This window comes from Actinia tenebrosa, unplaced genomic scaffold (assembly GCF_029948245.1).
Source record: "Actinia tenebrosa isolate PJP-AT-01 unplaced genomic scaffold, QUT_ActTen_1.0 PGA_scaffold2__45_contigs__length_23673736, whole genome shotgun sequence".
Taxonomy (NCBI): domain Eukaryota; kingdom Metazoa; phylum Cnidaria; class Anthozoa; order Actiniaria; family Actiniidae; genus Actinia; species Actinia tenebrosa.
The window spans coordinates 13,187,056-13,258,076 of NW_028292579.1; the positions used below are offsets into that span (position 1 = coordinate 13,187,056).

General features: G+C 36.8%; 7 protein-coding genes across 11 annotated transcripts in view; 4 read left to right on the top strand and 3 right to left on the bottom strand.

Annotated features, from left to right (window-relative positions):
• The first annotated feature begins 13,899 nt into the window (after positions 1–13,899).
• LOC116304271 (follistatin-related protein 1) lies at positions 13,900–25,057 on the top strand. 3 transcript variants are annotated; one of them, XM_031713981.2, is made up of 11 exons: positions 13,900–14,040; positions 14,247–14,406; positions 15,038–15,074; positions 17,541–17,750; positions 17,843–17,893; positions 21,139–21,341; positions 21,945–22,074; positions 22,244–22,264; positions 22,509–22,572; positions 23,061–23,107; positions 23,347–25,057. In XM_031713981.2, exons 2-11 carry the CDS (start codon positions 14,350–14,352, stop codon positions 23,505–23,507), a joined length of 981 nt encoding a protein of 326 aa, XP_031569841.2. In that variant the 5' UTR covers positions 13,900–14,040; positions 14,247–14,349; the 3' UTR covers positions 23,508–25,057. The 3 variants fall into 3 exon arrangements, with proteins under 3 accessions (XP_031569841.2, XP_031569840.2, XP_031569839.2); XM_031713980.2 differs by lacking the exon at positions 13,900–14,040 and adding an exon at positions 14,047–14,155; XM_031713979.2 differs by lacking the exon at positions 13,900–14,040 and having other exon boundaries at positions 14,049–14,406.
• On the bottom strand, positions 23,548–39,079 carry LOC116304270 (double-strand break repair protein MRE11). Its single transcript, XM_089033484.1, has 18 exons — positions 38,688–39,079; positions 38,581–38,612; positions 37,295–37,395; positions 36,342–36,502; positions 34,973–35,060; positions 33,532–33,788; positions 32,875–33,066; positions 32,170–32,329; positions 31,691–31,771; positions 30,920–31,043; positions 30,128–30,243; positions 29,551–29,796; positions 29,088–29,202; positions 27,992–28,135; positions 27,730–27,767; positions 27,501–27,568; positions 26,575–26,635; positions 23,548–25,252 (listed from the first exon to the last, which is right to left on the bottom strand). The coding sequence occupies exons 1-18, from the start codon at positions 38,702–38,704 to the stop codon at positions 25,190–25,192; spliced, it is 2,064 nt and encodes a 687-aa protein (XP_088889610.1). The 5' UTR covers positions 38,705–39,079; the 3' UTR covers positions 23,548–25,189.
• Positions 39,080–39,105: 26 nt separating this feature from the next.
• Positions 39,106–52,080, top strand: LOC116304269 (glycogen synthase kinase-3 beta). Its single transcript, XM_031713977.2, has 9 exons — positions 39,106–39,512; positions 39,649–39,842; positions 39,939–40,022; positions 45,515–45,625; positions 47,267–47,397; positions 47,743–47,849; positions 48,116–48,309; positions 49,303–49,489; positions 50,293–52,080. The coding sequence occupies exons 1-9, from the start codon at positions 39,428–39,430 to the stop codon at positions 50,448–50,450; spliced, it is 1,251 nt and encodes a 416-aa protein (XP_031569837.1). The 5' UTR covers positions 39,106–39,427; the 3' UTR covers positions 50,451–52,080.
• Positions 52,081–53,557: 1,477 nt separating this feature from the next.
• LOC116304266 (palmitoyltransferase ZDHHC23) lies at positions 53,558–58,439 on the top strand. Its single transcript, XM_031713971.2, has 4 exons — positions 53,558–54,430; positions 54,982–55,026; positions 55,487–55,654; positions 57,930–58,439. Exons 1-4 carry the CDS (start codon positions 53,742–53,744, stop codon positions 58,174–58,176), a joined length of 1,149 nt encoding a protein of 382 aa, XP_031569831.2. The 5' UTR covers positions 53,558–53,741; the 3' UTR covers positions 58,177–58,439.
• An 841-nt stretch (positions 58,440–59,280) lies between these two features.
• LOC116304268 (uncharacterized) lies at positions 59,281–62,119 on the bottom strand. Of its 3 annotated transcripts, none has more exons than XM_031713974.2 (3): positions 61,935–62,119; positions 60,918–61,203; positions 59,281–59,843 (listed from the first exon to the last, which is right to left on the bottom strand). In XM_031713974.2, the coding sequence occupies exons 2-3, from the start codon at positions 61,161–61,163 to the stop codon at positions 59,544–59,546; spliced, it is 546 nt and encodes a 181-aa protein (XP_031569834.1). In that variant the 5' UTR covers positions 61,164–61,203; positions 61,935–62,119; the 3' UTR covers positions 59,281–59,543. The 3 variants fall into 3 exon arrangements, with proteins under 3 accessions (XP_031569834.1, XP_031569836.1, XP_031569835.1); XM_031713976.2 differs by having other exon boundaries at positions 60,918–61,221; positions 61,935–62,116; XM_031713975.2 differs by having other exon boundaries at positions 61,914–62,116.
• Positions 62,120–63,135: 1,016 nt separating this feature from the next.
• LOC116304267 (uncharacterized) lies at positions 63,136–67,783 on the top strand. The gene is made up of 3 exons (XM_031713972.2): positions 63,136–63,376; positions 63,955–64,190; positions 66,696–67,783. Exons 1-3 carry the CDS (start codon positions 63,307–63,309, stop codon positions 67,008–67,010), a joined length of 621 nt encoding a protein of 206 aa, XP_031569832.2. The 5' UTR covers positions 63,136–63,306; the 3' UTR covers positions 67,011–67,783.
• An 866-nt stretch (positions 67,784–68,649) lies between these two features.
• LOC116304277 (neural cell adhesion molecule 2) overlaps positions 68,650–71,021 on the bottom strand; it is a 4,120-nt gene continuing 1,748 nt past the window's right edge. Inside the window, exons 3-5 of the mRNA XM_089034711.1 lie at positions 69,921–70,202; positions 69,340–69,624; positions 68,650–69,146 (exon numbers count right to left, since the gene is read on the bottom strand). Coding sequence (XP_088890837.1) covers positions 69,058–69,146; positions 69,340–69,624; positions 69,921–70,202 — 656 coding nt within the window. The 3' untranslated portion in view covers positions 68,650–69,057. The remainder of the gene's footprint in view (positions 69,147–69,339; positions 69,625–69,920; positions 70,203–71,021) is intronic.

Sequence of the window (71,021 nt, forward strand, 5' to 3'; positions counted from 1 at the left end):
ACGAAGATATCAACAACATCATCTTTACTTACCTGCCCTTGAATCGCTCCCTCCCCATTTCCATCTTCAATGACGACACGTCTGTCTACTTCTACGTGACCCCTTACTTGCACGCAGAAGATCCTAGCTTATATATCATGGGTGTCAGTAGGAAACAATCATTACGTTCTACCAAAGCATTATTCCTAAAAGCATTTCCACATTGTCCTTTCCCATCATCAGAAGGACACCACCAACGACGACGACAGCAAAGACAGCCACTTCCTTCCAGCATGTACCTGTCAAGAGGCACAAGATCCTGATTGTCTCCAATGCACCGAATTGGCCAAAACGTCTGAAGTCCCCATGGTCCAAAAGCCTAAAGCAAAGTTTACACAACGCCCTTATGCCGGTCTGCACGTACTGCCTCCTGACGAACGCACCCTCTTACACATTGCAGCCAATGCCTTGGAACAATGCCACACTACCTCCAAAGTGTACCTAACCCTAAAGGAACGACGCAAACAACTACACGAATCTGACCTTCGAGATCTCCCTGTACATCATCAACTGTATGATTGACCCTGTACATCATCAACTGTATGATTGATACTCACTTTCCTTTACAGACCTACGTTCCTTTTTGTGGCCAAGTTACTACCATGACACGCAAACATCACAAATGACGACGTCGCGTTTGGGAACTGCCACCTTACTGTCCACGCTGCTTTTCTTCCTATAACTGTGGCGCCTGCGGTCAACACGTTGCTCCCGACGAAGACATTTGCCAATACTGCTCCCTCTTGCTGATGTTTGAAACTACTCTTACTCATTAACAGCTCTGCTGCGTTTGTTACGTTCCACTTCCCAATCATCCGCTACGATTACACGCTCAAACCGAGACACTTTACTCCGACGCCAACATGACCTCCTGCTGCATCCAACCCATACATACCGAGTGCCTCATGCAGTGGATCCTCAGCACTGGCTTCAATTACCCTTGTCCCTACTGTCGCGCCCCCCACTCACTGCCTCATTGGCCTGGTTCCTTGTTCGTCAACTACCTCGAAGGTCACTTCACACAAGATTACAACGGCGACCCTGTTTGGGAAATGGCTCAACCTACCATGGTCCGCATCATGCTCCTCTTCTTGCGCCACGTTCACGACGTGATCCACATCCGTCCCATTGCTCACGTCAACCACCACAACAAACCTCCTCCGTGCTTGCTTTGTCACAAATCCATCCCTTATTCAGGACAAGAAGGTACCATTGATTATACTGGTCAATACCACTTCTTCAACTGTAGCCAATTTGCTCTTCACGGTTGTCACCCGCCTCCTGCCAATGCTCCTACCCATGCCTGCCATTCCCTCTGTCTCGTTCGCTACATGGACCAACACCGCCATCACTATCCCATGCCGTGTCCTTGTTCCTGTCCTCCTGGTCCTCCACACCAAATCTGCGTAACCCGCTTAGATACCTTATTCAAAACGTTCATTCGTCATACCAAAGACATGGCCGCCGTTAACTGGGCCAGCCGCTTGTGCATTCAAGAATTCCAAACCAATACCTTCAACGTTATCCTCCTTCACAAACAACGACTGCAACACGTCCAAATCAACCAACGACTTCATCCCCTAAACACTCCTCTTGGCCTTGCAAAGTACAACCTTGGTTACCAGTCCCGCATGCGTCGTTACCTTACGTCGCTCGACACCAGTCCCCTTCCAGGCATAGCCCGTTACATCCTTCGCTACAAACGTTGCAATGCTTGTGTTGCTTACCTTCCCGAATGGTTCCTCCAATGCAGAAATTGTTCCACTCCTTTCCAGACTCTTCGTAATGGCAAACGTGTTCGAAGACACGACTTATCAACTTAAAAAACATTTTTTTCATTAATTACTTATTCATTTATGTAACGTTTTATTTAAATGAATACTCTGCGTGGCTTAATCAGTCGATCGCGATTAGAGTTATTGCGGCAGGTAAGCGCACTAAGAAAGCACAAGACACAACATGACTGCGGTTCAAGCCCTGGTTCAGAGTACCATAAAGTTTTTCTTTTTTCTTTTCTCAAAAAATAGAAAAAATAAAATAAAATAAGTCACTTCCAGTCCCCAACCCTAGACTACCTTAATTTTAACTCTTCATTTCATAACTGCCCAGGTGGTCTAATGGTAGGATACCGGTCTAGCTGGTTGGAGGTCGAGGTTCGAATCCTCGCAGGGGAGCTTTTCTTTTTTTCTTTTTTTTGACTTTGAAAAATCCAATGTATTTCCTTGCATTCCCTGGCGACGCGTCCCCACTTCCGCTTGCTTCTCATTGGGCAATCCATCCCCACTTACGTCACCACTTCTCGCTTCTCATTGGGCGATTCATCACCCCATTCACTTCCGTTTCCGGTGATTTGTCATGGCAACGTGAATATATGAATATATAATTTGTGCATAAATTAACCTGACCCTATACATAGACATTACTCACTACTACATCAGTTGGATTTATAGGTGGTGAATGCATTCAGTACTGTTTGCAAAGATGTTTTGATAAAGATAGGGGTTTTTCAAATGATATACTGTTAAATTTCTATGTTTTATAACAAAATAATAAATTTACAAAGTGTGGGCTTCATGTGGTATTTACATTTGCACATATTGAAAAAAACTGTCCAGTTATTATCTTTTTTGTTTGAATATTGACAAGATTATACTTAATTTTGATATACGTGCCTCAGCACAATGTAAAATTAGAGAAAGAAACAAGTTTACATATATTTGTTTGGGAAACTGATATTTTCCCATTATTGGGCTTCCTGTGTAATTCTTGATAATATGAAAAGCCGTTTTTAGGGATGTTCCACCGAAGGGATTTTTTGGGACTTTTAGTATGTTGATTAACTTACCCTAACGGGTCAAATAGCATTGAGAGAAATTCTGTTGCAATTTGTTTCAACCTAAACCACAGGATGACTGGACTAATAGGAAGATGTTCAAGATGTTTGATTAATAATAAATAGATGAGAATATGTGGACCTCGTTCCCAAGCACTATAACTTATCTATATTTCTATATCTTAATAATGAATAGCTTAAGTTTATATGTTCAAATTGGAACTTTCATGAATATCTATCTAATAAACAGAATATTAATATGGGCGCTTGGAGACACAAATTTTATCTAGTCTCGTGTTGAATATCTCTCACTTGAAGATGAAATTCGTATCTTTGCGCGCCCATATAATATCCTCTATATAAGTTTGTGCCCATGTCAATCTTAATTTCAAGCTCCAACCCTAAAAAACTGACCTGGTACGCCACAGGGAGCCCAATTTAGATTAAAGTGAATGGTGAAAATAAAATCGGAAGATATTAAATAATTAATTACTGTAAGAGTATATTATACATAAGAGCGACATTAGATACCATAGGTGAATTATATAGAAAAATAAAGGCGCGCGATTTTTTACTCTTTTGTATTTTAAAAAAATAATTAATTATTTAAGCTTGGGCTACCTGTGGGTTGAGAAACTAAAAACTGCTATTCTAGTGCATTGTGGGATTGATTTAGGGACGTATTTCCAAAATGGCGTCTATTTCATTTCCTAAAACAATCGCAAAATGCATGAGATGGGGTTAGCACGTGCCACCTACATCTGGTGGTCCGCATCTCCTGGCCCCAGACGCATCTGGTGGCCCTTTGACCATAACTTGGGAATGAAGCATACTATATGGTAACGACACTTGGTAGTATTGGTGAGACTTGTGTTGTCAATCATCTGATGACGTGATATGGCGTGTCGTCATATATCACGTGACTTACGAACCCAACATTTTCGCCGATTTTTGCGAACACTCATTAAAATGGTAACGAAACTTGGTACGAAACTTGGTACGATGGGTGAGACTTGTGTTATCTGTCATCTGATCACGTGATATGACGTGACGTCACATATCACGTAGGTTAACTGATTTTGAAGAAGAAACAAAAAGCAAATTTGTTGTGGTAAAGAAAGACAATCTATTTGAAAGCGACAGTGAAAGTAAGCTCAAGTCGATCGGTCAATACAGGTCACATCAGTTTGTGTCGATTAGCATAAAACGACAAGCTGTCATTAAACATGTGCTGTATTATCATACTTAATTATACAGTTTCTCATCAATCCCAAATAGGTAACTGTCCAATTATTTTCTTAATTGGACAGGTCTTGTTGATATGGTATTAATTAGGCAGCTATATAATTAATAGGTAATGGGATTTCATGCTCCCCAATCAAGAAATAATTAGACTCGAAAAATTCCTCTAACTGCCAAATTGGATTCGGCCGCTACGTGCCTCAACCAATTTTGTCAGTCCTCGGAATTTTCCTTGTCCACGATTATTTCTTAATTGGACAGCATGGAGTCCTATTACATATACTAATTGTAGACACAAGGAACTTGAAAGCTGGTCGAATTTACTTTGAAAATACGAAGAAAGACGGCACACAACACAACACAAACATGCAACTGACAAGGAAAAAGATCCTGCACAAAAGGAACAGGTCTATTATTTTTTATAAAATAACTGTTATGAATGTCGCATTCTGATTGGTTTGGAACGCGTGCTTTATGAGAGCACATTGCACGCGCGCGCACTTTCCGTTGCGTCATTCCTATCTATTATTGTAATTTGTATTTCATAAAAGAAATAAAAAACTTCTTGCTGTGCTGTGTGCAGTCATAAAGCACTTGAGGGTTGGCAGAACACTCGAGAAGTGTCGAGAAGCACTCCGCTACGCATCGTGCTTCTCCTAACACTTCTCTCGTGTTCTGCTAACCCCCGCGTGCTTTATGACAGCACACAACACGCGCACGCGTTTTCTATTTCTTCAATTCAGTTGCAGATTAATCATGAAAATCAATATATTTATATATGTATACAATGTTATGTAATGTGGTCTTTCTATTCATCGATCCATTCATTCAGTTAATCAGTCACTCAATGATTCATTCATTCATGAGCAAAGAATGCATGAATGAAACAAACCAAACAAACAAGCAAACAAAAAAAAAAAAAACAACAAAAAACAAATAACTAATAGACAGGCAAATAAATATAAAAATATATTAGTATTAGTGTGGTATACTTGCAGTCCAGGTGTATAATATGACATAGTATTAGTGTCGTATACTTGCAGTCCAGGTGTATAATATGACATATAGTATTAGTGTGGTATACTTGTAGTCCAGGTGTATAATGTGACATATAGTATTAGAGTAGTATACTTGCAGTCCAGGTGTATAATATCACATAGTATTAGTGTGGTATACTTGTAGTCCAGGTGTATAATATGACATATAGTATTAGTGTAGTATACTTGCAGTCCAGGTGTATAATATGACATAGTATTAGAATGGTATACTTGTAGTCCAGGTGTATAATCTGACAGTATTAGTGTGGTATACTTGTAGTCCAGGTGTATAATATGACATATAGTATTAGAGTAGTATACTTGCAGTCCAGGTGTATAATATGACATAGTATTAGTGTGGTATACTTGCAGTCCAGGTGTATAATAAGACAGTATTAGTGTGGTATACTTGTAGTCCAGGTGTACAATATGACATAGTATTAGTGTGGTATACTTGCAGTCCAGGTGTATAATATGACATAGTATTAGAGTGGTATACTTGCATTCCAGGTGTATATTATGACAGGATTAGTGTGGTATACTTGTAGTCCAGGTGTATAATATGACATATAGTATTAGTGTGGTATACTTGCAGTCCAGGTGTATAATATGGCATATAGTATTAGTGTGGTATACTTGTAGTCCAGGTGTATAATATGACATAGTATTAATGTGGTATACTTGTAGTCCAGGTGTATAATGTGACATATAGTATTAGAGTAGTATACTTGCAGTCCAGGTGTATAATATGACATAGTATTAGTGTGGTATACTTGCAGTCCAGGTGTATAATAAGACAGTATTAGTGTGGTATACTTGTAGTCCAGGTGTATAATATGACATATAGTATTAGAGTAGTTTACTTGCAGTCCAGGTGTATAATATGACATAGTATTAGTGTGGTATACTTGCAGTCCAGGTGTATAATATGACATAGTATTAGTGTGGTATACTTGCAGTCCAGGTGTATAATAAGACAGTATTAGTGTGGTATACTTGTAGTCCAGGTGTATAATATGACATAGTATTAGTGTGGTATACTTGTAGTCCAGGTGTATACTATGACATAGTATTAGTGTGGTATACTTGTAGTCCAGGTGTATAATATGACATACTATTAGTGTGGTATACTTGCAGTCCAGGTCTAATCGCAATTATTGGTATAGTTGATTGCCGGACACGGAGTATTAGCAAGAGATTATGAACTAAGAGAAGGAATCACCTTGGCCCCTCATGTGCACACTTTGATGCTAATTTTAGAATCTATTCTAAAAATATCATCAAATGATATCATTAATTTTAATAGTACGCGCGCGCTCTATGCTGTTTGGTAACGTTTTCTTATGTTTAAATGTTTGTATCTGCACTGAAGATGACGATATAGGTCGAAAGCTTTGGAAAAGAAATGTAAAAATACTCCAGAATGTTAAACAAATTACAACTTCAATTTCCTGTCGTATTTGCCAAGCTTTCGACGTGCACATTCATATTCAGGGCAGAGTCGAAATAACGGATAAACCGCAAAAACCTAAGCAAACCGCGTAAAGCGTGCACGGTAAATGCGCGTGCAGAAAAACAAATGGTTCAAAATTGCATCAAACTGTGCACATGATGGTTACAATGCTATATAGGGGGAATTCCTTCTCTTAGTTCATTTTCTCTTGGTATTAGTACTTGCGTGTAAGGCAGTCCAATAGACTCGTTGATAATTCATAAAATTATCTACATTCTAATCGCAATTGTTAGTATAGTTGACTGCCGGACACAGAGTATTAGTAATTGCGTGTTTTTTTTCCTTCTTCTTCTTCTTTTTTTCCTTTTTAATAGACTCATTTATAATTCGTGAAGTTACCTACATTCTAGTCGCAATCGTTTGTATTCACTCTGACTGCCGGACACGAAGTACTTCGAAATTCGTATCCGGTAGTCGTGGAAAAAGAGTTATGTAAGCATGTATATAAAACATTTTTGATTTATTTATTAAATTTTTGTTTGACAAGGGAATGTTTGAATTGTGAATTAATCATTATCTTCCGCGAGCGAAATGTTTTATGAATCCACTTTTATCAACCTTCGATCAGTACATTGAAGTAAAAGACTTAAGTAATACGTTCTGGACTTGGGAGATAAAAGCTCTTTAGTGAGGGGGGATGGTTTGTCTTGATTTCGAAAAACAGTCAAATGGGTATGAATACTTATTTTTCTCCTTTTTTCCCTTTTGTTTAACATTCAGAATTTTGCTTATTTTTGACGCTAGAATGAATGTAAAAGTCAGGAAAAATAATAGTTTGTTCCAGCGTTTTATATTTTGCGAGCGGTAACGACTTTAATATGGGCAATTTTCAATTGATAATAAATGCAAATTTAGTGATAACGGTGGTCCAGGATTTATGCGCTGTAAAAAAATCATTTTGATGAATTTCGAGAAAATAAAGTCATTATCATTACTTACTAGTAGTTACCTTTCTATGGTAAAGTAAAAGTTTGAGGGAAAACTATTTTCTGACCCTTAATGCAGTGGGCCGCTTTTACAGAGACTGCCTCTCAGTTATAACAAGCCTAATTAGGAGTGGTTATGACTGAGCTTCAAAGGTCTTCGCTGACCACCATGACTAATTCACATCCATTGAAAGGACCTTTTTATTAATCAAAAAGTTACATATATGTTTGGATCAACGCAAAACAAAACAAAAATAATTAAATATAGAAAATTATAGAAAATTAAATGCCCTGCAGATTTTCAAAGTTTTGTTAGATTTTCTGAGAAAATTGTAGTCCATATAAAGAATTATTTTGTAGAGAAACCATTTTCATTGGATTGATAGGTTAGTTTACTTCATAAAAAAGAAAATTTACGATCAAAAGCTTGATTGGGTAGGTATCATGTTTAGGTCACCCATCTAAATACTAACCCCCCTCTGCCGGGTTTGACTCGGTATCAGTGAGGCGATGCTCATGTTTTTCCCACTGAGCCAAGAATCTAAGGAATCAGCATAACAACAGGCCGTGAAAACAATGCACCAGATAGACTAGACTTTTTGACATTATTATTTTAACCAATTCCGTGCGTGGCAGAGATGAAAAGGATTAGCTGATATGGTCTGGGGGCCGGCTGGTCTCTCCCCTGATGCTTCGGCTAGAACATTTTCTTGCGTAATTCGTACACCCAAGGACAGAAGGATTTAATTGCCGTCAGGTCCGAAGTCCATACGACGCCTCAGCTCTGCGGATGTCTCGGGGGTATGGCACCTTGGAGTCGTTTTTTTTTTTTTTTTTCCCCTAAATTTCTTTTGTGGACTCAAGTCCAATTACCACCTTTTGAAAGATTTTTTTTCTTTTTTCACCCGCATTAAATTTCACAAAACATTTTTATTTCTAGCAGTTTATACTACGGAAGCCCCTGGAGGGACATTTCAGACTTCAGACTTTAGGACATTTCAGACTTCGGACTTAGGATATTTCAGACTTCGGACTTCGGGTGGACTTCGCCATAGTACAAACTCATTAACAAAATGGAGGAAAAGTTAATTTCTTTCTAGACTCAGTCTTTTTGCTAAGTAAAAAAAATCTATGAAGCTTTGGCTGCTACATAACAGCGTGGGACAATCACAACAACCGGAGAACGCGGGGAAAAACCCTCGAAGCACGAGAGAGAACCAAAAAACAACTCCACTCACATGCAATACCGTAGCCTGCGTAGCTCGGCTCTAGGGGAGGGGGGGGGGGCGGGGGGAGGGGAAGAGGAGAAGAAGGGAGAGCCCTCCCTTCTTTACCCTCGGCCCTTTCCCCCCATTTCCCCTCCCCCTCCCCTATAACCAAGCTACGCAGGCTAGCGATACCGAATCTGGGTCGCCTTGGTTACACGCGAGCGCTCTCGCCGCTACGCCACCCATGCTTCCTTTTAGAGTGTTTGATAAAATTTGTATCCTAATCTATTGCTAGCAATTTAAACTGGTACTGAACTGGTACAGATCTTAGCTTTCTAGTCGAGTGCATGGCCTGGACAACGCGCTTTTCACAGGAATCCCAAGCAAAGCAATTTCAATTTTGAAATTTACTTATCATATATCTGAAATCTGAAGTTTCAACTCTGAAGTCTGAAATTATAAATCAGTGAATGACAGTGAAGTCATTGGAACCTGGATGTAACTATAAAGTCGGATGATTCATATTCGACCAGAATTTGAAACTCGAAAAGAAAAAAGCTTGAGTTTTGCTAAATGTAAAGATAAGGCTGGGAAGCGCTGGCTGAAGTCCGAAGTCCAGGGCTTCCGTAATACGTTTATCCAATCTTCGCATGACTTTTCTTTTTCTTTTTGCAACCCATCCGATTTAGTTATTAAAAACACAGGAAGCCCATGACCAATTCTCATTTCCACGGCCAAGACCATTTGAAATACCAAAATTAATAACTGATTTTATAATAATCTTATATTTGCTTATTTTTTCTATGATTGAGGGTCGCTGAGAGGTCAATGAGAGGTTGATGAGAGGTCGATGTAAGATTACCTCCTCTCCTCCTGCTATCAGGCTATCAATAGCTTAGCTATCAGCAGGCTATCGATAGCATGGCTATCAATAGCTTAGCTATCAGGCTATCAATAGCTTAGCTTCTTGGCTATCATGCTATCAATAGCCTGGCTATCAATAGCTTAGCTATCAGCAGGCTATCGATAGCCTGGCTATCGATAGCTTAGCTATCAGGCTATCAATAGCTTAGCTTCTTGGCTATCAATAGCTATTACCTCAAGGTATTTCAAATGGTCTTGGCCGTGGAAATGAGAATTGGTCATGGGCTTCCTGTGTTTTTCAATAACTAAATCGGATATGGGCTTCCTGTAGATTTGTGCATTCATCAAATTGTTTTGATGCCGTGTCTTATTTATCACGTGACAAAAATGATTGAAGAAAAAGAGATATGACAGCATTAATAAGCTTGAATGCTAGGGAATTTTAAAGTCATTGCACTACGGTCCAGTATGAAATAGAATGAACGCTATTTATATGATATAGAACAAGATAACAGAACTAATCATTTTCAGCTGATTTTTGCATAATTAGGAAGAACTAAGTAGGTCTTATTGTTTATCGTTTATGAGTCATTAATTGCATTGTGTTGGATACAATAGTCATCAAATTTTCATTAGTCCTTTGAATTCGTTTACGGTAGCGTGATATCCTCGACAGCCTCAACTGGAATAACGTAGCCATTGCGTTTCTCGAAAGTAAATTTTTTTAGGTCTTGCTTGCTTGCTTGGTTGGTTGAGTTTTGGAGTTAAAAATTCAAAATCCACACGTTCTATAAACTGGATCGGTAAACAAAAGACTTGTCCAAACTTGTCAAACAATAAACTCATGGCGTCAATTGGTCGTCATGGCAACTTCACAATACCTACCCGTAATTTTATGGTAATGATTTAATAAACAATAGTCTGCTCGTCATTTTATGGTAATGATTTAATAAACAATAGTCTGCTCGTCATTTTATGGTAATGATTTAATAAACAATAGTCTGCTCGTCATTTTATGGTAATGATTTAATAAACAATAGTCTGCTCGTCATTTTATGGTAACGATTTAATAAACAATAGTCTGCTCGTCATTTTATGGTAACGATTTAATAAACAATAGTCTGCTCGTCATTTCATGGTAACGATTTAATAAACAATGGATGTGCCCATCACTGGCCCACCATTCCCGAAACAAAGACTTGTTCATTCCGGTCAACAATAGTCAACAATGTGATGAATAATTAATGTCCCCGTCCTTCCCCGTCCCCTTCCCCGTCCAAAAAAGGGGTCGTGCCATCCCTACACTACTACTTTTATTGTATCTTGTTTTTCATATTTTTTCTTAAAATTTTTGTTATCATTATTATTTATCAATTACAGTATTTATATTTTTCCTTATATATCATGATTTGTAAGCATATATCGACCCTACTACTACTACTACTACTACTACTACTACTACTACTACTACTACTACTACTACTACTACTACTACTACTACTACTACTACTACTACTACTACTACTACTACTACTACTACTACTACTACTACTACTATTATTATTATTATTATGGCAAGTTTTATTTGTCTGTATATATCATGTTTACAATGACCAGCGGACTAAGTCTAGGCTGGTTAAGTCCATCATTTTTTTTCAATCCTTTCTTCAGCTTATGCATATTCATAGAACTTCTTGACTATATTAACGTTCTGGCTTAAAATCCATTTCTGACATCGTTCTATAAGAAAGTTCACTTCCCTGTCTGTATTTGTAATTGTTCTTAGGTCTTTTCTTAGCTGTTCGTGATGTCCTGCGAGAAAGTCAAACACTATGTTAATTATTATTATTATTATTATTATTATTATTATTATTATTATTATTATTATACAACTTCTCATTAATCCCATATAGGTAACTGTCCAATTATTTTCTTAATTTGACAGGTCTTGTTTATATGGGATTAATTGGGCCGCTATATAATTAAAAGGTAATGGGATTTCATGCTACCCAATCAAGAAATAATTAGACTCGAAAAATTCCTCTGACTCCCAAATTGATCTCGGCCTACGGCCTCATCCAATTTTGTCAGTCCTCGAAATTTTTCTTGTCCAATTATTTCTTAATTGGACAGCATGGAGTCTAACTCGATTAGCGTCTGCTATATATTTTTAGATGACATGTACAAATAGGTTTTTTAATTATAATTTTGTTCTATATATGCTATCACTGCTCTTGTTAATGTAATTGTACAAATAAAGATGTTGATGTTGTTGCATGTTGTATTAATTCAAGTTTATGTTTTACTATAGGTTCTATTACCTATTTAAGAAATTTTACATTTGGTTTGAGCTTAATTAACTCAGCACATTGTTAATTTGTCATTTACTATAATTTCTATTTTAATAATTATTTTTTTCATTTGCTATAGATTTCACTTTAACTTTTAATGACAATTTCATATTTTATATTGTAAAAAGCATTCAGACCTAGTAATCATGCGTTTTTGAGACTTAAATTATTATTATTATAGCATTCATTGTAATAAGAAATCGCAAAAATCGGCGAAAATGTTTGATTCGTAAGTCACGTGATATGTGACGTCATGTCATATCACGTGATCAGATGACAGATAACACAAGTCCCACCCATCGTACCAAGTTTCGTTACCGTAGCATTCATTGTAATGAGTATTCGCAAATATGTTTGGTTCGTAAGTCACGTGATATGTGACGTCACGTCATATCACGTGATCAGATGACAGATAACACAAGTCCCACCCATCGTACCAAGTTTCGTTACCGTAGCATTCATTGTAATGAGTATTCGCAAATATGTTTGGTTCGTAAGTCACGTGATATGTGACTTTACGCCATGTCACGTGGTCAGATGATTGACAACACAAGTCTCACCAATACTACCAAGTTTCGTTATCATAGCTTGCTTCGTTCCCGAGTTATGGTCAAGGGGCCACTAGATGCGTGTGGGGCCAGGAGATGCGGGTCACCAGGTGTAGGTGGCACGTGCTAACCTTACTTGAAATGCATTTGCAAGGTCAGCTGACTCGTCCCAATTTTACAGCACGCGCAGATAAAAACAAATTTCTAAAAATCGTGGAAAGAAGCCATAGTAATTTCTTTTCTTTTTAGTATGCAATTCAATATTAATGGAAATATAAAAGGTTCTGTGATATCATAAAAAACCCGCTTGAACTTCTAATGAATATATGAGCCTTGTCAAAGGACATAAGCCAACTGGTTCCGGTCGTACGAAGGGTGGATTGCGTTATCCAACCGATATATATGTTATATACCGGCCAGGAGGTCCGGATAGGAAAAAAATTGTGACCGAGGTCTTGAATATACGGATCGAGGCCGGTAGGCCAAGGTCCGTTTTCAAGACCGAGGGCACAGTTTTTCCCTATCCGGACCGACTATAGGACGGTAAATAACTTATTAATTTTTTCCCGTATTCTTTTTACTTGTTTTTGTAGTCGTCTTGTTTTGTTGTTTATTAGCGGCAAAGGATACCGGACCGCGAGCGCGGGAAGATACCAGGCAGATTAAGATTCCCGTTTTTCCTTCCCGCAAACGGCAAACGTGACCACGTTTTCATCGTTTCCCTACACCTTTTGCAAACTTTCTCGACAAAGACAAGTGTTCTTTTGTTTATCTGCTACTTGGAGATTTTTCCGATTCCTTTTCACTAATTTTAAAGAATTTTTTGATGGTCAACTGACGTTTCACGTTTGCCGTAAAATACCCCCTCCCTCAAACAGCCAACCAAAACGCACGATTTTTTATATACCGGAACGGATAAAAAAAAATCCTTATAATTATTCAGTTAATGCTGTTGTTATCCATGCAATAAATTTATCCACCGGATAAGATTTATCCGTTGGATAACGCTATCCAGCTTTCGTACAAACCGGGCCCTGAACAGCTTACTTAAGGTAGACTGGAAGTAAGAGGGAAGGAAAATACTTTTAAAAAAGTGTCCCTAACATTACTGAAGACTAATATCAAAACTAGAGGTTTGTAGATTTGTGAATGGGGAAAAAGGAAAAACCTATATGTTTAACATGACCTTTCCATTGAAGTGGAGCTAGACGAAGACCTCATTTGACAATACAAAAAAAAAAAAAAAGTTACATTAATTTGTGGGTCTATACTTAGAATACCTCGGCGAAAAGAACTCTCTATTAGAATGAGTCGAATGTGACCGCAGGATCCAGAAGGAATGTGACCCTAATTGTCAAGAGGTGATCAACACACGAAAACCTAGCGGATAGGAGTATGACATTTAAGTAGGCCTGCCAAAAATCTGACACAAATTGCTTCACGAGAGCTATCAAGTTACTACTCTCTGCTTCGAATTAGGTAGGTATGGGAATCAAAAGGTTAGATTGACTTGGAGATTCACTTCGAGCTTTGTTTTCTTCTTAGAGACAAGGCTTTCAGATCTCGGCTTCTTTGCGAGTGTCAAGGGCCTTTGGTACTAAAACTGTTCGGCATTTGCTTGTTTTGAAATTTGGCCGAAGGTCTTTCTCGCTGATTGAGTAAAACAAAGTTTTCTGTCCATTCAGTCATCAGTCCAACACCACTAAGGTAACAGAAGAACAAGGAGAAGAGGAAGAAGACTCTTAATTGGTTCTGAATACCTTGTCCAGTAATCTCACAAGGTCTGAAATGCTTAGAATTATCATCTTGCTGTGTGCTGTTCTTCTTCCAGCGACTCTCTACGCGGTAAGAGCCCAACGAATACCACAACAATTCAATACAGATTCTTTTGTGTTAAAACATCAAAGAGAAGGTCTATCGACAGTTGTTAGAAGAGAATTCAATTTTTATGCTTTTGCTTTTAACTCCATCTAGGATTATTGAAAAAATAGACACTTTGCGGAATTATATGTACATGTCAGTCGCCGGAATACGTTTGTATATCGTTGCAAGGAAACTGAACTTGCTTGGACTCTGAGATCCCCTCATCTGAGTTCTCAGATAGACAACCTCTAGTGGTTTCGTATGTAAAACATCGAAGACAAAACAAACCATCGATAATAATGATACACAAGAAACATTGTCGAGGTTGTAAATCCTGTTTATCGAGAAGATTAAAGAAGCCAACTGAGTCGTCTTTAGACTAGAAAGCACATTCGCACATATACTTGTCAGGTGATGGACTATATGATTTGATAAATTAATTAAAAGCCAAAGTACTAAAGTATTAGAATGATTCAATCATGTCAACAGCTAGGTTAACAAATCCATCTCTGAATTTAAAAGATTCCATTCAAGTACTGTATTAATACCGAGATAAAGTTAATTAGATTGAAACTTCAGAACAAATGTACAATATTTTTGCATTCTTTTACAGAGAACTGTGAAGCCGAGCGAAGAAAAAGAAGATAATGGTAAGAGGCAACAGTTATCTATAAAAAGGGTTTATCCTTACAATTTTGAAGTTTTTCGAGACGGCGGTGGTCATGCGTAGCGTGTTTATTGAGACCCTAAAACTACATATATATACCATAATTGCCCCACTGCATGCATGCAAATGGATTGACTTGAACAAAATATTACAACAGGCACGCGAAAACCTCAGGCAAAGGTTTTCCTGAACTTTTCTTTCGTAGCGCCTTCAAACACTACTCAAATAATGAAGCTTTCACAGCAAAAGAACTACAAACTTAATTATTGATATATGTCAAGAGTGGCTGACATCCACCGGAAAACCTTCAACCATTTTCAGCCTGCGTGTAGACGAATAGCCCCACGAATGTTGGGATTACGCCTGGGTTGTCTAAATCCTTCTTGTGAACAATTGAGTTGATTTTATTAATTTTTTTTGATATGGAAACGACAGACAAGTTTTGATTATTTATATCTTTATTAGCTTTTCATTCCTGTTATTATTTGATGTCGACCGTGTATCTAGACGCAACGTAATAAGATATTCCATCACTCATCTGTTAAATTACCCTGGTCCCAGAGGCTCGACGATTTTTCTCCCAGCCACGTATATTTTGAGCAGGGAAGCGGTGAGCTAGTTGCGAAGCAGCGGCCGGGAGAAAAATCGTCGAGCCTCTGGGACTAGGGTATTATTAAATAAACGGCCAATGCAATGATTTTCATAATAATAGCAATCATTATTCAAATGCCTGCAGCCAGAAACGTCTTACCGTCTTTTTCCGTAAGTTCCACACATTTGTTCCCCAACTGGAAAATATCTTTTATTTCGTTTTATTAATTAATTTCTTATTTCGCTTCTATTGCGATCCACCTGATTTCACTCAGACAGGGAAGATAATGAGTAACACTGGCATCTGTTGTTGGTTTTCTGCCGTAGCTGAGTACTTGACTGATCTCTTGGGTCATTATTGAATTAGGTCTAGGAATTCTAGGCGCGCAAGCGGCATGGCCAATGCGAGCCTACGCTGCCATTTGGCATCAAATCAAGGATTTATTTCGAATATCACAAGGGGAGGTATGGCGTGTTCGCAGTCATTAATTCTTGCATCTGCGGACTATGGTTGTTAACTTTTATGCTCATTCAAGTTTAATATGTTTTTTCCTCAAATTTATCAATACATTAAATTTTCTGGTCGTGCTACTTTGCTGATTCTCTACTTTTGCGGTTCAAACACGCTCAGTCTGGTAACCAATTGGGGCATCGAAACGAGGTCGGATTTGCAAAATGACGAATGTATTGACATTGGTTTTCATCTTTTTCATTGATTGATTAGTGATGCTGCAAACGTTGATTCCAAGAAGCTAGAAGCCCTACATTTCAGATCAGATTGGATACATGGCCTGATAGTTTGTTATCGAAGTCAATAGATTTGCGAACGAATTATCCAGTTCATTTGATGACGACGGCGTCAAATTTTTATATTTATTTGTATTATTAATTTTATATTATGTATTTGGAGATCAAGATCGCCCCAAATACGTCATAATACAGCGAGAGCAACTGGAATTACAATCCAAGCCTGCTTTAATAGGAGTGATATTGCAGCCCAGTTGATATCAGTGTTAGGAACGTAGAGCGACAAATGCCTGAATTTAAATGACCTGTCCAGTCGACACATTCTCAGTTTGATGACGAACAGCCAAAAGGGTCGGTTTCGAAACGGTTCGTATGAAACTTAAATGAATTCAAATGAAACTCAAATGATCTCAAATCAACTGAAAAGTAACACAAATGGGACTCAAACGTATTCGAACAAACAATTACTAACTCTTCTAACTTAATTGACAACTACTCTGAAGATGAGAGACACGGAAAATCTTTCAAGACACCATTTAACGTATTTTTCATAGTCGAGGAGCCTCGGACTTGTATCTATAACAACAAGGATAAGTTTTTTATGCATAAAGGTTAAATACTGCATACTGAATCCCTCAAATATCCAATGGTCTGTCCCTTAGGATATTTGACTCTCATGCTCGAGATTCACATGGCTTCCCCCATCCTCAAGGTACTTGTGTACACCTAAATACTGATGACTTTTAATGCTTTGTTAAATCATTTTCATAGTTTGTATGACAACTCAACTCGATCATCGGAGATATTCCATATGCCACTCATTGCGCGATGCTGTTTTCATACTCGTACTAAATCTACTATCTATTATCAGTTGGACATCTTGATGGTAGCCCGAGTAAACGCACCAAAGTGCGTCTAGTTTTTAGATTCGTTCATCAACAAATACCCCTCCTTTTTTTCTTTTGCCTTAATAATGATAATAATTTTGTCTTCTTTCCCTTTTGATTGTCATCGAGCGCTCTCAGCCTTCTTTGAACAAGCAGAATTTACAACATGCACAGAATAAGAGGCCATTTATTCTAATCCTTAGTAAATATGTTTGTCACAACAGACCATTGCGCAAACGTCTTTTGTCACGCTGGTCAGGAGTGTATCATAGAGGAAGGTAACGCAACTTGTCAGTGTATCATCCGCTGTCCAGATCATAAGAAGACTGTGTGTGGTTCAGATGGCATAACATACCCCAGTCACTGTGAGCTGCACAGGACAGCATGTGTTCAAGGCAAGAAAATTGCTATCGAGAACAATGGACCATGTGCAGGTAACGACTCTAATGCTAACGTCTTAGATAATCAAATTCATTTTAAGAGTATGTTAGACAACTGGACTCAAATACAATACTCTGCGTTACAGATATCTACCCAACACAACCCCCGACCGGAAAGGTCCACAAGTCAAAACCAGGTACGTTAACCAGATTTCATTGCAAAAACGTACGCTGTAAAATTTATTTAAAAGCGCTTTTGATTGGCCTAAGTTACTTTATCCATTATGTATGCCGGGGGTGGAGGGCGGAGGGGGGAGCTCTTTTTAAACACTCTAAAATTTCATACTTCCCTGGAAAAAATATTAAATATTAATTTTAGCCGTTGAATCGACACTTAATTTTCAGACCCCCCCCCATTCCTAAATTTTCTCTGCCCCCACCCACACTCTGGCGTACATAATGAGTGCCTTGTTGATCACTTTTATCAAAGTCACAGGATATCTGCTGCTGCATTCTTATGAGGCGCGCCTTTCCTTGTCATCTCCTTGACCCGGCTTCAAAGTGTTTCCTGGCTTAGCCAGACTCATTAGAAATTTTGCCCAAGTTTTAATCGAAAGAGTGTCAAAAGGAGGTTATCTTGATAATACCATGAACGACAAATTACTCCCATATTTTAAGGTGAAATTCCACGTGTCATTTGTAATTTCACTGTTGCCATTGTGATGTAGTTTCTCCTCTTCCGAAACAAAATGGCTTTTAGCTGGTCGAGACGGGGAAGGCCAAAAAAAATAGCATCGATAGTTGTTGCTTATCTGGTGTGACAAGCAAAATGTTTAAGCGAGAAAATCCTGAAAAACTACGAGTCAGACTAGCTAGAGGAGGCTTTACGGCAGAAGCTAGATAGAGTGCAAACCGGCCATATATCCGTGACATACCACCAACTAGTTTTTTGATTGCACGTTACGTCATCGCGGCCATGTTGGTACCATTTAACAAAAGATTTCTCATCAGCCTCCATTGTTAACGCCACCACAATGGCCGCCATGTTTTTGTCTTTTGACTTTCTTGGAAATGCTTGCAACCATGAATTGATACAAAATGGCTCCAATGAAACAATTGTAAACAAAACAAATATATGTGTTTAGTGCTACTTAGTTTCTGTGCTATTTCACGGATATATGCTTTGCACTCTAATAACTTTATTTCATAAAAAGGTCAATGCTCTTTACAAGGACAAAAACGAGATACAGATAAGAAACGATATGAAATTCAATATAAAATTTGAAGTCACTAGAAAATAAATGTCTTCAAGACATTCACTTTCACCCTTTTATGATGAAAGTGAGAGCATTAGTCCATTGTTTTGGTGCGTAAATGGAAATGCCACCGTAATGCTTAGTTCTTGAACTCGTTCCTTGAAGTAATAATGGGATTAACAATATGTAGATGATGGCTAGTAAACACTAGCGTGGACTGCGTCGGTGTTTCTAATGAAACAGTTATCGTAGATTGATAAGTTTTACACCGTAGTGAAAATAGGAACTGACGTTTCGGACAGTGGATTCCACAGAATGCGTGGCTCTTCTTCAATGAATTCATGAGAAAGAAGTCACATTTTTAGTGAGGGAGAAAAACCGGAGAATCCGAAATAAACAACTCTTCAAGCACAGAAGAGAACCAACAAGAAACTCTACTTACATACGACACCGAGTGCAATGTTCGTTGATGTTCGATTGGCACTATGTTGTTGTGAAAGCGACTGGAATCGATGTACGATTTTGTTCGGGTTGTTTGTATGGTGCAAACTCATTTACATTGCTAAATTGCCTACGTGGCTGCCAAAAAAGGATACCTTTTCCCTTTCAACACATTACACCTCCCCCCCCCCCCCCCCCAAACCCCATAAGCCTTGCGAGTGAGCGTTGTGCAGTTAAGTACGTGTCAGACCACTCTTCCCAAGGGCTGACACAATGTTTACCAAGGGAGGTGGTGGGAAGATATTAAATTAATGAGCAAAGTAAAGAGGGGAAGAGTCTAGACTGCGATAGACTTGCTTCTTATCTTCGCTCGGCCAAATCAACTACAGTGGTCCGCCTTACGGCCATCCCGTTATTGCGGTCAGCTCTTTTGGTACCCGACGAAATGCCCATAAATTTACTGTAAAATGTACCCGCTAATATGGCCACCCGTTAATACGGCCAACGTCCACTTTTTTGTGGCCCGATTGACAAACTTCCATACTTTTTAACCGCGTATTGGGGCCAGGACAAATAGGTTACAGTTTAGATCTTAATGTAAATACTGTAAATAAGTTATTGCTGCAAAATCTGTGATTGTTTTAATCATTTGGTTAACATTCTACAGTAATGCTTTTTGTAGAATCAGAATCAACACAACAACTTCAAACAGAGAAACACGTACAGCGCGATGCGCTAAAGTATGTCCGCATTTATTTTATAGCGGTACAGTATTAAAACAAGCCATGCCGATAGCCTGTCTGGGGTGATATCCAGCCTCGAGTCAGTATGGCTTCAAAGGAAGCTTCATTCGTCTGTACAGAGCAAAGTCACTGCCTATTTTAAAAGTAGTTGTTACTGTACTCAGTTTTCTCTGTTCTACTGTTATATCTATAGTCCTGTACTACTGTATAATTTAAAGTTTTAAGTAACGATGCAGATAAGAACGATAGCACTCAACGGCATGGAATATAGAAAGGTGATAATTGTAGTATTGTTTAAACCAATCTAGCTATTGGTCGAAACACGAAAAATGGAGAAGAATATTTTTTGTGATATTTAACTACTGACAAACTCCCTTTTAGTGATAAATCTTCTGTGCTTCAATACGACAGAAATTCTATGTGGGGAAAATGACAAATTTGAGGCTTTTTCTTTCTATTGCTTTTGGATGTTGTGATTGGTTGAAAACCTCAATTTCATAAGTAAACGTCTTAAGAAGCGACTTTTAGTTCATATTTTTTCACAAACATCTCTCCATAGGTTGATACATCCCCAGTAGAAAATCTCAAAATTCTGATGTGGGGCAAGCGATATGCCGCAGAACAATAGAAAGCGCTATCGTTCTTATTAGGAGCATTACTTAAAGTACTACTAAAGTTGAGTTATAACTGAGCTCCAATAGCATCAGAAGTTTTAGAAACTTTATTTAAAAATACAATATGCATTATTGCACTTAATTTGTTTAGTAGTTTCGTACTGATTAATAAAACACGTTTTTAACATATTTTTGACAGCCCACTTAATACGGTCACCCCGTTAATACGGACACTTTTGAATGTCCCTTCGGTGACCGGATTAACGAGGTTCCACTGTAAAGCAAACGCCTAACAGTGACCAAGGCCGGAAATACAGGGACTGCTTGCAGTCTAGGAAAAGTCCGGATACTGAATGAATGTATGCATGTTTCTTTTCTATGACTGTAGTGGTTTGTTATGAGCACAACAGAGATGATTTACGCAACAGGCTTATAGTTTGGCTGAGGTTCCTTGATCAAGCTGTTGACGAATCAGCTGGGGATCATCACATCTTCAAAAAGTATTTTGATGCAATGGATGTGGACAAGAACGCTAAATTAAGCAGAAAGGAATTTGCACAACTCATCAAATTTAACAATACAGTTGGACAGGTAAGCAGACTAGGTAAAAATCATGACTTCTGATTGGTCAGTTAGGATGCAAATGCAAAGTTTCGTTCCAAAACCTGGTCTTTTCGTTTCGTTATGCATCCTCACTCCTAATGGGCCTTACGCGGCAGCAACGTTTATTCTAAGGAGAATAAACAAATTTGTTTAACCCATAAATTTATTCTCAAGCACTTGAATATTGCGAGGATATGGTAGCGTATTGTTCCAGTCGTCATGGTTGCCGCGTGAGTAAGCCCCATTCAAGCTAAAATCAAGAAAAAGAAACAACAAACAAAGACTAGTAATTTTCCTTCTTCCTTCGGTCAAGCACAGTTACGTATAGAGTGGTTTTAAAAAGCCGTGAAATAATTACTAGCGTATTTAGTAGCCTGCAAAGCAGGCATTCTTATGGGTTTCGGGAGAAACCGGGGTTTTGGGGGAACTTTGGAACGAGCGAGAACTGAAACCGAGCAAAAAGAAGCGAAGGGGGTCTTCTCACGGGCACAGTTGAAACAGGAACCCCAAAACCCCGGTATTAGAGAAATATTAGACTCCTTCCACTTGCAAGTCTAAACATGTTTACATTATACTTGGATTCACTCTTAGATGCCAGGTGCCGATAAATTTATCAATCCTGTTCTGCAAGGGCTTTGCGCAGATGCGTTGATCGCAGTCTCAGATGAAGATGCTGATTGGGAGCTTACATTCCATGAATTTATGAAGTGCTTAAATCCAGGTAACATCATTCTCATTTCCTTGCATTTCTGAACATGATAATAATAATTCTATGATTTGCCAGTCAAAACCTAGTCATTATAAATGCCAGGGAAAAGATTTGAAGGGAATATTATTTTTTCAGTTAGGAATATGCCGTTTGTACTAATAGTTGTTTAATGTCTCAACAGCTTTAAAGCCACCAAAAGAACGTAAGTAAGAATAAGCGAAGTAAAGCATTCATGAAGTTACCACACTGTCACTGCAAAACTCAGAACTTACACCAAGATCCAGTCCCAAGAGCTAAATTTCGGAGAATATAAAGAGCGTAGCATTGCAAGGCAAATACCTGGTAAAATAACTTCCCTCGTCAGAGTGCCTTGCCATAGTAACACACATTTCAACTCACAGAACGAGTGGATGTTCTTTTCTCAATTCTTAATCTTGTTTCTAAAGGTTGTGAGCTCGAGGGGGAATACTTTGATGACGGTGCAGAAATCCCAGCAGAATGTAATACTTGGTAAGACTTGTTAATACACCAAGAGAGCATAAATATAAGAGAGGGAAACGTCTTAATATCGCGCGCATCATGTTGGGCTATTTTTAGAAACCGGATGCAGTTCAAATTTCGCCTTACACTACCTCAGTGCGTCAACCAGCGCGCGAGTGCGCTCTTGCACTAGTTCACGCACGGGAGTAGGGTAAGGCGAAATTTGAACTGCGTTTGGTTCCTAAAAATAGCCCAACCGGGAATGTAAATGGCGTGCGCGATATTAAGAAGTTTCCCGCTCTGATTTATGCTCTCTTGAATACACTTAAATCGAGTCTCTCCCTTGATTAGAGGGTTTTTACTTCTGATCATCCGCTATTCTATTCTCTAAGAAAAATCCAGCGTCCTAAATTCTAATATTACATCTGTTAGTTAGACGTGCTCTGACTTGGATCAACTTGAAATTTTGTTCAGGGTTCAACAAACCGTGATTGACGTTGCTTCTTTTTTCTTAATAGTGTCTGTGCCTGTGGACATTGGGTTTGCACAGCCCTGAACTGCAACTGTAAGTAGATCATTCACCATCTTCAGTTTATTGTCTTATAGACTATAGCTTGTTATCGAACTTTGACGCATTTTCACAAAAGAATTTTTTACTGAACACCACATTCTGAGCGTTAACGGTGATGTACTTGCTGACTTGGCAGCAAACTACACCGAAAAATTCCCCTTGCAAAACAAAACAAATTCTTTCATTTCAATGTTTTGTGGCTTTTTAATATGGTTTATTTTTTCCTATTATAGCGGAAAAATCAGAGAGCGATAACGTCTTTGTCGTAAAAGGCGATAAAGCAAAGCAAAAGTTGAAAGAAGTCCATCGAAACGAAAAAGGAGATGAAGAAAAGGTTTTGATGCTTTACAAGCCAAAACAACAGAAGCAACGCTCAGAAAGAAAAGAGCAGTGAGATTAATACATGAACCCCAAATTATTATGAAAACAAAAGATGAAAGAATTACTTCATGTTCCTTTTCAGTTATAGGATTAGCTACTAATTAATGCAAGAATAACTCTTTTTAGTTTTGTGTACGTCCTTTGGACTGAAAGGCTACAAGCCATGTAATGCAACTAAAACAACTGCAGTGTACACGCCATATATCCGTGAAACGATTATTAACCATGAGGTTGTAAGTCAGATATAAAAATTCACGTAAAGGTATTTGCTTTTGCTCCTAACGTTCTGCTCCAGTAACATCCACTATAAAATAGCTGCAGCTAGAAAATAGACCTTTTTCTTAAGGTTGCGCGCGCATCCAAATTTAAGAAACTTGACAATCTCGTACCCAGAGCCTGCGTTTCTTCTGGCCTGCGTTGAAGAACAAGGGCTCTGGCATAATTCATTTTTTGAGACCAGGATTTCTTGGACTTCCGGTATAACAGCGCACGCGTTCAAAGACTTGCCAAAGATTAAAAATATTTTTTTCCCCGATTTTAAATTTGTACTATGACTTTTACTTTGATTATTTTGAACGTTTACATCTCACTTTCCGAAAATTGCGCATGCGCCAAAATATGGATTATGCCAGAGCCCAATCTCGTACCCAGAGCCCTTATTTCTTTCTGCGCATGCTCGACGAAATAATTGGCCTCTGGAAAACTCCAATATTTCCTGTGCTGTGATTGGTTCTCGAGAACAAAGGAAGATACCGGAAGTAAAAATTACAGTACTAGGGAAAACAAACAAGATGGCGTCTCGAATTAAGTACACCAAAAAAGCCTGTAGGGCCGGATTTTTCAAAGTTTTGCTGGTTTTGTAATGGAAATTGTATTGATGTCCATCCAATAGATATTTTCGGAGTTAATTTAACTGAAAACCATCTTCAAAACCTAATTTTCCAACCGCAAATTCACATGCTCGTTGAACATCGTCCGCCATTTTGAATTTACCTAGTTTGTCATAATGCGCATGTGCGAGAAACCCAGAATCTGGGTCTTCCGGTTTGGAGTTTTCCAGAGCCCAATTATTTCGTCGAGCATGCGCAGTAAGAAATAAGGGCTCTGGGTACGAGATTGGCCAGAGCCCTCGTTCTTCGCCGCAGGCCAGAAGAAACGCAGGCTCTGGGTACGAGATTGGAAACTTGACGGACCAACATACCAGAACAGGAGCTTTATAATGAGAATTATCATACATTTCTGAGATTTTTCGATAAGAATTCATAAAATCGGTTATTCTCCTTTTTAAATATAACTAAAACTGCATGGCTTCTCAATTTTACTACATTTACATTTTTCATTTTTTTGGCCTGCGAGATTAGATGCGCACGAAATCTTGACAAAACGGTCCATATATAATGTTTTGTTTTGTTTCAGGGATATATGACTTGCACTCTACCATGCGAGACCATTGACAAATAAATTATTAAAACACTAATGCCAGCTTGAATAAACATTCTGTATTTACAATCAATTAATGCTTAAAACTAAAATCTTCTTGCCTAATAAAAGTATTTTTCTGTTGTTTCCTTTTTCTACTCTTTATAAAACACGGACACATTTGATGTAAATAAGCAAAATATGAATATTTTTCGTCGAATGTTTACGGCATTTGTCACGTGGTAGTAATTGGTACTGGTGACATCAATGGGTTGGCTATCTTCGCACTTTCTTGTTGCGTGGCTCTAAACTGAACGGGTTATCAGAATCGTCACTCTCCTAACAAATATAATCGACAGAAAGTATATAGTAAAAAAAAACCTTCTAGTGGTTGTGATTTTGGATGATTATGTACGAGGATGATCCAAATATTCAATTTCACTATCACTCGTTTGTAAAAACAAAGTTTCTTTGTTTTTCATATTTTTGCTCTTTGTTCTTACGTAATTTATTTTTCACTGTACGGATATAACTTCGGACAGGGACATTGTGCGATATCCTTCCTGCACGTGACCTATTTGGACCAATGACAACGCCAAAAATTCATCGTTAGGATATAATAACAATGTGACCGGCAGACCGAATGGTCTACGAGACTTCTAGACCATGAGAGAGACAAGTTCGTTTAGACCAAACCTACTAATCGGTCAAATAAATGGATCACAAGATACAATTAAAAAAAATAAAATAAAACAAAAGTAGGTTGAAATCAGCAAGTTATTCGCAATTTTTTGGTTGTCAAAGCTGGGAATTTTTTCCAACAGGTGATATCACTGATAGACCATTAGTAACTCAACCAACCACAGATCAGGATTTGTGATATACCATTAGATTGAAGTCACTAAACCCGTGAACTAGATATAGACAGACCATAGACACTAGACATTAACAGACCATAATATTCTATTGTTTTCATTTGTGTCTATTTGACTATTGATTTTGACTTGTATTTTTTATTTCACGGGTTAAATGCCTTCGCACTATAAGGTTTAGACTAATTGGTATCATAACTCAACGATAAATGTTCTCGCGCTCTCATTGGTCCAAAGGGGTCTAGTGGTACATTTCGTCCAGTGAAAGAAATAGGAAAGGAAAAACCAACAAGCTATGCTATCAAACCAAAAAACAAACGAGTAAGGGTTGCGATATCCGTTCCAGTGAAGTCGTTTGGTTATGAAATATATAAATCCCTTTTTGGCTAATAGCGCAGCGCGCAGATTCTAAAAATAGCTTTAAGACTCAGACAAACTTTGTATTCCGTTTAACCGTGTCGAGAGTTACACGAACCGTTTTTTTTTTTCTTTTTTTCTTTTTTACCTTAAGTTAGAATAATAACTCATTTAAACAAAGATCTAAGGGGATCGGCTATGAAAATAATATGTTTGTCTGAGTTTCGCCTTTGTCCATGTCTTATGACGTCTTCTGCGCGCTGCACTATTGGGTATTGACAGATCATCATTACCATTTCCAACACTGTTTTGCCTCCGTCGTGAGTGATACATACTGGTTTACTCGTACACTGTAGTATGCATCAGTAGTAGCATTTTTTGGAGGTTTGGAGTATCATTTATTACAATTTCCATGATAAATTATTGATTTACCTCGTATTCTATGGTTTTCTTTTTAAAACTCGAGTGAGATGGAGTTGAAGGACCTTTTATTCTGCAAAAATCGTGAAAATTTCATTTTTTCAATGCATCCACTTTATTCATCCTTCCCATCCATTCTTCCCGTCCCATCCAGCCATTCTCTCCTTTTTTCTTACGTTCTATCAATACTTCCATCCATCCAACCATTCAATCAATCGATCAAACACTGGAAAACTGTACCCCTAAATTTTAAAATGACGTTAGTTGGTATTGAACTTATTACACTTTCGTTTCTTCAACCAGTCATGATGATTCAGTATGGCCTCGTAGTAGTATGTATGTGAGTGCGCGCAGCTTTTGTTTGTTAATAGAATTTTTTTCGTTGAGCCATTTGTACCCTGGACATGTGTAATGCGCCTGAAAGTTGGGTAAAACTCATTATTTGTTGAAGAAACAAACGTCTTTAATAACTATATGCCAACATGTATTCTAACAGAGCGCAAAGTTCAACTAAGAGTCCAACTTGTTGTAGAAAAGGAAGTATTACTGTTAGGTTTTCTTATTGTTTAGGCCCGTATGCAGTAATTGCCAATTGCTGTTACAGCGGATACCCTAGCAAATTGATTTCTTTCTGTCTTCGTTATTTTGAATGTTACTTGCGCATACTCTTTTTATGTATCCTGGCGAAACTATACTCAGAAAATAAATTCCATTCAATCTTCCATCCATCCTTTTCTACCTCCTAACCATTCATTCAGTGCTCCATCCACCCACCCATACATTCGTACATCCCTTTATCCATTCATTCTGTTTGTCCATCCACTTGTAACCAAACTACACAAGACTTCTTTATTGCGATGCAAAATGTGTTATATTCTCGATCCACCCGAGAGTCGTAAACGGATCAAAACTAAACCACTCATGCAGACATTACTCACTGTGTGCTGGTTCTGTGCGATGAAAGTGGTGCATTAAACTCCTCATCATCATCTGAGCTGCTTATCATCTGAAAACATCAGGAACATATCAAGTTAGATTTATTTCATAGCATAGGACATTCTCTAATTGGCTTCCCGTTCTTGCCATTTTTATTCAAACGCAGCTGCTCATAGTTACACTGACGACAAAATAAATGATACAGATTCACTGCCTGTTATAGCTACTTACCGTTGCATCTGCTTTGGTCTTCCCTGATCCAAAAAAAGCTAAGGCAATAACGATAGATAAAACAAAAAATATTTTTTTCAATTAAGAGCCTATTTTGCGTATCACTAAAGAACTCAGTAAGCTGAATGTTAGAGAGTTGGAACTACAATATTTCTATTTATTTTCGCGAATGATTAAGAAAAACCACAAAAAACATAAGAATAAACGATATCTTAAACCAGTACATATGTAGCATAAATAGGATGAAGACATTCAAACTCACAGTCTGTTATAAGGGCCGTCTTTTTTCCTCTTCCTCCTTGTGAGCTTCTACCCCTGCCACGCCCTTCTCCTCTTCCCCTTGCAACCCCTCTACTTCCCCGCCCTCGCTGACTGGTAGCACCTTGACCCTTTCCTCTTCCTCTGCCTGTTTAAAAGAATATACAAGTTCATGAGTTTCAAGTAAAATGGTAAAAGCAGCAATGATAACGTCTGAATACAATTGTGCACGTATGGTGGTCATGGAGTTGCAAACCCTTATATCAAATTAGCTTTCTTATGTTTAAGTCGCCATTAATGACATAGCTGACATCGACCATTTGAAACATAATGCATGGCAACGTGCCCAAAAGAGCATCAATTTCTTTGATATTTCATTTATTTAACATTACGTACTTCCTCAGCTTAGTAAACACAAATATACCTGGACCGTAACCAGTAGAGACTAATACTTTTTCACTAATAGAACTTTATGCCTTGGGGGTAAAGTTCTCCCATTTCAGACTACACGTCATTCCCTAGGAGTATAATTCCTTTACAGTTTGACGGCCGTACATGAAGACACATTAATTACGGATACAACTCCTACAAAGAATCTTATTATCATGGGAATAACACGTGGTCTGAAATGGGAAAACATTATGCCCAAGCCCAAAAGGTCTATTACAACTGTATGGAAACTTACTATTGTTTGCCTCTTTTACTGGTTGCTTTAGGCTGCGTTCATTAAGTATGGCAGAGGGGGGGGGCAAGTGAAATTTAGGGGGGAGTGGAAAAATTTTTACCAGTAAAATGGGGGAGATTCGAAATAATTTTTCTGAGAATTGGGGGGAATGCAAAATTTGTAGAAGAAGCTACGAGAGATTGCCCATGGGGAGGGGGGGTAGTTATTTTTTGGGGGACTCAAGTGGGGGGGGGGGGGGGGGGGTCTTAAGAATTTTTTTGTCTTTTAAAGGTTTCACCTGCTCCCCCCCTCTACCATACATTATGAACACAGGCTTATCTTGGGCAACTAAACTGTCATTGTCACTTAACTCATTATAAACTCTTCTCATCCTATGCTAAATCAAACAAAAGTACTAAACATCTACCCATTTTACCTCTTTTACTGGTTACTGTATCTTGGGCAACTAAACTGTCATTGTCACTTAAATCACCATCACTTAAAACATCATTATTTCTATTAATGGATTTACTTGAGCTTTTATTCAACACCTGAAACACAAGTAAATTACTTTTAATAATAATTAATCATAAATGAATTGATCCGAGATAAATTTGCTCACCAATGACCCCGCCTTGCTGTCTTTTTTTTTTATGATCAGGAAATTTAGGGATCATGGATTTGGCTGGACAGGGTAGCTTGTTGTGTATCACATTTAAACATGTTATCATATGTTATTTGATTGTAATATTATGTTATACCTTGAATATAGACAATATGATACACCAAAACAACCATACTTATGTAACAAACCAGCCTAAATACAGTGTAACTAAACTGTCATGTAACGAAAAGACAGAAACGACCCCATAATGTTTGAATAACTGTTCATGCCATACCTCTCTGACCTCTTTTTCCTCTTCTTCATTCTTCTGTTCTTCCCTCTGCCTTCTTAACACAACAAACCTCCTTGCTTCAGTCTCTATTTCATCTCCTCTAACATTGTTTCTTTGTTTTAAGTGTCTCTGGGCCACATCCAGCTGCCAGTTAACCAGAGTTTGAATGGCATCATTTTCTTCTTTGTCTATGAACTCACGTAGAGCTTGAGCCATTTTGTTCTCAGACAGAATTGAGAGTCCTAGTGCCTGTTGAGAGCAATATTGTAGATGAAAAGAATGAATTGACAGTCACTCAGATAAAGTTTGGGGTCTTCCATATGCACATAATCAAGAACTGACTGGCATTTCCATTAGTCATCCACACTGTAAATAGCCTAGCCAATGACTGATTTTTTAAAGCAAAGGGATCACAATATATTGGTTCTGAAGATGTCTAAACTATTGACATTAGAATTTGCAAGTCAAGCACGTATATTTTTAAGTATGCCTCTGAAATAGTCAATACAAACATTTTGGTCAATGACCAAGGGTCACAGAAAGCTTGTAGAGTTTATCCACAACTATTGTATTTACTCACATTATCATTAGACGTCAAGTACTCCTTAATCAAGTCTTCTATTTTTATATTATCTAGTGCTTCTGGGCGAAGGTGCAACATTCTTTCCTCTACATCTGGTCTGATAGCACTATTATCTAACAAAATGAATTTTCAATCAGTAACTAGTTGATGAAAATACACATTCACATGATTTGTTCTCAAAAAAACTATTTCCTGATTTTAAAAGTTTTGGAGCTTAAAATGTCTTGAGTTTAAAATTGGCTTGAATTGCCTCAGATTCAAGAAGTTCTTTTAGAAGAGGGTGCATTATTCATGATTAGGAAATCCCCAAACTCAAGCACCAATAACACAGTAGATATTGGGTCAGCTGGGGGGGGGGGATGCACACCCACTACACCCCCTCCCCTAGTATTTTCACTATGAGTCAGAGTGTTAATACATTATTGTCTAAAGCCTTTGCTCAATCAGTGTTAACCTAATGTGTTGATGTGGTCAAGGTAAGCATTATTACACTGTACACAGATAAATGAAAGTTGAAAGACCTATGAACATTCTGCTTTACTATATTAGGTCAATACTAATTAATTCAAACATACTTAGCCAGATTTTCTCCTATTCAGTGAAATATAATTCACTAAAAGTCTTTTTAAAAGCCAGTATGTTTATTAGAAAAACTTTGTTTATTTAGAGCGGCCAAAAGTGCTCAACAATGAGCAAATGACCTATTATTGGTAAATGTAAATGTGAATATGTTGTGAATCCTACACCTTTATGTACAGTAAAGGTATAAAAGGTTCAAAGTTTATCTACCTTTTCTTTTGACTTCCTTTTTTCTATGAAATAATAAAATGTCTTTTGGGTTGGCTACTCTGTCCACAAACTGTTGTCCAAATCGTTGTGTGCTGAATGAGCTGAAGCCACCACTGTACTCAACCTGTTATTAGCAAAATTAATAATAGTAAAAATGTTAAGGGAAAAAGGAGGAGAAAATGAATGGAATAGAAAATTGGATGGGAATAGTAAAAAAAGCCAGAAAAGAAAGCAAAAACAGAAAAATGGGTACTAAAGAGAAACAAAGTGAGAGTGGGAATGGGATGAAAGGCAAGAAAAACAAGAAAATCATAGAAAAGAAAGAAAAAAGGAAGAATAGCAGTTTATACATCCACCAGTGCAGTGGGGTGGGGATGGGAGCCAAAACAAATGAGCAGCACTCATGATTATAATTTGGTTGCTGGATCTGCAATGTTGACCTCATGTGTTGGTCCCATGTAACTTCTGGGGCACCTTGCAGAGCTTAGGGCTCCCCATACGTGTAAGTAAGAAGTATTGTGCCAGAAGTATTGTGCCAACTTAACACAAGCAATGCAGCACGCAACAAGTAGTCTGAACTCAGCCCCATAGGATGCTCCATCACTGACAGCCCTGCATAGCATGGGACACCACACATGCTTTGAGAGACCAATGACTGGCAAGCCTCAGGTTTAACTATGCCTAAAATACATTTAACCACACTTAAGTGCTTTCATTATTGGGACCTTCTCTATCAAAAAGTTTACTTGGAATAAAAAGGAAAAAACTTACTCTCAACCGTACAAGAGGTTTGTTAGGCTGTCGTCTGTTCCCTGTATGTTCTTCCTCAGCTCTAGATATTAACTGTTCCACCTTCAATTTACAATGGAACAATATTGAAACAATATAATTTACATTGCCACCATTTTTTTCGTTGCTATAAAAGCCAAGCTATCTAATGAACCTGCTTAGCTGGTACACTTAGTGCTAGGGTTAACGTCCCTGCTTGTAAAGAGGCCCCAAACCATTTTTGATGAGAGAATCGGGGGTATAACTTTTTAAATATTTTTCCTTAATTTTTCATCCACAATTAAAAAAGCTGGTTTTAAACAATTATCGGCAGAAATTAAATTTGCATTATACATAAAAAATGACAACTTTATAATTCATTATTCAAAGACTTAAGAACCCTGTTGGTAAATTTGGCAGGAAGCAGACATGGTATGCTTTCTTTATTATTCAAACATAAGATTTAGAGGAAACGATAGTACCTTATCTGTGAGGAAAGGCATGACTTTCTGCTCCTCTGTAGGATCTAAATTTGTCTCACTAAGAACTATATCCTCCATGTAGAATGGCCGGACAGTTTTGAGAGGTACTTTGGTTATCTGAAATGCTTTGTCAGCTTTGATCTCCAGGATCCCTACATGCCTGATCAGATAACGATTGAATATTTTCAATCACAGTGATCTGTCAGGACATCATTCAATTAATCATGAACTTTTTAAACATATAACTGTCATCAATCATTTTAATCAGTTTGTTAATCAATAAGGAACTGTATCCAGTCTTTATTACTAACACTATATCAATACGATAATGATATGTTTACAACAGTCAATTACTGAGTGCAACTATACCAACCAAGGCCACTCAAACAAATTAGCCAATCACAATTATTGAGTATTTAAACAATAGAATCTGCACAAATTTCTACATTTTTCCTTTAAAAAGAATATTTTTTACTTTATATTTGTGTATCAGAAATTTTACTTTATATATGTATGATCAGAAATGAAGAAGAACCAACTCAAACTCCAGAATGTTATTCAGCGTCATAACTTTAAAATTGTTTGGTTGGCCTAGCTTGGTTAATGAAGTCACACTGTAACCAGTAAAATCGTGAAATTCTTAATTCTGTTGCATGATAAAAATGATGCCTATAGTTCTGACTCTGTTTACTCTCATATACCTACTTTTGTTTTGATTCTCCATGAGAAAGTGAAGTGGCAACAGAAGAACCTGGCTGTGTAATGTAAAATGGCAAATTGGGATCCTCAGCATGGACTGGCTCAATAAGACATTCATGCTCATGGCCCCAGAAGATCAAATCCAAGAAAGGGTCCAAGAATTTCTCTGGTATATAGTTAGTTGGGCCATGCTTAGCTCTAACATTAGAAGAAGAAAAAAATCATTGATAGAACATATACTTTCTTACTCTCTAAACAGTGATATTATACTGTATTTCCTCTATGATTTAAGCCCCCAGCTATTAATAAGCCCCCAAAGTCTGCAAGACTTGAAAATATTTCAAATCCAGTAGTTCCTGAACAGATTTTCAGTTGGCAAGGTAGTGCTTGCTGGGGTTTCAAGTTTTGTCACCTGAGGAAAATCTGCACTGCTGGCTACCTCAAGAATACTTTATAAGTATTAGAACCATAGTTCTATTATTAGTAACAGCTGATGCTAATCTAAATTGTACAATCTATAAAAAATCAATGAACCAAAAGAATTCATAGTTTCTGCTTTCATTTTTGTATATTTTGCACACAAATCAGAGCTGACAGAACTCAAAGCTAAGGTGTTAATTTAACTAAAATGTTTGTTAAACAAAAACGTATATCACTTCATGCCTGTTTTGATGTAAAACAAGTAAATTAAACCAAGAATCCTGATCTTCCTTTGGTCGCAGCATTTTCACTTTCTGGTTAAGGAATGTTCTGTGTAGTCTCTCATCTCTAACAGACCCCAGCCCATACACTGCTAACTTTGATGGGCCCTTTTGAAGAAGAATAGGAGATACAGTGATGTCATCTACAGAAGACGGCCTTCCAAAATAGTTGACCAATCCACAAACACTAAGCAGGTCTAATGCACATAGGTTACCATCCTATAAAATAGATTATCAAATCAATCAATCTAGCTATCTATCTAGTATAAATATGCTGAATGATGGTAGGTAATTGTCTGTTAAAAAATTGGCCCAGATTTACAGTAGGTTGTTAGTAGTAAGGTGTTAGCAGAAAAGTGGCAGCTGCCTTTAAAGGAAGGCTGTTTACAGTAGGATGTTGACAGAATAATGGTATCTTTTGGTGGGTAGACAGTACCTAGGCATCCCAGCCACTTTTTAGACAAATTTGATAGGAAATATAGGCTGTTTAAGTTCTAAATATAGGAAAATATAGAATTTTTTCCCAAAAATATATGCACTTTATAGGAGCTAAGATAGCTTTTCAGTGGCGTAACCAGGGATCGGGAGGGTGCACAGGCAATGATGTGCAGAACTAAAAAGCCATAGAAAAAACAGAACCCAAAAAAAAAATTTTATTTCCTTTGCCAAATATGCTAAACAGTGTAAAATATAAATTAATCACTCAGCAGTTGTCCTATTTATTGAAAATATAGGTTTTCTTTAAATATAGGCTCTTTATAGGATCCTATACAAATTATAGGAAATATAGGATTATAGGAGGTCTGGGATGCCTGCAGTACATGCCATCTGAATGGTCAATCGATCATCATTAATTTTCATTGATTGCGGTCACTTTTGTTAACCTTGATCAATCAATCAGCTATTTTCGTTGCTAGAGCTGTAGTAGAGAGGGTGATATTTCTACTCTCATTTTCTTTTACTCTTCTTCTGCATTTTGGACATTTCTATCCTATAATCATTCTCCATTATGCTTTACAATGATAATAATAATAATAATAATAACAAATATAATAATAATAATGATAATAATAATGGATGGGTAACTGCACAAAGAAAGATGAAGAGAAGACGCGAAAGTACACAGCGCTTAGGTGGGAGTTAAAGCAACAGTTTAAAGGATATAATATTGGACAGTACAACATAATAATAGATGCACTGGGTGGATTTTCTACTAACATAACATTTTCAAATACATCTAACAGACATAAATAATATATGTAACTTTAAGCTATGGGGAATCAAGTTACTGGGTTAAACTAAATATCAAGAAATGGTTGCCTGCCATTGGCCATTAGGCAGGTGTTGGTAGGTTAACCATAGAATATTGGTAGGTTTATGGTATGCTGTTGATTACAACCTACCCCTGCTGGATCATCATGGTTACCATGTATAGAGAATACTGGCATGGATATATTGAGGTTAGGATCTTCATAATTAACAACAGGAAACCTAACAAAACACAATTAATGTCAAATCAACTTAATTTTCGACTTAAATTATGAAAACTGTTTCAAAATGAGGCTGAGGCACATAAGGACTTGTTCCAACAAAAAATAAATATCCAATGTAATAAAATAACCATCAGAAGCTTCCCACACTCTTGGAAATTGAAGTCTGTTGCTACAAGGTAGACAGATGCTTATAATTCAAATATATTTTCTGGGGTGAAAAAATACAATAGCTTTAGAATATTGGTCATAACAGTCATAAGAATGATTGTCTCTAAAATAATAGCAGAGAAATCAGTCTTCAATTATGTCATTGACTTGTCTGACTTTATGACCAATCAAGCAAAACAGAGCTTAAAAGAAAGACCGTTTACTCAAGGTGGTGTGCACATCCAAACATTACTGTCAATGCAATTTCAAACAAGTATTTCATTAACACATTTTGCAAAAACCAAAACATTTATATATACACCTACTTGCAAGATGGTTGTCATACAAGAATAGAACTTTGTAATTTAGTAAATTAGTGATTTAGTTAATTTACCGATTAGGAATAAATATCACTGACGTCAGACTAACTACTAACATATCAGAAACACCAGGCAGCACTATAATTCGTAGGTTTAGTTACGTTATTTTTCCCAGTCTAATTCTTTTAGCATTGTTATTATATCAACCTATTTATTTACTGCATGATAGCCACAATGTTACACGAGCAGAAACGTACTAAAACAAATACTGATCTTATTTTTTATTTATTCATTTTCGTTTAAACTTTGAAATTACATCTTCATCTCACAGGGAAAAAACCCAGATTCCCAAATTGGGAATTTGTTGGGAATTTCCTTGAATTCCCAACGAATTCCCATCAATTTCCAGAGAGAACAAAATTGGGAACGTGGCACTGATTCCCAATGTTAGTTTGTTGGGAATTTTGTTTTTCTATTGGGTATTAGAAGGAAATTCCCAACAATAAATCCCAACTTTGTTGTTCGAATTGGGAATTCAAGGAAATTGCCAACAATTCCCAATTTGGGAATCCAGTTTTTTTTCCTGTGTCTGCATGCCGGTTACATCATGTCGTCCAAAATTATCTTTTTCTAACTGATGATTTCGAGTCTGACATCAGTGATAATTTATTCCTAATCGGTAAATTTACTAAATTACGAATGTTCTATTCTGGTATGACAACCTTCTTGCAAGTAGGTGTATATATTTTAGTAAAATAAAATGTTCCAAAATGTACTGATTTTTATGACAACCACAAGTGATACATACATACCTATTGTTTGAGAAGTTAACAGATTGATCACTCAGGAATTCCACTTGACATGGATTGTTACCCATGCAGTACTTCCTGAGTAGTGCCATACAAGCATGTAAGGTTTTCCTTGATGGCTTGTTCTCATGGAATAGGTCTCCACCAAGAAGAACAAAATCAACCTTTACAATCAATCAATTAATATAATCAATATTGGATAAATATAAAATAGAAGTAAACAAATTATAAATTTTCAAGCAAAAAAAAATGGTCAGAGATAGAAAATACTGCCCACTCCAATACAGCCACTCACAAAGCATTAAGCCATGGACACATGGTGCAACATTGTGCGCAATGTTCCATGCAATTGATGTTGCGAGCCATGACACACAATGCAATTAGTTGCACGCAATAGAAAACATCCTACTCCAGCAACATTGCCCTGCAAGGTTGCGCGCAATGTTGCACCGTTTGTCTGTGCCTTTATTCCACTTAGGATATTGGATTAGAAAAAATATATATATTATTTAACATTATCTAATATGTTACCCTATAAAGTTGGTTGCTTTATGTTTGTTTAGATGAATGAAAAACTAAATGGATGAATTAATGGCTATTTATAGGTAATAGGACTACATGCTGTCCAATTTGGAAATAATTGTATGAAAAAAATTCCGAGGACTGACAAAATTGGAAGAGGCCAATAGAGGCCGAGGAATTTTTTGAATTCAATCATTTCAAAATTGGACAGACATGTAGTCCTATTGCAGATTAATTATATCATTCCAAACTATACTAGACTGATTCCATAAGTCATAGTTTTCCCAAGAAAAATGCGAATGGAAACAACCAAATTCATCTTTGATTTGGACAGGAAATAGAATTTGAAAATAACATAATAGTTTATTATATGGGATTACAGAGTGATGATACTATTAAATAAATAAGCATTGACATTCTAAAAAATTCCATACTTTGTAATTTTTGCCTATTTCTAAAATCTCTTCAAAAGTAACCAATGAATCATTTCCTCTTATTTGGTCTTTCTCGGCATAACCAAGATGGATATCAGTAGCTGAAAAATAAAATAAGAAAAATGTACACATTACGGTCTATAAGTTACAACAATAAACAAGTTATCTTCAGCAACCCTTTGCCTGTTTTACTAAAAAAGAACAATTTTAGTACAAGCCAGGAACCTGTAACTTTTGTTGTCTGCTTCAGTTATAAAAAAATGCTAGAGTTATTAGCATCGAGAAAGAATTAAGCTGTTAAACATGGATCACAAACTGCCGAAATTGTCAGTGTAAAGTTTGTAAAGTTAAAGTTTGCAAAGTTAAAGCTTGTATAGTTTAAAGTTTGATTGCAGGTTAAACAACCCAGAAATGAAAGCAATGAACAGGCAGGTTGCTAGTCGACGTAGCTAGTCGATGTAGATGACGACCATGTTATTGACATTATTTAATTGAATTCCACTTTGAGATTCTTGTTTCATGAAAAATGGTTATGTTGAACATTATATTGATTATATTACTATTGACATATTATTATTATTATTATTATTATGTTATTATGATGACACTGATGATGACAGATGACTGATGATGATGACTGATGATGATGACAAATTGCCATCATCAAAAATCAACTCACACCACCATTCCTTAGGCTGTGTTGATAATGTATGGCAAAGGGGGAAGGGGGTTGGGGGCAGGTGAAAATTTGAAATGTCCAGCATAATTCTTAACACCCCCCTTAGAGTCATGCCAAAAAATATGATCCCCCCTAAGCAAGGCTTGAAGTTTCTTCCAAAAATTGTGCATCCCCCCTTTTTCCTCCCAACATTTTCCCCGATCCCATTATGAATGTAGCCTTAAATGAAATTTCGTCTGCAAACATTAATTAACAAACTTTGACAAAATCCCATTCCAAATATAAACTGGTAAAACCAGGCCTGGAGCAAGGGGAGGTACTGGTACTATACTTTTCTGATATAAAAATGTGCAATGAAAAACCTCAGTTGTACCCATTGCCACGGCCAGGTAATAAGGGACCTGGGCCCTCCAGTTTTTGCCTCATAGTCAAAAAAAACACAAATTGACATTATGTGATAGACATTCTCCCCCACCCATCCTCCCCCCTCCAGATATCCAGGCCTTGCTAATGGTCTGAAAAAATCTCTTCTGTAGCTCATGCTAATTTGTAATCAGCTTGAAACAAGAGAGTGCCCGGGGAAACAAAACTACGCTATATGACTCACCAATCAACACTTTGAACAAATCTGCTGGATTTCTGTTGAGTAAATAGGTATCAGAAGTCAGCATAAATTTACTAGATACATTGTTTGAATGGCCAACTTCTACTTACATGGTATCGTCAGCCATGTCTTCCAAATCTTCCCGCGCATTCAACGGGGTAAGCTGGGTACCGTCAGCTGGTTAAGTTAACCAATCAAATACCAGTTTCTAAAAGCCGTAAATTTTGCCATACCTTCTCTCTACCTTAAAACTAGGAATATATATCACACAAAAAGGCTAATAAAAAAAATTATCTCAAATAATATGAAACATCCAGGACTGTCATCAAAAGAACTGTTGCAGACTTGCAGAGACAACTGAAATACATACTGTTTGTCTTGCCGAAATATAGCGAAGTAAAGCGAAAATATATCGATTAGACACGAAAGGCGTCGGCCATTTTACGAATATTTCGTCACGGTTGCCATTGGCTAACAATTGAACAAACTTTGCTGGGGGTCCCGATGGGTTCCCGGTGCCACATGCCTCTGGAGCGCCATTGTGATTTTCTAAGTGTCATTTCTCTTCGACAGCCAGTCTTCATTACGGTTTAACGATCTCCATTCTTCTGTCCCTTCGATCTTATCCAGAAAGCATTGAGGTGGAATCCTGAAAGATATTATTTTGAAATCTGGCCCTCAATGAGCCGTAAGTCGTGCAGTTTTGCTGCCAGCTTTGCGCGAAACTGATTCCGGTCTTGGTTGGGTGTAAGGTGGCTTGAAAGCAACTCTCCATTATGAATGTACGTTTTGCCGAGATGTAATATAAGGCGATCAGCACAACAGACCTGCTAGTTGCGTTCACCAAAGAATGAGTTCACATAGACCAAGGACAACATCCTTTGCCGAAACCCAAAAAAACCAATCGCTCAATTTCACCGGGATGAAAATTAGTCGTAAGTGAAGATAACGAAATCTGTAGTCGTCAGTGTTTTCACTGGCCTCTCTATTACATAAATTATTCTATCTTTTTCCCTCCTTGTCATATGACTCAAGGATTTTATTAGTCCTCTGTGTGTTTTTAACCAAAAGGGGATAAAGACGGAAGCAAGATTACGACTGTGGTTGCAACTACAGGATCGTTGCCTGATCGTACTCAAGAGATCAGTTATACGGACACAAAAGTTATCGGCAATGGTTCATTTGGAGTGGTATACCAAGCCAGGACGTGTGATACCTCCGAGCTAGTTGCTATAAAAAAAGTTCTACAGGACAAACGGTTCAAGGTAAAGGCTCATTTAGCTGTCTAACAAGTCCTAGCGCGTCCTGGCCCCCTAAAACATCATGTTGTTAATTTGTCCTACTGGTCCTTCTTGTCGTAGAATCGCGAGCTTCAAATCATGCGAAAGCTAGATCATTGTAACATTGTACGGCTAAGATGGTTTTTCTACTCAAGTGGAGACAAGGTAAGTCACTTCATCTAAATAGTTGTTGCTTTTGGTCCGTTTGCAGTTGGTTCTTGGCGAAGACGCCCGCTGTCGACGCGACCTGTTCGGGTTTATGTGCACTGTTAATGTCCTTGTTGTCTTGTATCTTTCTGTAATAAGCGCAACTTTGCTCTTTCAAGAAACGAGAATCTAAAGATTTGTACGTGGGTGGACTAACAGTGATTTACGTAATACAATCAATGTGTTTTACATAGACTTTTGGATCTCTCAGTAATCCAAATAGATGTCGAAGAAGGCTTTTTCTAATTTCAAATTTAGCATGGAAATTTTTTTCGGTTTTTGGGCTTCCTTCGCTGTTAAATTCGTTAGAGATTATTGGCTCCTTGAACCTTTTTATATCACCAAGGAGTGAGCTATATCCTTCCTTTAACGAGTCAAAGAAATATTTGGTCGTTGATTTTTAATAAAGGTCTTAATTTTGCTAAAATTCTTAGGAAAGGAACGTATGTTTTGATGAATATTGTTTACACTTAGGAAAATCTAATGACTACCATGTATGCGTCCAAAGCAAAACCACTCGAAGGAAAATTTTGATCGCATTTAAATCTCCCCATCGCCTTATTTCCTGAGTCTATATAAGGCCAAATTGAATTTCAAAATCAACCTTTTTACATTCAATCGACTGAATACTATATAACCTTAAATTCTGCAGGAAAAACGTTTTTGAAACGTTACCAGTAGAAAAACCTTTTATCTAAAAAAATATGTATATGATGTTCTTCCTCTCCGATTCACAGAAGATTGTCTAAAACACAAGGCCCATAGATTTGTCTTACGAGGCTTGGCTTCTATGAAATGGCTTCTTGTAGCTATAAATATCGTTCAAAATATGTCCAAACACACTAAGAAATGCCTTGTCGAATGAAGAAACAAAACCAACCAGTTAACAATAGATTGGTTTTTCAAAATTCGTGTTTCATTAACATAATGTATGTAAAACACTGCTATAGATGGTTGTGAAAGGTATATTTGTTATAATCTTAGGGCCATCAAAGATTTAAAAATGCAATATTTTAATATATTATTTTAATATATATGATTTAATCTATAACCTTTCTTTTTTTTACTTTCAATTTTGTTGACCAATCCATTCTTCCAGGTTTGGAAGTACTTCAATTAAATGTTGTGTTTTATTTGATTTAAATGCTAAACGTTATACTTAACCACACTTCTCCTTTTCTCTGTTAAACAGACTCCTGTCTTGGTTTGTTTGCCAAAACAAATGCTTGATACTAAGGGTTGAAATTGCTACTTTCTTCCTTGAATCATTGCACCATTTTATAACTATTGTTCAGAAGCTACCTTGCTTGAAGTTCTTGAACAGGTTGTGCTTTAATATTTCCTAACACTTTCATTACAGATATTTCATGCCATCTTAAGACAACATACTACCAAAGTTTAACAATATTCATTTCAATGCAATATGTCATGATTGCTACAGATGTGAGGCTTACTCTGTTGTGTGCTAGCCTTCTAGCCTTTTATTAAACTTTTTATATTTTTGTCAAAATTTAACTTGACGCAGAAGTCTTGTGAGCTTTAATCTAAGGTCAAGCTTTACTCGAGAAGGAATTCTGAATTTTGCTTTGAGTTTCTAAATAAAGCAAACAGATTCTAAAATAGAAAACAGATTTATTATTAACCTTTAACTTAAACATGCATTTAACATATGACACTTATCTGGAAATAACTGCAATTATATTTTTCCATTGTTGCAAAATATGTCTTATACTAGCACTTTATTTTAGTGGCAAAATTTTTTTGTCAGTCCAGAGTTTTGGTAAAGGAAAGTTGCTAAGATGTCCAAATATATATATGTTATTTACCGGCCAGGAGGTCCAGATAGGACCGACTATAGGACAGTAAATAACTCATTTATTTTTTTCCCATATTTTTTTTACTTGTTTTGGTAATCGTTTTGTGTTGTCGTTTAGCAGCAAAGGATACCGGACCATGTGCGCGGGCAGATATACTTACAAAATACCGCTCGCTCAAACAGCCAATCAGAACGCACGATTTTTTAGGATACCGGACCGGAAAAAAATAAATAGAGGTTATTACACAATTAGTTGTGTCTTACATGAGCCAGATAATCTTACAAATGAAAATGGCCATATTTTTTCAAGTCCCATAGAGGGGAGAAAAAAATGCAACTTCACGAAAAAATTGTTTATTACAGGACACGAAAGAACTGAGAAAAAGTGCATGAAAAACAAACGTTTTTATTGTAAACAAACAAACTTGAAAGTCAGGAACTCAACCCACTGACGTGAGCCACACAAAGGAAAAGTAGAAAATTTAATGGCGATGACATCAGCCAAAAACATTCAAAACTGGTTCACAGACCCTGTATTATTGCTATGTGATTGCACTCGAAAATTGGTCGTAATACACTGGAAATTGAGTGAGTCGTATAAAGCCTGGTCCTCAATATGATATAACCACAGGCATAGGATCAAAACCTTCCATTCCTCTTATGCTTGTCTTCATACTTATGTCGCTGAATTTACCAGTGAGGACATACACTCTTATGCTTTTAATGCTTATGCTACCAATGAAGACCAGGCTTAATAATAGGTGTTAAGCTTTATTTGAGTTTTTTTGATACCATTTGCACTCTAATAATGACACTGTCATCAAAGCTAATATAATTAAAAATTTACTTTTAAGTCGTAGCTTTTGATGCTATATGTATGTAATATACTTTCCTTTCCACACCAGACCTTTTGACTTGTTAAATGTTGTTTAGTTTAACCAGTAGCCGTTCGCACCTAGCGCCAGCTAACTAAGCAAGTTTCAAAGTTCTCAAAGCTATCTTTAAAATTGAAAAGAAAAATGAGGTGTCCTATTTATTGAACAGCTTCAAAAACTCGGGAATAATTCACAAACCTTTGGTCGAATTAAAATACATGTCGCAACATGGACTTTTATATTTCGATGGAAGTTTGAACATTGCTGTTACTGTCATGCACAGTGAGGTATGTACATCAGTGTTCAGACAGGGGTGCTAGTCAAAATTATGACTGTATCAACTTTTATCAAATTTACAAAACAGCATAATTAATAATTAAAATTCATGGGCAAAGACCTTCAGCATTGAACATGTGAATACCTATTCAAAAATATCACGTCAGTGTATGTACAAGCAAAAAATAGAAATTCAACATGTATATGAAGCACACAGCTGACTTAAAATAAAAAGAACCAGTTACCTTTAATTAGTCTTAGTTGATTTAATAAAAGAAGCCGAAAATGAAATATCGACAAGGTTCAGACACGAATTTCTAAGGCACTGGCTAAACGAGGAAACATGTTTCCAGGAACATATTTCCCTAAATGTTTCCAAAGGTGGCAAAACTGTCAGGAAACATCGGGAAACATGTTTTGCTCAAAAAAAAAAAGTTTGCTCAATATCGGTGAGCGCATACGCACTTTCAAGATAGAGCTAGCATTGCTAAGTAACGAACTTTTAGAATGTTGACTTTCGTGGCTAAACGAGGAAACATTGGGAAACATTGTTCTCATGCGTCTTGGAAGCATGAAATGTTTCTGCCACACAGCAGAAACTTTTTTGCCTCTTGGAAGCAAAATTTGTTGCACGCAGCAATGCATGTTTCGCATGTGGCTAAACTTGGAATCATTGAAGAACTAGCGCGCGGGAAACATATTTCTGGAAACTTGTTTCCTCGTTTAGCCAGGGCCTAAATGCAAATTGTATGAAGTGTTTGAATGGTTTCTTTCAAGTGTATGCTTTTCCACGTGTCTTGTTTTGAGTTTTCTTCATTTATAAATGCCAACTATGTGAACTTTCTTCGGAAAAACGAGTCACCTCTATCGATTTTAAGATAACAGTGTTTGAAATTTAGCTGGACGTTTACTTAAAACAAAAAAGTTGTGAAATTATTGGGGGTTTCCATGCCCCCCTGGCCCCTACCCCCGCTACGAGCCCGAGGCTTCTTCTTCATCTACACTTGGATGCACCTATATCTCAGATAAAGTTGTACTTGTTAGCTAATGAGTTTCTTCATATAAAGAATGCTAATAAGGATGAATTCTTTATAAAAAGATCTCATCCTTATTAGCATTCTTTATTGAAGAGATAGAAAATGAGGGTGCGTGCTATGTTGAGTTATACAGGCACCAAGAAATTGCATGAGTCCGAGAGAAGTGCTAGGAGAAGCACGAGCCGTAGGCAAGCGCTTCTTGGCACTTCTCGAGGGCTCACTCAATTTCCCAAGTGCTTGTATTACTGATCATAGCACGAGCAGGGGGAGTTTTCTATCTTTCATAAAATAACTAAGATATAACTAACGATTCACTCAAAAGAAATAATAAAACATTGCTTGTGTTGTTGATGTCATTTCCTCACGATCTATGTTGAGTTATACAAAACGGTAATTGACCAATCAGAGCGCGTGTTATATCTTAGTTATTTTATAAATAACAATACTAATGAAGAAGACTTTATTGGGTAGAAAGGTCCTGGCACTTGACATGCATGGCCACTCCATCAAGTGCTTGTTAATTATTCATGAGTTTTTGAATTTTGAATATAACCATCTGGACAAGTTTTTGAAAGAAAAATAGTGAAACCAAGCTTTGCACACACAAAAATCATAACTCAAAAGTTATGAAAGCTACATAGTAATCTTCTCAGGACATCTACTTTGAACTCTTTTTTTTTTTTTTTGATATTTGAATAAAGTTTTGAAAATAAGCTCAAAATTCAGCATTTTGTTTGTTTAATGAACTGAAAATTGTGCTTAAACAATGACTGCAAAAATGGTATTATATATTAAACGGTGATGTTTATTTTGATCTACTATGTAATGCATCATGTTACAAGATGAAATTTTTCATGAAACTTCATGCTGAGCTGAAATCTCTGAAATCATACCAGTTTCTCTCTGTTCCCCTTCATCCCCTTCTGGGTAGGACTTCTTTATTTTTTAAATTGCAGAACAATTTTACAAAAATCTACTAGATTTTTTCTGACAAATAGATTCACAGGGAGCCTAAGAATAGCTTTGCTGCTCATTTAGTATTTCTTTTAGTATTTTATAGTATATTTTAGTATATACACCTACTTGCAAGAACGTTGTCATACGTTATAGAACATTAGTGATTTAGTGGGATAGGAATTATATTAAAAAACAAAAGAAGATCACTGAAGCTGAAGTATTCCTTTCTCACTAAATTACTAATGTTCAAATATCGTATGACAACGTTCTTGCAAGTGGGTGTATACATTTATAGCCAATTTGCAAAATGTATGTGAAAATTCATCTTTACCTTTTCTTTACAAGAAGAATAGAAAATAATATTGTTAATTAAGGTGGAATACAATACCTTCCAATGAAATGCCCTGAAGCATTGGGTCTAAGATAAATAAATCAATGTTATACATATTGTCAAAGTTAATCCTCAATAAGTTTTCTTTTATTCTGTAGAAAGAAGAAATATACCTCAACCTGGTATTGGACTTCATACCAGAAACTGTATACAGAGTGGCTCGTCACTATAGTAAAGCAAAACAGACAATACCCATGTTGTATATAAAGGTAAGGCATGCATGCAAGGAAATGTATCTGAATTAATGATATTAGAATTTATTTTTGTGATTTTTGTTTAACTTGTTTTTAGCATCAAGTTTTATTCATTCAATTATAAAGAAAATGTTTTCCTTAATAGCATCGATCCAGGTCTTTTCGAACCACCTATCACTATCAATCTACCTATATACACTTTTGATCCACTTAAGATGGGTTTTATGTTTATCATGAACTGCTTTTTCTAATGTATATGTATAAAATGTGTTGTGTTATGTATCGCTCCTTTAATTCATGAACAATCTGTCTTGTCTTTTCTCATATTCATGAAGGGAGAAAACATTTTTTTGGCTAAAGACTTTACATTGGAAGTGACTATGGGGGCTAGCTTAACTTTGTAAGTGATAACACATATCACACATGATCACACACGATACTTGGTTCCCTCAGTTGGTTTACTTGCTGAATTGGTTCACTTCTTCTGTGATATTTCTGTAATATTACCGAAAGAAAACACTAAACATCTATAAAATATTTCATAACTGTATTGGATCGAATGTGTATGTATGTGGATCGAAAGTGTATATAGATGGTTTGAAAAAGCCTGGATTGAAAAGGCTTTGGATTGAAAAGACCGGTATTCAAAAAAAACGCAGAGCCTGCAACTCTCTTACAATTACAGGGATAACACCTTATGGGAAAAGGTGTGGTTAGACGACTTAAAGGAAATCATTCTTTTCTGTGAAACATTCTATAATCTTTTGCTAGCATTGCAAACTTCTTTGGCTTTACTAGGCCTCTGTGCATGATACGGGCAACCCAGTGAACACCCATAGGGTGTCTTGTTAAGGGATGTTTATAGTCATGTGACCTGATTAATGTTGTATCTCCACAAGATCACATTAACAATTCTTTAATGAAATATGCATAATTAGGTCACTTGACACAGCTATTGCTCTATGATAATTGTTTTATTTTTTCTTTGCCAAACTCTATCTATGAAGGAAGTTTCAAGTTATCCTGTTACATAATTAACAAAAAAGCTTAAATAATATCAGTACAGGATCTGGCATCCTGTGACATTTTTCCCACATTTAACATATTCAAAGGCAATTGATTTTTTAACTAGTGTTTTCCTATTTTTCCCAAAAATCAGAAAATCCAATACTGGACATTAAGCTTGGCAATTTCCACATCATGGCCAATGCCAATATCCTGTTCCTGGATTCCACTCTATATTTTATCCATTTTCCATTTCCTGGCTCCCACAAATACCCTTCCAAACCCTGTCAGTAATTGGGTTCAGACCAAGCCTTAACATGCTAAATAAAGTTGACTGATTGCTAACTGATAAATAAATAATAATTATAGCCTCAGTGCCTCTTCCCACGCTTTGTTTACATATATGTGCTTCACACATTTTCATCATTATTCTGATGAAAGCTATCTCTAGTCATAGCCAAAACGTCACACATACATAATCATACATTTAAAAAACACTAAAACCTCAAAGATACTATTGATAATTAAAAGTTTCCTAAAATCAGAATAGCAAATTTTGTAGGAGTTAGTTTATTGAATATGTTATTAAATTATTAAAAAGTGCTTCAGATTTTTAAAAGTTAAAAAAAATTTTTTTTTTTCCTATACCAGCTGTACATGTATCAATTATTTCGTTCTTTGGCCTATATCCATTGTCTTGGTATTTGTCATCGGGATATCAAACCTCAAAACCTTCTTCTGGATCCAGAGACAGCTGTACTTAAACTATGTGACTTTGGAAGGTATGTTGGATGTACATAATAAAAAAATGCAGTCCAATATCCCATAAATAGGGCATTCTGGTTGGCTGTTCGAGACTGCACTATTTTCTAGCTTTGACCACAGTCCAGTGTCATAAGATAAGGCTTACGTTATCCAAGCCATGCATGGATTCTTAAACAACAAACAAAAATTGCAAAACAAGTGGAAAAGTAAATGGGGGAAAAAGTTGGTCCAAATAGGGAAGTCTGTGTCCTAGGCCTTAAAAAGTGGATATTGGCCCTCTTTATTAGGCTTTGAGACCCCCCAAAATACTTCAGAACCCAATATTAGAACCATCTAATGAAATCTTCTTTCCTTAACTTTAGTGCCAAAGTTCTTGTCAAAGGAGAGCCCAATGTTTCTTACATTTGTTCAAGATACTACAGAGCTCCGGAATTAATATTTGGGGCAACAGACTACACTCCAGACATTGGTAAGACTAAGATAGTTGTGGTAGTCCAGTTTTAAAATATCTTTCTTTTTTGGACTTCAAAACAGACATTTTGGATGATTTTGGTTTTATAGCATAAACGTTTTACCCATAATGGCTTACTGTACATCAGTAGCTCTATTATTGTCTTCTGAAACTTAGGAACTTATTTTCACCATGCCTGCCTTTACACTTCACCTTTAGATTTCTTAAAAACTAGTAGTGTTGCACTGAGTGTCATAATTTTTTGACTGTTTGTTTTCTTGTAGATGTATGGTCTGCAGGATGTGTTTTAGCAGAGCTCCTACTTGGTCAACCCATCTTTCCTGGTGACAGTGGTGTTGACCAACTGGTAGAGATCATCAAGGTGCTAGGAACACCAACCAGAGAACAAATCAAAGAAATGAATCCACATTACACTGAATTCAAATTTCCTCAAATCAAGCCCCACCCTTGGAATAAGGTTGGTTATTTCCTTTAAAATAGTTAGGATTTTTTAAAAATCACAGTGCTGCTTGCTTTTCTGCATTCAGATAAAAAGGCTCATAAGTGCTTCATTTTTGCTTCTTCAAACATGAGATCATGCCAGAAATGTGAAAGACAATACTGTTCATGTTGCAGTAGATTTTTGTTGCATTTAGTTAATTTTCAATATTTTTTTAATGTGTTTGTGCAATATCTTGTGTTTCACTTAAGGAGGCTGGAAAGTGTTTTGTGCCTTCACATACACTCCCAATTATGAACTAAAAAAAATTAATATGACAGCAAGTAAACCAGGAAAGCCAAAGACTATAAACCAAAGATCACAATGAACATGAAACAAATGACGTAAGACATTGCCATGACAACATCAGAACCCTTGGTATGCCATCAAAAATGTTCATTTAAAAAATCATAACTCAAGAACCAAATGGTGAATTTTTTTAAAAACCGGAATATTTAAACTTTGTATCATAATCTTCTTTTTGACAAAGAAAAAATTCTGTAAAAGGGAATTCGTAAAAATCAATAAAATTTGTTTGGAATAGTTCCCTTTACAGAATTTTTTAAAATTTTCCTTAAGTTTTTGAAAACATAAACTAAAGCCCTATGCAAAATTTGAATAAATTTCACTGCAGAATTTTTGAGTTTTTTCAGTTTGAACATTAAAATTTATGAGTACGAAAATTTTCCTTTTGCAAGTTCTACCTCATCGGACCTAGAGCGCGTGCCCGCTCAAGAAAAAACGTTTTGAGCCTACTTAAGCGCACAAATTTTTTTATTTTGAAAGGATATATTCGATGACAAAACAGAATCCTGCATCCTTTTTTTGCAATTTCACAATTAGTATATTATAATATGCAAGACAAAACCAAGAAAATATACATATAATTTATATACTATAAGTTAAGCAGCTGTGATTTTACTTGGCTTTACTAAGGTAAAATTCATTTTCTTTTTTTTTTCTTCCTTTCAGGTATTCAGACCCAAAACACCAACAGAGGCAATTAACCTTTGTAGTCGATTATTAGAGTACACACCATCAGGACGGCTAAAACCCATTGAATCATGTGTTCATTGCTTCTTTGATGAACTGAGGGATCCTGTAGCAAAACTACCTAATGGGAGAGAACTGCCTCCACTTTTTAATTTTACTTCTCCAGGTACTTTACTTTGAAATTATAAATTACAGTGTGACTACTATAACTGGGGCCAGCTAGAAAGCAAGGGCCAATCAATTGGTAGAATTAAAACAATACATTTCAACTTTGGGCAGTGGAGCCAATCAGAAAGCAACAGAAAGCAAAGCCTTATGACATATCATTTTATTCCCACAAGAAAATGATGATGGCTATCTAGTTTGTTTACTTGTAACAGGAGGGTCAAATTACCATTCTCCTTCAGTCTAGGTTTCTGATTAGCTGGACTAACCAAAGTTGGAATGCATTGTTTTCATTCTACATTTAAATTGGTTCTCTTACTGGTCTAGTGGTCCTGGTAACAGTAGTTGCACTGTGAATATACTGAAAAAAATCACTCTTATCATTAAGGCTGAGAAATAGTTATTTATAAAACTATTGCATTAAAAGGTGTTTTTCTGGTATAAGATTTGATTTTACAAATGCAAAAAATGTTATTTGCCATGATGATAGACCAACAAAATGTGAAAGTTAGATCAGGATGTATAATAATTAATCACATTTTGTTGTCACATAAGTTTTGGTCCAAACACAGATCTTTCTCAGTGACCCAAACCTTTTTCTCAAAACTATAGACAGTGAAAACTAAAAAATTCTTCAGACTTTTACAACAAAATGGAGAAAAGCGTTTTTTGGTTTACTACACTTTGTCATTTTGTTCCACCAATATCGTTGAGTGTCAAATTGCTTAAAGATGATTATAGTTTTGTTTACCATACTTTTAAAAGTGTCTACACCAATCAGTAACATGCCTTTTTTTCTTGCAGAATTGTCTTTGAAGCCTTCTCTAAATTCTATTTTAATACCTCAACATGCACAGCAGCGGAATGCAACAGGTTCTAGTAACCCAGGAACACCCAGTAGTAGTAGCACACCATCAGTGGTAGATGGTGCTGTGGCATCTGTTTCTGCTCAAGTTTCTTGATTCATACTGACTTAAAGCCAAGCATGTCTCAAGGCCTGTCGTAATATTTTCCATGCAGAAGTATAGTAACCAAACTAATAGAGTGCACACAATTAATCCCTGAAACACTAATTACTAAATAGTACAAAATAGTGCTAATTAAACAATAGAAAACAATGGAATTTGCATGAAATTGTGCTATTTATATTACTAAAGTTTCAAGGTTTATATTGTTTACACTCTAGTGCACATATTTGGAAGAGTAGGAAGTAGACTAAAATGTAAATATTGTCCTTAAAATTAATTAGTAGTGCGAAAATTTTGAGTGTTTTCAATTAAATAAACACAACTGTACAGTGTACTTTACCTTTCAAAGGTAGAAATTTTTAGTTTAGACAATTGCAAGTTTTATTAGTTGCTGTAAAAAGTAATGCACAAAGTTCACACTTGTACCAACTCGTAGTCTTTCATAATTTCTCTCCCTATCATTATTCGTAAAAGAAAAACCCAGTTTGTCAAGTATTTATGGCTTCTCTGCAAATTAATATTATGTACTTAATAGTTTCTTTTATAAGTAGAGATAGGGAGAAATATATTACTGAATTACTAGATATGGTTTGCAGGAAGACTGAGACTTTTACTTCACTTTTTCAAAATCATTTTACCAGTCTCTTAAATTAGGTTAGGAATAGTAGAAATGAATCCTAAAGTATTCCAATATTCTCTTTTGCTATACAAAACATACACTATAAAAATTCAAGGGTCTAAAAAAAGAAATAACAGTGTCATCAAGGAAATATGAATGATTGGCTTGCCACAATATTCCTATCCCCATGAGGCAAAGTATTTGTATTTAAACCTTGTAATATATTATAATTCTTTTTACTTTCCTTGTGGGCCAAAAACCTGAGGGAATTTAAATATTATGTGAAAATTCTTATTTCAGTATTTGTTTGGTGTTAAATGTAAAATGCTGTAAATTGAAAGCTTTTATCATAGTCAGTCTTTTATGTGTAGATCAATTTCATCATTGTTAATGTACAAGACTTTATGACTATATAAATGCACATACTGATTAATCATTAGCTGTTCTTGGGTCTTTTTAATCTTTTTCTTAACCAACTGTTGGTGTGACCTACCAGGTAGAGTGCATACCATATATACATGAAAAAATTAACTAAATAAGTGCAAAGTTTTGTAGGCCTACAGTTTACTGAACTTGCAAATCTTTTAAATATATCTTACATGTTTTTTTCCGTGGATATGAGATATGCACTCTATTGTGCTAGGATCTTTCAATAGAGGTTTTGCACCATCATGTGTCAGCACCCATAATACAGCTTTGACTGCCTGTGGTTAAATGGCAGAACAATAAAACCCCTTTGCTCTTGGGAATAGAATTCTTTCCCATGTAAAACTATTGTATTCCTGCCATCTAACATGGCTGTCATAAGTAGATGGTGCAAAGCCTTCCATCTGAGTATTTTAGCCATGTTGACAGCTCTTGGTTATGAAGACAAGCCTAAATATCCCCCACCTCCTGCATTAGTATGCCCACTTTTCTTAAAGTCCACCTAACCCCCGATACAATTCTATGCATTGATTCTACATAAAATGAATAGTTGAATGGTGAAATATTTTTTCATTTGAATGTTGTGTCTAAGTTATGAAGGTTTATACTTTAATTGTTACTGCTGACGTCACCCCAGGCTTTTGAGTGTATTTGTTTTAATTTCAAATATTAAGCACTAGCCATTATGAGACATCAAATTTACAATAAACATTGTAGAAACCTTAAAGTGTATATCAAGGAAAATGTTTTTCTTTCAAAATCACTTATATGTGAATAGTGTAGTAATATGGTTGCAGTATTTTTGTAAGTAAAATTTTCTTTTAGGAGATATAAACATTTGAAATATCAATATGCAAATGAGATGACATAAATTCAAGACTAATTTATTATACAAAAATGCTGTTGTGGAAAGTACTGCTTTTTTTCATTTACAAATTATCCTTATGACTGAAATATATGGCTTTGTACGGTTTCCTTTGTATACTTTTAGGTTATTTCACTTCAGAACACTTGTCACAAATTACACTGCAAAATTTAACCCATTCTTGAATTTACGTCATCTCATTTGCATATTGATATTTCAAATGTTTGTATCACTGAAAATAGAAGACCACATGCAAAAATATTGCAACCATACTACTACACTGTTCAAATATTAGTGATTTCAAAAAAAATATGTATTCCTTGATATATACACTTTAAGTATTTATAATTATGCTTTTCAAATTCTGTTTGTGTGAGTTAACCAATCAAAATTTGTAAATTATTTTAATGAAGCCTGCGCTGACGTCACAGTGAAAGACCCCACTTATAGCGGCAGAGCCACCACACCACCATTTATATTACTACCATTATTACTGGTGTGACCTGTGAAGTTTGATGTTGTCTTGCTAGCATTTCAGCAGCTGTCAATCAAAAAACTGAAATGAATATCAAGTGGCAGATCTAGGGAGCTTAGTCCGAACTCACTAAACTGCAAATCAACCCCCTAAGGGAGAAATACATGACCTGCACAATACTCAATTTTACAGTTGCAAGCCAAGGCTGGAGTTTCTGTGCATAATAAGTATACTTTTGCTATGTGCGGAAACTGCAGCCTCCACTTGCAACTATTATTCCTGGTCACTCGAACGGAACTGTAAAATGGAGTATTAACCCCCTGCTTCCCATAGTTTACAAAGTTTGTTCTACCTCTACTGTTACTTAGTCTCTTAGAGCGGATGTAATTAAACCGTGAAATAAAATCAAACTAAATACTAACAAATAGTATCTATTTATAGTTACTAATAGTCACTATTACTCAACATTTATTAAACAAAATATTTATCTTTGTATGATGAATATTCTGGTTGAGTGATAGCAATTGTTAGTCACTAAATAGAAACTATTAGTTAGTATTTAGTTTGATTTTATTTCACGGTTTAATTGCATCCGTTCTAGTATGACTAAGTCAACATTAGAGACATTTACAGTACTGCACTTGTTGGGTTTCCTGTGGTTTAGTCAACTTAACCCCTGCCATCCCCTCCCGTAAGATTTTCATAATGGTTGAACATGGAGCAGATGGAAGCACTGTGTGGTTGATTGTTTAATAACTTTGTTATAAAGAACTCTTTAAGATTCGAACACAATGATAAAGATTACTTTTTTATGCACGTTAAAAAAAAATCTTTCAAAGATCTACTGGAATTCAGTAATCAAAAAGAACGCGAGGGACAGATTTTAACATTCAAGAAATTATGGAACCTACGGATTCTTCTCCGCTTTGTTGTTGTGAATATTACAACTTACATGGACAACGAACACATTTAATCGCGTTATGTTGTGACTGTGAGGACTTAGACAACGCTGTCGATCAGTGTTTGAAAGGCCAAGGAATCTCAACAGAGAAATTTGGAATCATTTGTAAAGTAGTCACCGACAGAATTCGATTACCTTGGTTTAGAGGCGCGGTGAAGTTTGACACGGAGGCAATCGTTCCGATAATTATTTTAACTTCTTCGTTGTATTTTGCCTCGTCAGGATTTGTTTTTACGGTTCTGGCATTTGTCTACCTACCTCTATTCGTGCTAGTATTCTACACTTGCACTCTACGGAACAAAAGAAAGACATGGTTTTTTGTTAGTTGGGCTTGTACTTCGATGGCTGGTATCTATGCTTTATTTATGATATACATAGCTGATAAGTGTTCTTCTATAAACAACATTGCCCTTTCCTTGGCGTTTATTCTAATACTAATGCTTTATTATCGAGTCGTAACTTCAAAAGATAAGATTTCACTTTTTACTCAACTTCATGACCAACCATTGAAAATTGGCGTCGTACCGGAGATGAAGAATCCAAGGTCGAAAGGAACAGATATTGATTATGAACAGTTGTCATGTTGTTTTTGTACATACGGACCTTTTTCTAGAAGCAAACATTGCAGGTGAGAAGTTCTGTTATAAGAAAAATGAGCCCTTGATTTATTCCTTCACCCTTTTCCCATTCCTCCCATCCATTGTGTGGAAAAGCTTGTGAAAAAGCCCCGGGGGGGGGGGGGGGGGGGGAGGGAGGGGGGACTCTCTTGAAAAGTGGCTAGGGGGGCTTGATGGACGGTTTTGAAAATGACCCTAAAAAGGTACGCATAATATAACTGAGATGCTGATTTCAGACCCTAAAAGGTACGACCACACTTAGAATGACAACGTTTTCAACCACTATATTCTTGTACAGTGATTCTTGTATGACGTTTGATATTTTTCAAAACAAACAAATCTGACCCTAAAAGGTACGGAGTCAGCGGGAAGTCAGCCGGAGACCCTAAAAGGTACGCCAGGTCTCATTTTCGATTCTAAGAGGTCCGTCGAGCCCCCTACCCACTTTTCAAGAAGGCCCCCCCCCCCCCCCTGGGTGAAAAAGTGTTTCACAATAGTGGATTTCTCCCTTTTCCCTAGAGATTTAAATAAATTTAGCCTAAACTTTTTTGGTTTATTTTAGAATATGTGGATACTGTGTGCCAAGGTCTGATCATCACTGTGTTTGGTAGGTAATTATGCAAGCCCCCAGGGGGAGGGGGACTTCTATATTTAGAAGGGAGAATGCTTGTCAGAAACTTTGAAAATGAACCCTAAGAGGTACTTGCGTCCTGTCCAGTTGGGCGTGGTAACTAATGATTTTTATCCCTAAAAGGTACCAATTACCTTTGAGTGCTAAATGATAGAAGTCAGATTACTGAACCGAAAAATATTCCTTATCCAAAGGACCCCCCTCCCAGGTTAAAAATTAGACATTAAACCAATTTCTAGATCTTTAGTTTCTACCAATCTAGGTTACAGTGCTCTCAGTAAGTTGACATCCCCCCCCCCCCCCCCCCCCCACACACACACCTAGAACCCTCAAATGAACAATAAGCACCATTCAGCACCCTATGTCTAGGACAGCTAGACAACCCTTCTATTCAGTCTTGATTTGCTGGTTCGATATGTATCATTTGATGTTTCAGGACTAACTGCTGTATTGGCCATCACAACCAGCTATTATTCTTGGTGACTATTATTGCCTTTGTGATATCAGGAAGCTGGGGAGTTTATCTTTCCTTGAATACTATCTGTAACGCGGTACCCTATTCAAAGCTTATTCTTGATTGTTCAGCAGTTTACAACAATTCTGGGTGAGTAAGGCTGTTATGAGCCTCACAGCCATAATTTGTGTATTATAGCCAGTCAATATCAAAAAGAATATGGGAAAGTAAAGCTGGTTGGAGGAAATTGGAGTCACATTTTTTTACACAGCTACACAGCCTCGCTTTACTTTTAGTTATCCTAAATATTACTATACATGAACATGAAATGTAGATTTTACCTTGCTTTGACTGTCTCACATATGTATGGTAGTTCAGTCAAGAAACGTGCAACCCTAGGCATGAACTACACAGATAGATGTGCTTATTGTGAGACATGTGCATATTGTGAAAGATGTGCATGTTGTGAGGGATGTGCATGTTGTGAGAGATGTGCATATTGTTAAAGATGTGCATATTGTGAGGGATGTGCATATTGTTAAAGATGTGCATATTGTGAGAGATGTGCATATTGTGAGGGATGTGCATATTGTTAAAGATGTGCATATTGTGAAAGATGTGCATATTGTGAGAGATGTGCTTATTGTGAGACATGTGCATATTGTGAGAGATGTGCATATTGTGAAAGATGTGCATATTGTGAGAGATGTGCATATTGTGAGAGATGTGCATATTGTGAGAGATGTGCATATTGTGAGAGATGTGCATATTGTGAGAGATGTGCATATTGTGAGAGATGTGCATATTGTGAGAGATGTGCATATTGTGAGAGATGTGCATATTATGAGAGATGTGCATATTGTGAGAGATGTGCATATTGTGAGAGATGTGCATATTGTGAGAGATGTGCATATTGTGAGAGATGTGCATATTGTGAGAGATGTGCATATTGTGAGAGATGTGCATATTGTGAGAGATGTGCATATTGTGAGAGATGTGCATATTGTGAGAGATGTGCATATTGTGAGAGATGTACATATTGTGAGAGATGTACATATTGTGAGAGATGTGCATATTGTGTTCAAAAAATCTTTCTCTGAAACATGGTTTTCAGAATGGGAAATAGCTGGGGAATCACTATAAAGGTTAATTTCCTCCAATTTACCTCCAACCGTTTGGCTCAGTTGGTTGAGCATCAGACTTTCATGCGGGAGGTCGTGGTTTGAATCCCACCCGGACCAACACTCAGGGTCTTAAAATAACTCAGGAGAAAGTGCTGCCTTTGTAATTACATCTGCAAATGGTTAGACTTTCAAGTGGCTCGGATGACCACTTTAAATGGCGGTCCTCTCCACACTCATCATTACTAACCAACATAGGAGGGACGTAAAAGAACTACTGAGGATGTAAAGAAACCCTGGCAGTGGCCACCCTCAGTGCCTAAACTTCATACTAACCATCTCTCATGCTTGTAAATTGCATAAAAGCAATCTGTCATTCACTCCTCAATGTAAAGTGCCTTTGATTATATTCACATAGAAAAGGTGCTATATAAATTCATAAATCATAAATCATAATCATTATATTACACTTTCTGAAGGATTTTTATTCGTTGATTTAACTTCTTTAAAGTGCAGATGAACCCTTCGACAATACTTTCAGTACTGATTCTACACGAAGTAAATAGTTGAATGGTAAAATATTTCTTGATTTGAGTGATGCGTTTCTAAGTTATGAAGGTTTATACTTCCAATATGCTAATGAGTGTGACGTCTATTAAGGCTTAATCAAATATACAAAATCGAACTGGTTCATAGAAACAGTATTTAAAAAGCATCATTATTTTACTCATGGTTTACATGAAAGCTATTTACAATTTTTATTTTCAAAATGGCCAGCATTTAGTATTACTAGTTACAACAAAAACACTCAAATACCTTACCTGACGTCATCATCATTAACATATTGGAAGTATAAACCTTCATAACTTAAAGACGCATCACTCAAATCAAGAAATATTTTACCAATCAACTATTTACTTCGTGTAGAATCAGTACTGAAAGTATTGTCGAAGGGTTCATGTGCACTTTAAATTCTGACTTTCTGAACTGTCAATTGGTCAATTACTCTAACTTCGCTATTCAACTGCACTAAATGCACACACTGTGAACTGAACGGTTGCAACTTATATACTTTTTGAGCTATGTTCTAGAAATTATTTTCTATTTGTTGATATTTTTAGTAACTTACATCATACCTATGTCTAACAATTTTCTAGAACTTTCTGGAATATGAACTAATGCATGACTTTAGGCATGAAACTTATCTATGTCTAGAAATTTCTAGAATTTTCTGTTACTTGCACATTTTCTAGAATCTTCTAACAAACAATTTATTTTGAGATTATTTTATTTGTTTATTTCAGAAATGCCATCATGTTTGTGAGCTCATTCTACAGCATCATCTTCATATTTTCAATGTTGGCTTTGTTTTTGCAACAAGTGTTCTTCATTAGCTTTAATATTACTGGAGATGAATGGAGAAGAGGTTCAAGACACAAATCATTATGGCAAATTCTCTCGACAAACCCTCACAATAGAGGATTTTTACTCAACTGGATGGATTTTTTATTTCCCAGATTACTACTACAAACCTCCTATGAACTTGTTTAACAAATATTGGAGATACTGCAAATTGTATTTGAATTCAGTTTTCAATAAAAAGTCCCCTTCACAGTTCCTTCTGCCATCATGAAAGGAAGGCATGCCTTTGCAGTGAAGCAAGATGAATGGTGAGCTTGCAATGATAGAGACGTGCATGATTGTTTAAAAATGGTCTCTATCATTGCAATTTCACCGTTCTTCTTGCTTCAATGCAAAGGCATGGCTACCATTCAAGATGGTGCAGGGAACTGTGAAAGGGACTATTGAGAGCATTCTCATTCTTCTTAGTTTTATTTATCTTTTCATTTGTATAGCAGGCATTTGTGACATCATCTCATATAGCTAGTATTTATGATTTACCTTCCTTTCTTAACTGTTGCTATATCTTTCAAGGTGGTGTCCATGTCTCTTTTTATTTTTATATTTTTCTTTTAGATGAAAACCTGTCTAATTATCAACTATATTATTTGTATTTGCCTTGACTGGTTTGAAGTATTTGATCCAAAGTATTATTTGTAGTGATATAGTAACTGCAAGAGAATATGACCTAAGAGAAGGAATCCCCGTGCCCCATCATGTGCACACTTTGATGCTATTTTTAGAATCTATTCTAAAAATATCATCCAATGATATCATTTTTTTGATCGTTTGATTTTCTGCACGCGTATAGTACGCGCGCGCTCTACGCTGTTTGCTAACGTTTTCTTGCGCTTTCCTTATGTTCAAATGTTCAAATCTGCCCTCAAGATGACGATGTAGGTCGAAATTTTTGGAAAATAAATGCTAAAAAAAGAAAAGAAAGTGGAACAAATTACTACTTCAATTTCCTGTCGTATTTGCTAAGCAATCGACGTGCACATTCATCTTCAGGGCAGAGTCGAAATAACGGAAAAACCCTAAAAAAGTAAGCAAACAGCGTATAGCGCGCGCAGTAAATGCGCGTGCATAAAAACAAATGGCTCAAAAATAGCATCAAACTGTGCACATGATGGTTACAAGGCTATATAGGGGGGATTCCTTCTCTTAGTTCATTTTCTCTTGGTAACTGACATTGTCAGCTTAACATTGACTGTTCATTGTTTAATGATAGAATAGAATAATTAGTCATTCAGCTTATTTATTATATTTTTTATTATATTTTTCTTGTACGTAGAAAATTTCGTGCTACAAATTATAGAGCGAGAGAGGGAAAGCCTTCTAATGGTCTGGCTTTATATTTTATCGATATTTCCTCTCCCATCTCATTTATCCTATTACATAAACGTGAAATTGATTATATCAATGACTCATTTACATTAACAAAATTCAGCTAAATAATGACCTAAACAGTCTTAATAGATGCTCTAAGGGGTAATGTACTGGGGGATACTGCATGGCTAGACAGCACAGCCATATGCCTGCCTTACATCACTAACAAATTTTTCGGCGGTTCCCGCTCCTGATCGATTGTAATACTTCTTCCAGTATTGCCCCTGAGCTTCAAGGTCATATGATGGGGGTATAGCTGCAGGAACTGTTGCCAGAAGCAGACGTGCTGCTAAGCCGGAATAGAAAGGTTTTTGAAGGTCTGCCCATGATGTTTTCGTCCAGTCGATCTTGAAAACGTCCTTGATTCGTTGGTGGTATTTCCTCAGGGAAGGTCTTTGTACGGTATCGAGCCATCCTATTTGGTCAACCTATAGAGAAAAGATTGTGAATGTTAAATACAAGACCAACGTTTCTGACATCGAGTTTATGGAGAGGCCATCGCAATGTATTCTTATTGAACATGAATTGGCGTCCGTATATGATCCAAACTCAATGGACCACGAGCGCAGCGAATTGTTTAACTGCAAAGTTTGGATCATATGCTGACGCCAATCCTGGCCATGTTCGATAAGGATACAGACCATAAAAAAAGGTACTCGATTTCCTAATTAGAGACCGCGCGCACCAAGTGTGTTTAATTCAATCCCTTTTCCCCGGCAGCCTATTCTTTCAGGGGTAAAGTCTCAAATTTCGCAGGTGACTGATGAATTTTGGACAAATTCCATAGTATCATGCGAGTCAGGACTTGCAATGGAATTAATATCAGGCTGGCCCTCGTCTTTAATAGTTTTAAGAGCTCGTGGAACCCTAGACTTGCCCCAAGTCAACCTCACTTGTCTCCCGTGAGAGTTTTTTATTCGAGCGAAGCCGATAATTTGATGAGCGCAGCGAGTACGCCAGTATAAATGCACAGGGTGGAGGACATTGCGAAAGTCTAGTGGAACCCAGGATATCACGAATGCAGGAGCAGCATGGGAAGATCCAGATGACGACGTTTTAGATAGGTTCATCATAGAAAAAGTGTGTCTACAAACCCGTTGGGGGGGGGGGGGGGTACTCCCATATATGGACTATACGGGGATGATCCGCTGAACAGGGTATGGTTTCTCGAGCTTCTTGTCATAAACAGGGTATGCGATTTCACTCGAGGTCCAAGTTCTTCCTGAGTTTCTTGTCATATTCAGGGTTTCTACTTTCGTTTTGACCGAAACTGGTTATCATGGTCGTAAAAAAAACGATACGCGATATGACAAGATAATTGAAACAGGGACTCAGTGCAATAAATTATATCTTTTGTCATAAACAGGGTCCACAAATTTGATTTTTTTTGTCATAAACAGGGTACCCCTTTCAGAATCCCAGCGGAACACCCCTACCCAAATTCTGGCGGAGTACCCCCCCCCCCCCCCCCCCCCCCCCCCCCCCCCCCCCGGGTTACAAACCTGCCAAATGCCTCCATAGTAGAAAGGCCTATAAGTCCTGCTGTTTGTTCCATATTTGGACTCGACCCAGGCTACCCTGCAAAGAAACTTGTTATCGTCTGGGAAGATACCATGTTCATCTATCATAGTCACTACTTGTGCTACCACGTTTGGTCCCTTTCCTTTTGGCGTGAAGGGGCCATCTGACACCACGACTCCAAGAACACAAAACAACAAAACCAAAACCTTCCCTGTCATAAACTTCATCGTAATTTTTCAGTTGATTTCCGTTGGCTCTTTCCAAACACTGAAAGACCAGAAAAAACTGGTGTAATAGATACAATAATTCATTAATTAATTGTTTATAATGAATGCCTGTAATGCTTAACAGTTTACTGTCACTCGTTAAGACTTAAATGACGCGTGTTTGATATTTCGATTCCACTGTGTCCCTGGCATTGAGTCAGGAATGAACTTACTACAGCAGGTATTCATATCTAGCTCAATTTTAGTGTCTATAGAATTACAGTAAGTAGAGTTTGTAAACGGTATATTCTTATAAACTAAAAAATTCACTTGGAATAAAATTTTGAACACCCACTCGTTGTAGTATTGATCCCCTGGGATAAGTTTGAGGCCAAGCCGTTCAGTGTTTGACGAGCTACAGTAAATTTTGTTTTTCCCTTCTAAAATTAGGAAATTCCTAATTTAACAAGTGAAAATTAAAACAACATTTATCGTAGTCTATACATTTACTGTAGTTCGATGGACACGGAAATTGAGCTTGACATACCTGTTCTAGTTATTTTACTTCCGCCGAGGATGGTGTTAATAAAGTTTGTTTAAAAAAATATTTTCGCAAATATCATGCAAGAATTAACACAAGTGACGACCGTAAAATAATATCGTATAAAGGTGGGTATATCATAAAGCAAAATTTGGTAATAAACTTAATATCACGGACGTTTGCATTATCACTCATAAAGTTAATAACAGAACACAACTTTTAAGCTTTACCCTAGATAGTTAATTACGAACCCTTCGTTAGACGCAATTTCTTTTGAAGATCAATGCGCTGCTGCAGCTAGATTGTAGGACAAGGTGTCGCCTGTCTCTTTCCTCGTATTATGGACCCAGTACGAAGTTAATTCTAGATTTTGATCTCGAACCACTGGAAAGTGAAAGTCGTTGTTTGATGGCAGCAGGTCACGGGATAACGCATTCGGCAAATGAACTGTGAGAAATTAACATACCAAAAATAGCCAGATTGTTTTTCTTGATTAAAAGAAAAGTCTCGTGGTTTTCATTTCGCTTTCCGTACTTAATCATCTTTGAGTGCTTTTGGAATGAAGGTTTAGTAGAAAGGGGGTGTTTGCTTTTTAAAGACTTTAAAGGCCGGAGGCTTAATAGAGGAAATACAGTATTTTAGTTTGTTTGCTTTTCAAAACTGCTCTTATTAACGCATAAGGATGAGGGGGGAAGCGGGAAGAGGGGGTTTAGTACGTTTGCACAGGCGTGTGAATCGCTATGAGGAGCGGAAAAATGCGTAGTCGATTTCTAAAAGCAGTTTTTTGTTCGTTTTATGCAGCAATCAAATACGCTTCAACGAATTTGTCGATTCTTTCCGGGCCATATTATTGCTTTAGTATCTTGCAGATGTCACGTCCCTGACATCAGATGCAATTTCTTCATTTTCTAATAAAAGGAACTTGATAGATAAACTGAATTGGGGGACATGATTGGGGTCGAGGGTGCTGTAGAATTGCACTGAATATTTCCAGTCTTAACAATAAGACTATTTCTAAAATATTTAGCATTGCAAACAGGGGGCAAGTCAAAACCTATTACTGAATAAGTAATAACTTTCCTTCCCCCGGAAAGGTCCCTACTTCCTTTTGGTGTGAAACGGAAGTTTCTTGACCTGATGTTAGAATTGAAGTCATTGCGGGTCAAGGATTAGTGTCTGTATGGCACATCTGTCCTCCTTGTGTCGTTCGTCCTTTTATTTTTTTCGCACTCACCTTTCCTTCATTAATTAAATACTTGCATACTATTTTGAGCTTGTATCTACATGTTCCAATTACCCACTGCGCTAACCGACTAGTTCGGGTGACTGCGCATATCTCCCGGCATCACGTCCAAGTTGGGATTGGCTTACAATCACAGGCCCGAACAGGACATTGAAACAGGACACCACTCACTTGGGGACTCAATTAAGGGACGGACCATTAGATAGTTGATGGGGGTTGCCAAAAATAATATCGAGCAAGCACTTTAACCTCAAAAAAATATCCCTAAATCATTATAAAAAGAGGACCCTTATTAGATACCAAGTCAGAAGGTTTCTTGACATTTACTTTACAGCTGTATGCTATATTAACCCTCTATCCAAAGCGAGCCAAAGATAAGGATGAAGCTTGCCATTATTTTACTTGTACTTGGTTTTGTTGGACTTTCCATCGTGCCTAGCGACATTGATGGTAAGTATACAACGTAGAAGAGATAACTAGCTAAAAACTAGTGTGAGCTGCGTCGGTGTTTCTAATGAAACAGTATTGATAAAAGGGTAAATTTTACACCGTGAAAAGATGAAAAAACTTACTGAAGTTTCGGACGCTAGTCCTTCGTCGGAGTAAAAGAGAGAGAGGTGAAGGAGTGTTTTAATCCCGTTGGGACTAAGAGTGCCCAATAGATGAATAAGCCGCATTTCTTTGGTCTTGCGACAATCATTGTTGCCGTTAATCAAAGAAAGACCGAAAACAATGAAGTCAGAAAGAGAATGGTTAGCTTGATTAAAATAGTGGGAAACTGGTTTGGTAAGATCGTTTGTGCGAACAACGTAGTTGAGTGTTTAACCACAGGCAGCCAAAGCAAATGTCAGTCATGTACGATTTTTCTCCATTTTATGAATCCACTTAGAATAAAAGGTTAAAATTAAAGTGTTTTGCAAGTCCTACAGGAATTTGTTAAGCAAAGTAAGTGGGTATTTTCAGATGCCGGCACAGATCATTTATGCTTGGCATTATTCAGGTGTGATTTCTTTCTTTTCTTTTAACAGCTCTCAGTTGCAGCTCAACGAGGCTGATTCGTCGTGTCTACGTCGTTCGGCGCAGCCTGCGTATATATAATGCGTTCAATATCCTTAGAGTCTGTCATCTTGCTCATTCTGGTCTCATTCTTGAGATGGAAGATGGTAAACAGTGTGTGTTGGAGTATATGGGTGATGGAAAGAGCCATCTTTATGACGCTAGACCGAGCCGTACTACAAACTGTTGGTTTGGCAGAAAGTGTAAGGTATGGTTTCCACAGCTCCACACCCCTAAACTCTTACTTATTGGGTTAACGCACATATTGGGTTACTTGCAAATTTTTTGCGACATTTCAATTTCGCCTTTTCAGGGGTCTAGTATTTCGCGACAATTAAATTTCACGGTTGGAAAAAAATCTGCTATTCTTTAAATTTCGCGATTGAGTTGAATAAATCCATAAACAGCATATGTAAAAACTACTCAGCTGAGACAATATCATTCAAGCTTGTTTTTAAATCGAAACAATGGTCGATTGAGACTCATTTGTTGGAGCTGCATTGAAGTTAGATGAGACTGTTGTCCACATTTCTCAACCTAAACTGAAATACATTAGATATTGCTGTGTCCCAAGAACACGTACTTCTGTCCTGAACTTCAATGTTTTCAAAATGACAAGTTATCTAATGGATATCTAAAATGAAGGTAGATTGGACTCGTTTACGAAAGAGGATTTTCGATGAACAAACTTGTTGAATTCACTGAGTCAAAAATTCAAAAACTTTAAGCTTGAGAGAAAATTTAGCATTTACTGTTGGAATCAGTTGTTTACCAGTAAAAGGAAGAGGTTTTAAGATAGCTGAAATCATTCAAGGTTCTCGGAATAGAAGAATTAAACATAAAGGCACAAATAATTCGAACTGAGAGGCAGGTATAAAAGTCGGATCGGATTGGTTCCAAGACGGATCGGATCGGAATATTTGAACTAATTGAATTATTGAAATATTTTCGAATATTTGATTTTTTTTACATACCTTTCTCAAGACATGTTTGTGCACTTTTTTAACGGTGAACCATTCATATTAATAACGAAATACAGTGACTGCACATTTTCGAATCATATAGCAGGAAAAAAGGAAGTAAAAGGGAAAAAAGTCGAAAAAGAAAAGGTTTCCAAATTATGTTTAAATACAATAATTTTTTGATCGCTTTCGACTGAAATTTTCGATCGCTAATATATATTCAGTATTGAAATGATTTGATTCAGTTTCTTTTTTGTAAAGTGATGTTTTTCTTATTTGGGAATTTCAATCGAAAGGATTCAAAAAATCATATAAAATGATAACAAAGCCGTGGTTAAAGTTGAACATCCAATGTCGTAAGCTTACCCGGCTGGGTACCCTTTGAATATATATTTTTTCTTTCGTCGTTATTTTTCTTCTTTACCCTGTATTCCCTTTACTTTAAACCTATATTTCCCAATTACATTACTTTGGGGGGGAAACATAATTTGGAAACCTTTTCTTTTTTTGATACGGATGGTTCACCGTTAAAAAAAGGGCACGAACGTGTCTTGATAAAGGTATGTAGGCTATAAAATCAAATATTCACAAAATGTAGGCTATCAAATAAAATATTCGCAAATATTTCAACAATTCAAATAAAATTCAAATATTCCGAGTCGATCCGATCCGATCCGACTCGGAACCAATCCGATCCGACTTTTATACATACCTCGTACCGGAGAGCATCTGGCGGAAAAAATCACAAGTAAAATGCCCTTCAAGCAAGTAAAAATAATCTCTTTTTTATTAGTTTGAATCCTGAAATACTGAATTTGATTCGCTTTTTCTACTTGGCCGATATTGTGATCCTATTTCTATTGAAAGTTATGATAGAATACCTGAACGTTGAGGCGGAGCGAACATTCAAGGTGCTTAAAATATGAAAGAAAGTTCTAGTTTTGATAGTCAAACTCTTTAATTAATTCACCTTTTCTCAATGGGCAATGTCTTTTGCATAAAGTGACATACCGTATAGTTTGGCAAGCTAAACATATTAAATAATTGCGAAAAATCATTTCAGTGCCTTTTGTAGTTTTTTCCTCTGTGACAACAGAAAATTTTCTCCTTACATTTCGGTGCAAATAGTTTGTTCTGATTCGTGTGTGAAACAAAATACTCATCTTGTTCATCGTCTTCTTAATCACTTGAGCGTAAACTCTATTTACTACGGAATACGCTAAACGCTTTTTTTCGCTGTTTCACTGTAGGTTCTTTGCTATTTTCGTCGCTATTTTTTATCGCGGTTCCTTCCCTGTCGTCTTCGCTGTTTTTAGCTTGTTCGTATACTGACAACCATCCTGATTTGATCGATGTTCTTTCACACCAATTAATGTTTAATTCGCCTATAAAGAATACATGATAGTTTGATTTCAACTTTTTTTCTGATTTTGAAGACATTTTTCTCGTTGGAAACTAAACATTTTTCGTTACTATAACTCTGACCATCAGGAATCTCACGAATCTCATGCTAAAAACAGCTAAGGTTTGCGCTCGGAGCTAAAAATAGATTTTCTGAGCTTCTTTCTGCTTCAAACCCTCTAAAAAAGTAGGATTGAATTCAAATATGCTATGTGGTCAAAAGACAACTTATTTCTAAATGATTCACTCCGGGGATGCATATTAAAAAAGTAGTAAAAGAGCACAAGTGTTCATGGTTAGTGTCCTCACTGTAATCCTAACTCAATGCTCACTTTCCTTTGGTTGAATAGAAGTTGGTAATGAAAGACGACCAGGGTCAGACATACACCTGGACTCGACAAAAGACAGGAACCCCTCTACCTAGGTTGCGCAGAGTCACACCACAAGCAGCCCAAAGTAAAATGAAAAACCTTATGGGAAGTACCTATAATCTATTGAATAACAACTGTCATTTGGCCCAGGAAAAATTACGCAGGTCGTGGGGTCTAAAAGTAAAACAGTCCTACTCTGATCCCAGAACCATCTGCACGTGCATAAAATGGGTTCCCAAAATCACAGGTTTTGTTGGTTTGATTAAGGCGTACTGCCTAACCCAGAACATTTAGTTTAAGGTGGCAGCAACTTTGAAGCAAAGCTTAGAATTGACTTTTTCGGCGCTAGCCGTCACGTAGTATAAATCGTGTTGTATTGTGTTACGTCACCAAAAAGTTTGATTATTGTTCTCGGATTCTCGTTCGAATGTACTGGCTTTTGAACAAATTGTTTTCTTGGTTTGTTTATCTGTTTCTCTAAATAGCAGTATAAGAAAAGCTTCAATCAATTTAGAAAAATTATATGTTGCTTGTATTTGGTGAACAAACTAAACAAATCAAGTAAATAATTTGTCTAAATCATCGTTTCCGATTGAACTGCGGCCTTTAGGTTTGTGACGTCACACTCGCTCAACAACTAGAAAGAAAGGTAATAAACGAACGTCGGCGTGACCGTTAACTGCCTCAAAATTTCTAAAACTGTGAGACCCTGTAAAGATCAATCACACTCAGCTCTAGGATAACTGAAAGGCATTTTGATAGTAACTTTCTTGTGAGTTGTTTAGCGAGCGATGAAGTCACTTGCGATTGACGTCCATAATAGCCATTAGTATTCAATGTCCAGAGGCCGTAGCTCACTGGAAAAGGCGGTATCATAGTAACTAATTTAGTTGAATGTACAATGGTAGCAGGAGATAATTACTATAGGGGAATCCATCCCCCAATAAAAACTAGGTCCATCACAGGCAGCAAGCAATACATTTGTAGTGTGTACGAAGGGATTTGTAGTAAATGTATGGGACGAAAAAATATGTATTTTTCGTTTAAATAAATTTTAACTAATCTTGCTCCGGTTTTGTTGTTATTGGTATTTAATGTCATTCTGGGTAGTTTTAAGCTGTTTTAAAGCAGTTTTTCCATGATGGGGGGGGGGGGGGGGGGGGGGGTACTCCGCCAGAATTTAGGTAGGGGTGTTCCGCTGGGATTCTGAAAGGGGTACCCTGTTTATGACAAAAAAACGCAAGTTTGTAGACCCTGTTTATGACAAAAGATATAATTTATTGCATTGAGTTCCTGTTTCAATTATCATGTCATCTTGCGTATCGTTTTTATACGACCATAATAACCAGTTTCGGTCAATACGAAAGTAGAAACCCTGAATATGACAGGAAGCTCAGGAAGAACTTGGAACTTGAGTGAAATTGCATACCCTGTTTATGACAAGAAGCTCGAAAAACCATACCCTTTTCAGCGGATCATCCCCGTATAGTCCATATATGGGTGTAACCCCCCCCCTCCCCCCCCGGGTCAAGAAGATCAAGTTTTATAATCCATCCTTTGCCTCCATAATCCCCTACTCAATACCACAGCTCAGTGATCCTTCTCTTTAGAAACTGGTATTATTTACACACATCCTGAGTTAAACCTCATAAAATCCTAGTTAGATAATGAGCAATTTTTGCAACGACTTAAAATCGTTGACCTTGGAACCGGGCCGGCTTATTTCGTTCAATGTGGGGTCCAACAACAATAAATAACGCATAATACGAAGCAAAAAGAATAACAAAGAAATGCCGCTCAATATTTAGGATTTCATAGAAGTTCAACTTGGAATCTGTAATTTTAAAACAGTTGTGAGGGGTATTTATAGTACGCTCAGTACCCCTTAAAATCACCCCGTCCTTCATCTGCACCTACACAATCAGTTTGAGCGGATTGTTATATAATCTTTAATCTGTTGATGCATTATCTTAATTTTATATTTAATTTAATTGGCAGTTGCTGTTCATCAATATCCGCATTATTGTAATCAAACTGATTTAACTGATTATTAGGTGCCACAGCATTTTGTGGAGCTGGACTTTGGTTTTGTTTCACGGATATTTGGCGTGCACTCTATTTAAAATTAATTTATTGACATTTTTATAGGTCTTTGTTTGTGGAATCCCAATTATCTTGATAATCTACAATATAACTTTAACTTTTGTAGAGGACAGAACAACTGTTTGAACTGAGACACGTGCACAGCAACCTTGTTTAAGAACTAAGTGTAACACTGATGAAATACGATCAGTTAACTTAGGTGGTTATTTTGAGAACTGAGTTACATCATGAGTTTTAATTATACAGATGATGTTCCTATAATCATAGATAATACCATGGCAAGAATTAGTAGAGTCATGCTCGCTGCGTTAGTTTTACCGGAAGTACCTGAAAATGAAGAGGTGAAAAGGCCAAACTTAGATGAGTTTTACTTCGAGAGATTGTTTTGATTGAACTTTTCTTAAAAATAGCATTTCAGTCTTTTTAAATTGGCAAAATTTGGCCACAAAAAAAAAAAAAAAAAAAAAAAAAAAATGCAGATGTCCTCTCCGCAAGTGAAATATAAAGTTAGAGTACTTACATGTAGCTTTCGTTTCGAATGCATGTGTTTCCCATGTTCCATTTCCCATATTATTCTTGGCATTTATCCTCACCCTATAGCTGGTCACCTTCTCTAACTGAAAGAATGTATTTTCTCTCTCACTGGAAGAAAGGATGTCTCCTCTTATTGTATCACCATTATGTAGTAACTCGATTCTGTATGAGGTAATGGGGCTTCCCCTGTCAGTCAACGGTGAAATCCATTTTACTGTTATATAATCACAGCCAACCCAGAGCGTGATGTTTCCTGGGGGGTCTGGACGACCTAAACAAAAGAAATCACGTTATCGCAAAACGTAACACGCTAATTTAACTCCGATTCGATCTGTGTGTTAGCCGTGTCCTGACTTTGATAATACAAATTTAAAAAGTTTTAACGAGTTACTTTTTTTTACATAATTTGTCTGCAACAAAGAAGACGAAGTTGCATTATGCGCTACCCTCAAACAATTCAACGACGCACTTGTCTGGTCCTTCAAATAACCTTCTATTAAAGTCGGGCTGCACGCAGGCTAGAGAGCATGTTGTTAATTATCTCAACATGTCTCAACAAACCGTTACCTGTTTTTGAGACTTCCACGTAGTAAGTATCGTCTCCTTGGCTGTTAGTTCCTCTACAAGCGTAAAATCCATAGTCATCTATTGTTTTGGCCTGGAACTTATACGTCAAGAAACCAGACCCTCGAGTGACACCTTTGGTGATTAGCTTGTTGTCTTTGGATATTTCAATGCTGGGCACAGGGTAGCCATCGAATGCACACCTTATTTGCACTGGATTTGGATCAGTGTATGATGTCCATTGTGTACTATTGGTAGACAAGGACCTAAGCACTTTCGGTGGATCTGAAAAAGTGAAGCCACGTCATTCGTTCATCGGCACTCAAAGTACGTTTCGCCGTAGTCTATACTGATCTCCTCCTTAAAAAAAACCTTTTGCTCTCACAAGTAGTTTCCCTCTACCGGCTTGCCACTCCACTTGTCCCTACCAAGTCGGAATAACCGACTTGACTGAACATGAGTTATGAGTGAGAAAAGATGGACTAAACAGTCTACCCAACTTCTCAAGTTCTATTTTCATTGGCCCACAGACTTCCATGATTATTCTACACTACTTTTAACCTTTCAATAAATCGATCTCCAGTTACTCCCCCCCCCATCCACACACACACACACACACACAAACACACACCCAGTTCAATGTTGTATCGGTCACGTACACCCCTCCACCCTTCACTCAAATCAAAACCCGATTATCTCAACATTGCGAAGAAGGAAAAGGGATAAGTTTTATTTAAAAAAACTTATATATCACAACACATAACTAATATTAACTAATATATATATATATATATATACATATATATATATATATATATATATATATATATATATATATATATATATATATATATATATATATATATATATATACACAGCTATTTGCAAAAATTATGGCCGTTTCAAATATAAATACAAGTATATCGAAAGTATATCAGACAGGGCGGGATATCTTTCTTGATATTTTTTTCAGAAAGCCCTCGTGATAGACAACTCGAAAAAAATATCGGGGAATATATTCCATAACTTTTGATATGATTTTGATATACTTGTATATAATAATAATAATAATAATAATAATAATAATAATAATAATAATAATAA

Coding starts and splice junctions, on each gene's coding strand:
- LOC116304271 (XM_031713981.2), top strand. CDS start 14,350: ATGCTTAGAATTATCATCTTGCTGTGTGCTGTTCTTCTTCCAGCGACT. Junction 21,342..21,944: donor TTAACAATACAGTTGGACAG/GTAAGCAGACTA, acceptor ATTCACTCTTAG/ATGCCAGGTGCCGATAAATT. Junction 22,075..22,243: donor TATGAAGTGCTTAAATCCAG/GTAACATCATTC, acceptor ATGTCTCAACAG/CTTTAAAGCCACCAAAAGAA.
- LOC116304270 (XM_089033484.1), bottom strand. Junction 33,067..33,531: donor CTTGTTTTACATCAAAACAG/GCATGAAGTGAT, acceptor TTCTAATGTTAG/AGCTAAGCATGGCCCAACTA. Junction 27,569..27,729: donor AGACCAAAGCAGATGCAACG/GTAAGTAGCTAT, acceptor TGATGTTTTCAG/ATGATAAGCAGCTCAGATGA.
- LOC116304269 (XM_031713977.2), top strand. CDS start 39,428: ATGAGTTCACATAGACCAAGGACAACATCCTTTGCCGAAACCCAAAAA. Junction 45,626..47,266: donor TACCCATGTTGTATATAAAG/GTAAGGCATGCA, acceptor TTCCTATACCAG/CTGTACATGTATCAATTATT. Junction 47,850..48,115: donor AGACTACACTCCAGACATTG/GTAAGACTAAGA, acceptor GTTTTCTTGTAG/ATGTATGGTCTGCAGGATGT.
- LOC116304266 (XM_031713971.2), top strand. CDS start 53,742: ATGGAACCTACGGATTCTTCTCCGCTTTGTTGTTGTGAATATTACAAC. Junction 54,431..54,981: donor TCTAGAAGCAAACATTGCAG/GTGAGAAGTTCT, acceptor GGTTTATTTTAG/AATATGTGGATACTGTGTGC. Junction 55,655..57,929: donor GCAGTTTACAACAATTCTGG/GTGAGTAAGGCT, acceptor TGTTTATTTCAG/AAATGCCATCATGTTTGTGA.
- LOC116304268 (XM_031713974.2), bottom strand. CDS start 61,163: ATGAAGTTTATGACAGGGAAGGTTTTGGTTTTGTTGTTTTGTGTTCTT. Junction 59,844..60,917: donor ACTATGGAGGCATTTGGCAG/GTTTGTAACCCG, acceptor TTTTCTCTATAG/GTTGACCAAATAGGATGGCT.
- LOC116304267 (XM_031713972.2), top strand. CDS start 63,307: ATGAAGCTTGCCATTATTTTACTTGTACTTGGTTTTGTTGGACTTTCC. Junction 63,377..63,954: donor CGTGCCTAGCGACATTGATG/GTAAGTATACAA, acceptor TTCTTTTAACAG/CTCTCAGTTGCAGCTCAACG. Junction 64,191..66,695: donor GGTTTGGCAGAAAGTGTAAG/GTATGGTTTCCA, acceptor TTGGTTGAATAG/AAGTTGGTAATGAAAGACGA.